This window comes from Monodon monoceros, unplaced genomic scaffold, assembly GCF_005190385.1.
Source record: "Monodon monoceros isolate NGI ecotype Baffin Bay Population unplaced genomic scaffold, NGI_Narwhal_1 Super_Scaffold_12, whole genome shotgun sequence".
NCBI classification, from domain to species: Eukaryota; Metazoa; Chordata; class Mammalia; order Artiodactyla; family Monodontidae; genus Monodon; species Monodon monoceros.
In genome coordinates this window covers 20,125,080-20,197,168 of record NW_021703768.1, presented here as the reverse complement: position 1 = coordinate 20,197,168, position 72,089 = coordinate 20,125,080, and positions in this window count along the sequence as shown.

The window sequence follows — 72,089 nt, the reverse complement described above, 5'->3', positions numbered from 1 at the left end:
AGAGAAAACACAACCAAATCAAGAGTAAGCATATAGTAGAGATCATAAAATCAATCAGAGAAATATATTTATGAGCTATCGGTATAAGTTTTTAATAATCCTATTGTAAATCTACTCATGATAATGTCTAATTTTCCCCAAACATTGTCATGAAAGCATAAAAATAATAGTAAAAATAGTTCGGCATGTTGAATATATGTCCTTTTTTATAATAGTTTTCTTGACAGTAATTTCAATCTATGTTCAACTTTCAGAGCATGTTTTGTGATATGCTGTAATTAACTTAAACTCATTTCAGGTAATTTCTTAAATTCATAATATGTTACTAGTTTTCTATAAAAATCTCTTTTGATTTTTAGAAAATACTTTCTAAAATGTACTCCACCTGCTCTTATCTACCTGGTGAGCTCTCAAACCAGAATATTAACTGGTCTAATCAACTATATTAAAACACTTTAGCTTTAAATTGAATGGAGCTTTGACACAGCTTTTGTGAATTTTAATATTTAAATGTTTGGTGTAAGTCTCTCTTCCAGTACATTTTGTCATCTAAATTCTATGAGGTAGGTATTATTATAAGGTGACAATATTGAGGTAAAGAACATAAAATTTACTCATAGCTACATTGCTAGTGAGCAAGGGACCAGTTATTCAAATCCAGAGAACAAAATGAGTGCCATGGAAAAAATTTATAAACAACAACAACAAAAAGAGTGCAACAGGATACTTTCATTGTGATGTTTCTGCACCTCCTGAAGCTTGAACTAAGCTGTGTTCCATGTAAAGCCCCTTTATTCAGGCAAGAGTCAGGCCTGGGTGACCTATAATAAAACTTCATGGGACAAGCTGTCTTTGACCCACTCCTTCAGGTGAAAATTCACAGGTCCCTCCTCTTTTTTTATTACCTTCATATTGAATCTTACATATTTAACCTTCTGATAGTGATGGCAGGAGTGTGTGGAAAGACACACACTCATACGATCAGGCAAACTAGAAAGCAAATGCACGAGTACCTTTAATTCATACTCTGTCTCTTTCAGCTCACCCCCTATGCGTATGGCCCAGTGAAAGGAAGGAGCATGGACAAAGGAAGATCAAGAAGAGTTATTGCTTTCCCCCAGTGAAAAAGTATGAAAAGAACTTTGCTGAACTTTAAATTCAACTTTAAATATCCTAATGGGAAGAGACAAGAACAGAGGAACAACTTGGTCAGGCAGGAGCGATGTTTAACGGAAAGAATACTGAGGAAGAGAGAGGAAACAGAACTGAGAAAAGAAGTAAAGACAAGAAGTGAAGAGGCACTGGTGCTGTCATGGGGGGCGGTGGGGGGACGAATGGCTGGCTAGGTGTGAACTCAGGACTTTGGAAGTTGAAAGGATGCTTTCTTATCGACTTTCCTTTAAGTAAGATCCAGCCTATCACCGCAGCAGCTTCCGGAACCGCCACACGGGGGCAGCACACAATAGTCACTGTGCAGAGGGTCTCTGGGGCCTGTCTGATTGGGTTCAAATTCTGGCTCTAAAATTTATTAGCTCTGCATCCTTCATAATTTGACTTCTTTCCTCTCTACCTCAACTTCCTTATATTAGAAATGATAACAGATAAAATTTAATCAGGAGGCTTGTGGATCTTAAATGAGGTAGAAGAGTTCCTGTCCCATAACTGCCCAATAAATTTTAGCTATTACTAATATATTGCTAATCTTGCCTGTGCTAAATTCTTCCTCTTTATAAGAGTGATCTCTCTAAATCACTCCCAACCTCTCTCTTCTGTGCTCCATCTACACTCATATGACAAGAATAAATTAAAAGCCCAGCTCCTCTGAAGTGATATATAACCTATTCTTTGGCTGCTTCTTCATTTTCCACCTGAAACTTTCTTGAACACCTGCTCCTGCATCGTAAACCTCTTCCAATCCCCTCTGAGAACCTCACCGTTTTTCATCCCCTTGCCTTGTTAACTGTACTCTGCATGGAGCTTTAGTCTTCATTGCACCTTTACTACTATCAATAAATTCCACCCTTTATTCAACATCTCGATCAATACTGGTAGTTGATGAAAATATGTATTAGTTATCTATTGATGCATTAACAAACTGCCCCGAATGTAGCAACTTAAAAATGCACACATGCATTGATTTCTCACAGTTTAGTTGAGTCCTCTGGTTCAGAGTCTCTTCCAAGACTGTTAGCAAGATGTCAGCCGGGGCTGCATTCACCTTAAGGCTCAACTAGAAAAAGATCGGTTTTCAGGTTCACACAGTTGTTGGCAGAATTGAGGTCCTTTTGGGTGTGAGACTGAGAGCCTCAGTTTCTAGCCAGCTGTTGTCCAGAGGTCACCCTTAGCTCCTTGTGACTGGACCTCCTGGCACTGCACCCTGCTCCATTAAAGCCAAGAGTGGATCTACCAGCTAGATGGAGGCTACAATATTCCTGAATCTCCTCTTTCAGGGAGACCCTCTGATTGTCCAAACCAGACAAAAGTAATTGGAATTATCACATTATTTTATAGTTATTTGATTTGCTTGTTTTACCCCGTGGCCTGCATGACACCTGAGTCTGTGTCTTCATCTTTTTAATGTCTGCAGCTCAGTGGTGACCACAGCATAATGACTAAAATATGGGTTGAGTCAATCCAGGAATGAAATCTATAGATATATAGCCACTTAGTTTTTGATGGGTGAGAAGTTTTTTCCTCTCATATAAAATAAATTCCCTTCAGCACACAGAAAAAGTAATCTTACCATTGTGCAGGTAGCAGATGTATATAGCAACAGAAACAAAATAGAACAGTCATGGCTCTAGTGACAAAGAATGGCTTTGAGGTTACAGTAGAGAAATCTTGAAGTGTAATTTCAAGGGCATCTAAATAAATGTGTTGTAGTAGAAAAGATAATATCAACATTCAGGAATTCACTACAGTTGAGTATCCACCCAGAACTTCTATACAGTTGGGCTGTTGGTATTAATGAGAACTGTCCTGGCACGCAAAACATGCTTATTAAATTCTTTTAAAAATATATTGTGAAATATTGCTGTTCAATAGGTATGGGGAACAGAGACTCAACATGGAAAAACCACATTGTGGGCATATACAAAGAAAACAAGAAAGTTACTTTTTCCCCCTCTGAACCATATTTCTGAACAAGTGTCAACCTTTATAAATTGTCTTTTAATGGAATTGTAAAAGTGAATCAATTTATATAATTTTCCATAGAATCCCTTCAGTGGAATTACCAGCTCCTATAGGAAAATAAGAGTAGCAATCACAATGTATTGGATTTAACTATCAGTATTTATAACATAAAACTTTAGAGTTCAAGCTGAATATCACAATTAGAGTTCAAAATTATTCACATCTGAATAGAGTTTTGTACTGTACAAAGAAATAAAATGATCAAGTTGGCTCAAAGACAGTTACAAATTCTTACATAATTAAATATGAAAGGCTGTATTTTCCTGAACTATCTTGACTTTTCTGTGTTCTCAGAACTTTTCCCTAGCCCCTATGTGGAAGATTCCACTTGGCCCTGAGTTAAACCTGAGTGACTGGGAAATAATATCCAGTACTTTTCCCGGGTAATATTGTAGGCGTCCTATTTTCTGACTCACACCGTGTGTGTTCCCTCTGAAAATGCACATGCGTGAAGCTTTGCTGGGGTCTCTCCCTTCTCAGATTTTCTACTATTGCTCCTCAGCGTAGCTTGAAGTCTTATACCCCTCATTGCTTATGCTCTTTGAAGCAGTTTCTACAGAAGCTGCCTTCCTGTTGCATTTCAGACAAAAAGGGAAGCATTTTATTTCTTCTGCAGCCATTTTTTATCTTAACAAATAACTGAGTTTATTTTATCTAAGATTAAAATGTAAAATTCAAGGGTTTTTTTTCTTATTCATACAAGAAAAGGGTTATGTGCCTTCTTTTTAGAGGTTAATTTTAACACACAAGTTAGTAAGAAGCAAAAAAAAAAACAGATTTTATTACTAATCTGTTTACGAATGAGTTTTTAATACCATACAATTAGAAAATGTGAATTTTTTTTCAAATGTTTTTTCAAAGTTTGAATTCTCCAGGGACATTTCCACAATAGCACATTTTCCAATGGTCTGCAGAACTGTGTTTTTATTTATTTTTGATCATGTGCTATAAAAACGAAATCAATTCTTTCTCATTTTGCACCTGGTTTTCATATAGTAAATAATACAACCGTCCTTCTAGAGTGAAATATAGTAACGCAGTTTATAGTTTCTCCAGAAATAGCATGTTAGTCAATCAAACACAAGGAATGTGAAATTCTTCACTAAATAAATAAGTTGCAACTAAGAGTTTAAATAATCTCTTAGGGATTAAATAAAATTTACAGGTATCATTAGCATTTTAAATACTATTGCTTATTGTTCAGTTGTACAATCTAGGTAGACATCAGTTTGACTAAAAATTATTTCATCTGGATTTTAGAATTTAAGAGGAATATATATATATTTTTTGCAGTATGCGGGCCTCTCACTGTTGTGGCCTCTCCCGTTGTGGAGCACAGGCCCCGGACGCGCACGCACAGGCTCAGCGGCCATGGCTCACGGGCCCAACCACTCCGCGGCACGTGGGATCTTCGTGGACCGGAGCTCGAACCCGCGTCCCCTGCATCGGCAGGCGGACTCTCAACCACTGCACCATCAGAGAAGCCCCAAGAGGAATATTTTTTAAAAGAAGGAAGAATTGTTATGTTGGTTTTTTATGGGAGGAACAAGAGAAGCAATACAATTTGCTTTTGTTAATCAGATAAACAGAAATTTAAAAATTCAAATAATATGTAAAATCTGTGCTTAACTCCATTTTGATACAGAAATGGGGCGTTCAACAGCAAAATGTGCTCAAAGTGTATTTGGGGGGATCAATTTTATACTGCATTTAAGTCTAAGAAAAATTATGGTAAATTTTCAGTAACCTAATCATTAAACGGAAATTATTACTAAATGTAGTAAGACAGCTTATGTATTTATTATATTTATGATAGTATTTACCACATTTTGATCGTTTCTAACCTCCTGGGTTGCTTCTCCCCACGACCCTCCACTTCTCTCTCTTCCTCCTCCCTATCACACACACACACACACACACACACACACACACACATGCACACACACACGCTCTATCAAAGAAGTTTTCTTTGTATAATAGGTTCTTGCAGTGTTTTCTTTAGTGACTCTTTTAGTTTAGGTGCTACTGACCTCACAGAAATTTTATAGAGTATTTATTCTAAATAGTTTGGATGTTTATGACATGATTTTATTAATTGTATGGTTTTCCCAAAATCTGCTACCTTGTATTCTAATGTATTTTCCCCTTTCTTAAAGAATTTACACTTATTAAAAAATACCGCATGTTTTTCAACTTTGTTGCTAATTTCCCAATTTTGAAAAGCATTGAAAAATAGAAAAGAGCATTCTAGAACTCAGACATGTGACTTTCTATTCTGCATGACTGTTTTTACCATCCAACTTAAATTCAAAGTTTAACAATAAAAATAAAATTCTTGGGCTTCCCTGGTGGCGCAGTGGTTGAGAGTCCGCCTGCCGATGCAGCAAACATGAGTTCGTGCCCCGGTCCCGGAAGATCCCACATGTCGCGGAGCGGCTGGGCCCGTGAGCCATGGCCGCTGAGCCTGTGCGTGCGGAGTCTGTGCTCCGCAACGGGAGAGGCCACAACAGTGAGAGGCCCGTGTACCGCAAAACAAAACAAAACAAAATTCTTAAAAAATATAAATATTTCATAGTATTTAATAATATGAAAGTATAAAAAAGGATCAGAATGTTCTAGTTGCCTTATTTCTAAATTCTAGGGTTTGGAAGATATTTTGTGATTAACGTTTTCATGATGTGTGTTGTTTTTCAGCTGCCTGGTTTCAATTTCCAACTGAAATATGATACTGCTCAACAATGTCACTTTAAAGAAGATTAAGTATCCTGGTGTGTGACAAAGCGAGCTCAATTTTTAAATTATGCACAATGAAATAACGAAAACAAAATAAAATGGAAACTATTTGTCAGGGACTTGCTACCTAGTATGTAAATCATTTATAGCACATGTCTAAATTTTCTCACGATTCATTTTTTTTATACTCACTTGAGCATTTTCCTACATTTAGCTATTTCTTAAATTCTCTGTTTAGAAGTTTAGTGAAAAGGCAGAGCACAACTAAATACCAAAGGAAATTTTAGCTACATTTTATTTATACATATTTGGTTTACTTGTCCCAGCTACAAGGGGGAAAAGAAACCAAAAAAGTCCTGAGATGTCAAGAGGCAAAATTCCCAAAATTTATTTAGGCTTTTTGGTGCTTTGTTTGAATCCATTCTGTGGCCCTTAAGTTAGATGTTGTGTCCTTGAGAATCTTCCGAAAGAAAGAATTGTTCTGTTGGTGGTGGTGGTGGTGGTAAAGAGCTATGTTTCACTGCCAACATAAAGAAAACAATACCTGAATTTATACTAATAATAAATTGTGTAGTGATGCATATTACTCTGCATGGGACATTTTCCTTTTATGCTGGGTATCCTAGGGAATATATAAAAGTAGTACCACTTCTACTCTCACAAGTGTGCTGGGCTGAGTGATCCATTTTATGCACACCTTATAGTAATACTAAGCAAAGTCTCATATTTGTATAATCATTCAATATTTACAAGTCTTTTTATTTTATCATTTTATTTTATTATCTTCTTAAGAACCTGTGATGCAGGAAGAAATATGTCTAAAGATGTTAAGGAGACTACCCCTCAATTCTCCAATAGGTTATCCTTTCCTTGCTTGCAGGACTAGATCAGGGTCCAGTCTATTTTCAGGAGAAAGATGTTAGAAATAGCCTCCAAAAGATTGTGTCCAAGATCTACATGTTTTCTAAATCACATTTGCTTCCTATGCAATTTGACTTCCTAAGTCATCCTTGGGGTCTTATTATTCTTCCTTTTCCTTCTAACTCTTCCGTTTGAGCTTCCCACTAAGAAAGAAAACAACTGAGATAGAATTGGAAATAATGATAATATATTCCAAGATGTATTCTAATTCCCTCTGTTAATTATTTTGCCTATCTTGTGTAGGCTTTGAAAAATCTTTGGTGATGGTTCGCAGCTCAGAAGGAAACCAAGTCTCAGTATCAACTTTAAACTGCTTGCCCTATTCTGAAAGGGATTTAATAAGAGACAAATTAGCTTTGTAAGTGTTTGGATAGCCATAAAAAGGGGAATTAAGCCAGGAAGAGGGTTGGGACTAAAGGAACTATTAAAGCATACAATGGTATAAGAGAAATAGAAGTGTATTGGCAATTAGATTCAAGCTGTTCTTAGAGAATCTAAGATAAAGATGGATGGTATTAAGTTTTTAACATTTTTTATTTGCCTCGGTCAAGGAAACAATATTGGAATCTGAATTTCTTTTTGAAGCTCTTTCATAATTCCACTCCCCTAATGCCGACCATTAAATATTTGGATTTCTTTTATTTCTAAGATGTCTCTCACATGAACAATTTTGTTCATAACAAAAGTGTTCAAACTGACTACTATAATTCTAAATCATACTTGGTGAAATTGTAACATTTAGATATATGTCTTCACAAATTAAATTCATAGTGTAAAACCATGCAAGCAGTAGGTGTCTGGCACAGAGTTAGATTTATACAGACACACCATTGTTAGAACTGCACCAATCAGTAACAGTGGTGCTTATCCAACGTCACGCCTTTGGAATCTAATCAATTAACGAGGCATCACCAGTCAAAATCCAACAAAACTCTTAACTCCTGAGAGGCAGAACTGAGCAAAGCAGTTCTCAGGGAGAGAAAGCCAAGACAGAAAGTGTGTTCAGGTGATGTATGATTAGACCTTCCTAACTAATTTAAAGGATAGACTTCTTGGCCCTTTGCTTCTCATCTTCACAGAGACTCTCTCTTATAAACTTAGAACATAAAGTAACAGGCAAACATGGGAATAAGACATGTTTTCACCGAAGATGAAAATCTTCAAACTTGATTAAATGGCCACAGAGTAAGTAGAAGCAGTCCTATTTCCTAGTAGACAAAATTCATTTAGCATTTGGAATCTTGATGAACATAATGCAGAATTCAGATCTCAATGTGAAACTGATTCCACCATCATTGTCAAAGAATTCCATGAATTGGAGGTCAAGGGACATCAGTTGAGCCTGCAGTTTCAAAACTGATGATTTTGAGCCATGAATACAAGTAATTTTGTATTTGAATTTTGGTCAAACCTACATATTCTAAACCTCACTAGACAATCTGCTAATGAAGCAAAACTGAATTTAGCTAAACACGTTCCATTGAATGAGAGAGAACATCGCTACAGTCTTAGTAATAGACTGTTAAGTTTTAGTATAGTCTTAGGAGTAGATATTTATAGATTTTGAGGGTACTGTGTTCAAATAGTTTGAGGAAGGTATTTCAAGTTAAAGAGCTGATTGAAATCGGGCAAGGTTCTAGGCATTGTTGTTTAGGGGGTCTGCATATAGTCAGAAGAGGTTCTTCAAGTGGAACTCAGGAAGTAAACTATTGCTGATTGTATCGGTCTGCTAGGGCTGCCATAAAAAAGTACCACAGACTGGGTGGCTTAAACAGAAATTTATTTTCTCAAGATTCTGAAAGCCAAAAGTCCAATATCAAGGTGTAGGCAAGGCTGTTTCTTCTAAGGCCTCTCTCCTTGGCTTGCAAATAAATGGACATCTTCCCACTCTGCCTTCATGTAGCCTTTCCTTTGGGTGTGTCTGTATCTCAGTCTCTTCTTATAAGGGTACTAGTCATATGAGATTAGGGCCCATCCTCATAAGCTCATTTATCCTTAATTAATTAATTAATTAATCCTTAATTGATTCCTCCCTAAGGACCTTATATTCAAATACAGTTACATTCTAACATACTGGGCATCGGGACTTCAACATATGAATTGTAGGGGATCCAATTCAGCCTATACCATTGACAAATAAGCTATTAACTCAGGTGAGCAGATTGTTTTAGATAAATTAATCTGATGAAATTTTCTGAAGCAAGTAGTTGTGCTTTAGAGTCTTACCTTTCTTGTGATATGTGTTCATATGACACAGATAGTCACCTTTCTAATCATTTATTTCATGTTTTTATGTTTGGCTTTGGTACCGCTAGTCCAGGCCTTCCACACAGTGTGAATTTGGAGAAGTCATTTAACCCTTACAAAGCTCCTCTTTGGAGATATTAGCAATATCTACTTTTGGAATTCTTGTGAGATATAAATAAGGCAATTATTATAAAGCTCCTAGCAGAGCGCCCCACATTTAATGTGAGCTAGGATACTGTTGCTGAGGTTGATGATAATAACGTTGTTACTACTGCAAGAGCTGCCCAGAAGTCTCTATTTTAGGGTCAAGTTCAAAAGAGAAAATAACATTGGGAGTCCTTAAGATTAGGGCTTCCTTATTTTGGTAAGGGTAATGGATAACAGACTGAGGGTTTCTTTCTTGTAATTTGATTTTGTGAAATCTGATATGATTTAGAAACTACTAAATAAGTACTTATTATATGGAAATTTTTATTGTTTAATTTAATTCTTGAAGAAGTACATAAAATAGATCCTTTCTAGTTTAACTATGGGAACAAGGAAGCTCAGAGATGCTATTTAATCTGCTCAAGCTCATTCAAGTAAAAGAGTAGGAATTGAACTCAGACCTATCTGATACAAAAGCCTATGTTCTTAGTAGTTCATTTAACCAGCCATCTAACAAATACTAGAAGACAAGACACAATAATAAACTATTTTTATCCCTCAAATTTATATTAGCCTTTTCATTAAAAAAAATTGAACTTATTCTAACTAGATAAGTAGCCACAAGATAATCACCCAGATAAAAGTTAGACTGCCTGATTATGCAGGCCTTCAACATGCCATAACTCCGGGAATTTGGTCACCAGTTGCAAAGATGCGATTTGACCTGGGAGAGTAGTTGAGGGACTAAAAATCCTTAGCACTATGGAATAAACTCCCATTTTTTTTAGGTGCCTGGGGGAGATGCATCTATAATTGATTACTCAAGTTCCAGCTGTTCTCAGAATTGTGTCATTGAAGTCATGAATTATTTGTTGAATCAAATATGTGGATAACAGTTAAATCAGCAGTGAGTTTATTTACCTGTTGCATAATCTCTTTCATAAACATGCTTGTCCAAACAGAAGATACATATTCATCAAAGAAATTAGTCTAAAATTATTGCAAACTATAGATAGTACAAAATAAATATTCACACACACAGAGGATAGCATTAGGGGATGGATGTTAAGCTAGCTTCACAAAATTGTCAGAGACCTTTGTTTGGAAGATACTTGTCAACGCCTCTGAAATGACTTTCCTCAATTGGTTCTTAAATTATTTCCTTAGCTGTTATTATTTTGAATCCATCCCCTTGAATTATAAATTAACTCTGAGAAAGTGAGTAAGGTTTTGTATGCTCAACTGACTGGAGCAGTTTTTATCCATTTTCCCTGATAAGAATTCTCTGAGGCCTTCCTTATATATCCTCTTTTAGAACAGCATTTCTAAACCTTAATAGGCATATGAATCACCTGAGGATCTTATTAAAATTCACTAGGTTTGAAGTCAGGGCTGAGATTCTGTAGTCCTCTGAAGCTCCCAGGTGATGTTGGTTGATACTGCTGGTCACTCTTTCAGTAGCAAGGGGGTGGAGCCACACTGTCCCATAATGTAGCCACTATTCATATATATTCTGAGCCCGTGAAATGCGGTTATTCAGAATAGAGATGTGTTGTAAGTCTAAAATAGGAGATTTTGAAAGCTTAGCATGAGAACGCGAATCTAAATTATATCAATAAAAATGTTTTTTATAATGATAACATGCTGAGTAGACAATGCTTTGGATGTATTGTGTTAAGTAAAATATATTATTAAAATTCATATCATGTTTTACTTGTTTGTGTGGCTGCTATTTTATAATGAATATTTGCCTTGCATTATGTTTCATTTGCCCATCACTGGTCTAAGTATAGGGTCAAGACCAGAATCTGATTCAATGGGGCTGAGATGAGACCTTGATATTGTCACACTTTACTACTTGTGCATATTAAAGATACTAATGTATCAATCTATCCCACAGGATTGTGAATTTCCTGTAGGCAGGGACTCTTCACTCTTTCATGGTAAGCAATTAATAGGATGACTGACAAAGAAGAGGTTGTCATGTTAGATATTTATAACACACCATTTTGAAACTACATTACATTATGTTGGTGACTACAATAAGTGATGCAGTGAAGGAAAAAAATATCATTTCTGGAACACTAGGTTTTCTAAATTTGGTATCAGATGAGCTTGAGAGAACTTTCTAAAAACTTATATTACTTCTTTTATTCTGGTGTTATTATGGAGAATGTGTGAAGTCATGTCACAACCCCGTCTCAAATATATGATTATCTTACCTGAAACCTAAGGAATGATACAATGTAGTTCATAGGAGTTTTGTACAGGGAATCTTGAGATGATAAAATATCTTGTAATTAATTCTCAGTTATGAATGACTACACTGAAATGGAAGTTTACTCTCAACAAAGCAATACACTTCAAACACACAGGAACTTTTTTGCTTCTGCAACCTATCGTAAAATATATAGTATTATCGGGATCTATGCAGCGACATACAATGGAGCATGTGTTTATGTGTGCACAGGTACATAATACGTTTTAGACTGACATGAAATAGTATGTACTGCTCCATTCTCAAAACGTAATTTACAACTGTTAGAAATATGGTACTGTAGTTTTTCCTTACGTGAGGCTATAGAATTAGTGATTAAGATCAAAGTCCCTAGAGCCAAAATGCCCTATGCAATTTATCATCATTTCTGTTTATCAGTGTTTTCATCTCTAAAATAGGGGTAATACAGGAAGTCTCCTACATAACGAACCTTCAAGTTGAGAACTTTCAAAGATGCGAATATGCGTTCGCATGTCCAATCACTTAAGTTAGTTCACAAGTCTGGCGCACACTGTCACGTGTGTGCGTCCTCTACAAGTGGTTGTGCTTTTGTGTTCTTTACTGTACAGTACAGTATCTTTATTTCAAGCCCAGGATGTTCAGAAGCAAGCGTAAAAGCAGCAGTATATAGCCAATTGTGTTAGTTGGGTACCTAGGCTAACTTTGTTGGACTTACGAATAAACTGAACTTACAAACGTGCTCTCGGAACAGAACTTGTTTGTATGTAGGGGACTTACTGTAATAGTATTTATCTCATAGGGCTGTTGTGGGGATTAAATGAGTTAAAAATTCTAGACTATGGAACAGATTGGAACCTAATTATGTTCTGAACCAGTAACTAACAGAAAAGATTTAATGGCCAAAAGCAAAATTTGCATTATAGTTTAAGTATAAGAAATGCAAATTATTTAGTTTCAGTTCTATATCCCCCACTGATGAGAAAACTTGAGGACAACTGATATATTCTATTGTCTTGAAGCAAATAGCATTATGATGTTTTCAAAGTTCACTTGCAGACACTTATTTTTTGAATGAGAAAAAATCTTAGTGTTTCTCACAATTCAAGGTAAAACATGGAATATTATTTTCTCTGGTAAAATTGAAAAAGTATTATTCTGGGTGTAAAAACCATTTTATCTAAAGTTAGAAATATATTGCTTTTGGACTTTTGAAAGCATTTTATATTCTTTTTCAATTTTAGTCTCAATATTGTTCCATACATAGCATTTCCAATGTTATCCTGAAGATATGAGTCATGTATTATTTATGTGTCCTCTTGTATTAGCACTTTAATAATCCATTTTCCACCTGTGTAGCATGGTTGTTTTGTTTCAGTATTTTAGCAGCCCCAGTGTGCAATGCATTCTGTTATTTCTAGATTTAAGAATCACAAAAATACATTTTGGAACGTGACATGATGACTAAATGTAATGTGATAGTTTGTGTGGAATTCTGGGACAGGAAAAGGAAATTAAGTAAAAACCAAGAAAATCTTAACAATGTGTGGACTTTAATTAATAATACTGAATCAAGATTGGTTCATTAACTGTGACAATTATACCATAGTAATGTAATGTGTTAATAAGAGGAAAAAACTGGGGCATGGTATACTATGTAATATTATGACAAACTTTTCTGTCAGTCTAAAAGTAATCTGAAAAAAGTTTATTAACATTCAAAAACACATTTTAAATTTCCTGAACTGTGTAGTACTAATATGCTTCTATTTTCATTCTCCTGCCCCTTACCCTCCACCCTGCCCTTTCTGTTCTTTACTCTCTCTTACTATTTCATACAGTATTTTTTCTAAGAAATTAGAATTATAGTGTTAACAGAAACCTGTATTGCACCTCTACACCTGCGAGTTAAATCTAAGAGTTTAAGATATAAGAATTATATTTATTTATAAATATACAAGCGGTCTTTTAATTAAAAATTGAATCTGCTTATTTACACCATCCTTAAATATGGATGACACTTGTAATGTTAAGAAAATAAAATTTTGTAGTCTAACTCTGTTTCATATCTACAAATATTTCTAAATCTATGTGGATGACTGATGAACAATGAAGGTCTCTCCTGGAATAGAAATGTCTAGTCACTAATGTCTAGTCACCACTCTCTTCCACTTTCCTGCCTTTCTAGGACAAACATTTATTTAAATAGAAAATTTCAGTAAAGAATTTTTATCATGAGTCTCATAAAATCTACTTCATAAAATTTAATGATTATTCTTACTTCATCCCATAAAGTTAGTTTACTGGTTTTTTTTTTCTTTTAAAAATTACTTGATTAAACCATACTAATTTCAGGTTGTATATTACTTTTTGGACTTTTGATACATGAGCAAATTTTGATTGAGTGAGGTCAAAGAAATGCATCTTTGCAAATGGTTTGTTAAGAATCCCTTTAGCTTCTGTCCCCCTACTCCAGTGCTCTCGTACTCCAACCAGCATTTCCAAAGTGACTCCAAGAGGAAGGGCAGACAGGGTGCAAAAGAGTGTGCTTTAAAGACATTTCTGCTCCAGAAGACCTCAGGCTCCTCAGAGCCTGACTTCCTCTCATGCTTATAGGGTTTCCAGAGTCAGCATTACCTACATTATAGATCCTGTGATTTTATTCTCCTTATATGTAGTTTTCATCCCTGTTGCCTGATTTCTTGGATTTTGGACTCTGTTTCCCTTCCTAGACACTATGGTAACATAATTCCATCCACTACTGGCCCTGCTCACCACCTGAGAACTTGAGACTTAAAGTTTCATTTCTCTGAATCTAAAGAAAATTAGATAATAACAACAACAAAATATAGAAATTGCAGTATGTCTGAATAACTATAATGTCTGAGTTCTATAGTGAAATTTATTCATTTACATTTGCACTTAAAAAAAAGACACAACTCATATTGAAGATTCAAGCACGTACTAACACTTAATAGCAAAATACTACTTCAGTTCAGTGTCCAAAAATAATAATAATTATATATTATACTTTATATATGATACATAAATAATATATTATATAATAATATAATACATAAAGCATATGTAATATATAAATTTATATTTATATATAAAGTATATATATAATTTAAAGTTATTGAAAGTTTTATGTCTGCTAATTTTTATGTTTCATTTTTTATTTGTATAGTTGGAAATGATAATATATTATTAAAAACTGTGATTTTTATTTTTTTGCCATCATACACCACACAATATTCCCTAATGGAATCAGAAAATGTTAGCCAAGTTTAGAACACATATAAAACAGATGGGCTGCAGACTTAAATCAAGGAAGTCAGCAGTTACTTGTAGAAGTCAATATTAGAACCTATATGGAAGGGATCAGATGATAGGCAAAAGGGTGGGCTGTTGACAGGAAGGACCAAGTAAGTCAGGACTAGAATCTATAAGAAAAAGCATGAAAGATGCAATGGAAGAGGGCCGTATTTAGAGCTGTCTCTGGCTTGACTGTTTTAGATTAATTACATGTATTAGCCTTCAAGCTCCAATTACGATGGTTCTCATGAAATCACTTTACTGAATCAGATCCTATACATAGCTCCAGTTCCTCTGCATTGATTCTGCCTCATTTTTCCATTGCTTTAGTTTTAAAGAAATCTTGCTCTTTTCCTTTCACAAATTCTGTAAGGGCGACCTCTGTAGTCACTCCCATCCTAAAAAGTCAAAAAGGTTTTCTGCCATTAGAAAATTCATCCTTATTTCAACACCAGAGGCATAGAGCACACCTCAGGCCAAAACTCTGAAATGAGACGATTAATATAAATGGCATATTTGTAAATAAGGGGGAAACAGAGCCCTCCATGTGGCCTCAGACAAGGAAGTTCCCATAAGCCTGTGCTGGATATCAATGGACTCATTTAGGACTCTTATTTTCCTGCTACGTTTGCACTTTATCCTGTGCTGTAATAAATCTTAGCAGTATTACCTTTAGCCCAAAAAATCACAACCAAAATGGAAACTGTTCAATTCTTTCTAAAATAATTGGGACCAAAAGTGAATATCTTCTTTTACTAACCTCCTTGCTACAATTTGAGGTAAATTCACTTTAAGTTAAGAAAGAGAAACAGAGAGACAGACAGACAGAATGAATTATCTCAAAAGAATTTATTGGTACTTTTTTCCCCATAAATTTAACTAGGGTTATATGCACCTGCCAATTTAAACACAATATGTATGATGCACAATTATCTTGCACTAAAGCATAAAGAAAAACAAAAGTTGTAATGCCACTCATGTACAAATCCTAAATATATCCTCATATCTTTGGTATGAGATTTTAGGTACACCCCTGGATAAAATTAATCAAATTCAAACCTGGTGTTTTTTTATGCTCTCACTCATAGAGAAAAGAACAAAACAAGACCTAACAAGAAAATTCAGGAATATAACTGTGTTCGAGAACATACCTATGGGCTGCCTCAAACCTCTCTCTAACAAATGCACAGGATTTTAACTCTTTTAAGACATATTATGAAATGTTTAAATAATTGGTGCATTATCTACTTTATGTTAGAAACATTTAGACAATTGAGGTAATCAGTTTGTTGGTGATTATTTATATATAATTGGAATATATGTATATCACTGTATATAACAAATGTATAAGTCAAAGAATGAAATACAACAAAGTGTAAAACAAGGAGCTTTCTCACAGGAATTTAAACATTTTGAAAGTGTGGTCTACTGACTCACCACAAACACTAGCAGGACAATCTGTTGATCTACTCAAAGCTGAGTTAATTATACCTATTGTCATAAGAAAGAATATAATTTTGTCATTTTCTCAAAAGAAGGAAATTAGAAAAGTGAATTATTGGATTTGGGGGTCTGGAGTGGTTTGAGGTGGATCTTTCAAAGAGGAGAAGTAGCTGGGATTGGGCAAAATTTATGATACAATAGTTTATGATCAGTATGCACAGTGAGGCCAGAGTCCTGAAACCAGACTTAGTGGGCAAGTGGTTGTCAGGTAAGCAAGCCCTTTTCCCAGAGAAGGTTAGTCTGAGAATCTCTTGAAGGAAAAAGCAATTATCAACTGGTTTATCATCTTCTCTTTCTGAACAATAATGTTTTGGAGCAAACACTTAAGTCATATTATCATAGGATATTTAAGTTCTCAGTAGAGGGATACAATTCAAATAGTAAAAATTACCTCTTCCAGTAGAAAGTACTGGGAAACTTCAACTCAAATGCAATCATCAACAGATACTGACCACCCAGTTAATGGCACATGTCCTGTTAGGTGCAGTCTCCTAGGTGTGAATGTTAGATAGTCCCTCACTTCACAGACCATATAGTCTGGTATATGATGCAGGCAAAAGGAAGGGCAATTCAGTGTGGTGTGATGAGTGTTTGATAGCATTAAGTACAGAGATACAATGGCAGCACATGGGAAGAAGACATAATCCAAATTTAGAGGGTTCTCAGAAGGCTTCTTGGGGAAAGTAATGGCTTGAATGAAATTTTGTAACAGAAGCTAAGAGACTTGATGCAAGAAATTAAAATATAAAAAGTATGAGGACAAAATTTTGGAAAAGAGCATCTTTTTAAACAAGACTTAACCATAGCTAGAACACTGATTGCTCTGAAATCTAAGAAAAGCTAAAGCTTCCTATCCAGAAAATGTACATAATGAAGTGTGTTCATGTGAAAATAAAAACAGAACCATTTCTGTTACTTTCACATGTTATTATTTATTCATTTCTACTAAGGGCCAATATATGAGCTATAGAAATAAATCTAAACAGTGCACAAAAAAGTAAATTTAATTCTGCTTAGATTTCCTTTAGAAATGAAAGCTACTGTGATTTAGCCTTAACTTGATATCAACATTTCTGAGAGGTCATTTATGTGGCTATGTGTATATTATGTTTTAAACCAATCAATTTATCATTCATATTTTGGTAACAGTAAGAATATATAACATTCAAGAGACTCCCCTGTAATCCAGTAGACCAGATTTAAATTTTAAAAAATATCAGAATTCTCTAAGACAGTTTGAATTAAATTGAAGTTTCATCTCTTTGTTTAAAATTCATTCAGACTATATTTAGGATGGGCTGACATTTTTTATGCTATTTGTGTCATCACGGAAACTATTAAGAATATGCTTACTTATGGTTAAATTTTTCTAAGAACTCTCAGAAGAGTTTCTTGAATTTTTTTCTATTGATTATGGATTTATTTTTGTGGAAAACAGACAAAGCTTTATTATTCTCAACCCAAGTTCAGGGATACTTCTTCTAGCACTGGAAAATTCATATGTTCATTCATATTTGTTCTTTACTTATAGTTTTTTAGCAAGTAGCAAACTCTTATTTTTAGACAATATTCTATATTAGTGAGTCCAGGGCCCTTAAAATAAACAAAAAATTCGCTATGTTCAAATGTCCAAAATACGTATACATCTCTCCAGTCAGCCAAGAAATAAACTTTTTGTCTAATTATACTAAATTTGAATTTTAAATTTCCCTTGCTCAAAGAAACTTAACTTAAAACATTAATCATTAATAATTTTACTCCAACTTCAATCAAACACTGAAAGATTTATTATCTCTAAAATCACATTTCTGTTGTATAGAATATGAAGCCTAATCTATTATTTAAAAAAAATTAAATGTAATTTTTCTGTTATAGATAACAATTTTCATAACAGAAGATAAGACTTCTTTGGGGATCATTGATGATTTCTTAGATGTGGGATGAATGAATTATGTTTGGAGCTTCTTTCTTCAGCAAAGAAGCAAAGCTAGCATCAAGAGTGTTCCATCTGTGCAGAGAATACCAAGATTTTCTTTTTTATTTTTAACCCAATTTTTTTTTTCCTGGCAGAGAAATGTGTCACCATATCAAGAGACATCTATGGCCTTTCAAGTGTTTAAAAGGAACTCAAACATTGAAATGTTTCTTTGATGGTGTCAGCATGCTCACAGTGGATGGCAAGCAACTCACTTCACTGAGAAATATCTAAACTTCCACCCAAACGCATGCTGACTAGAAATGGCAGAGATGATAATTACATATTTGTTCAGAATATTAGTAGAAACATTAAAGTTTCTGGAGTGGGACCTGTCATTGATGGTGGAAACGGTTCTGTTTTTTATTATATTCTCTCTTTATATTACAACAACCAAGCCATATAATTTAATCACATTCTCTCACACTGTGATTATTTATTTTGTTTTCAATAATATTGGGTAATTGTTAGTCCACTTTATGAAGAAGACTTTAACTGGAATTACGATAAAACTTTTCATAGTAAATTTATGTATTACATAATATAGAGTAAAACATAAATAGAACATGAAGTCAAAGATGCAGGGAAAATCCCTTCAGACCATGGTTTCAAAAAAAACTAAAATAAGTCTTGCCCAAAAAGTACTGGACTGCTTATGAAAAGACTCCACTAGGTCTATCTGCAGGGCAGGCATTTAAGATCTATCTTAGAATCGACTTCAACTTGGCTCATCTGAAGAGGGTAAAGTGAAAGTGCCCTGGATTGAAGAGCACGTGTAAAAAAAGAGCAGTCGGGCTTCCCTGGTGGCGCAGTGGTTGAGAGTCCCCCTGCCGATTCAGGGGACGCGGGTTCGTGCCCCGGTCGGGGAAGATCCCACATGCTGCGGAGCAGCTGGACCCGTGAGCCATAGCCGCTGAGCCTGTGCTCCGCAATGGGAGAGGCCACAACAGTGAGAGGTCCGCGTACTGCAAAAAAAAAAAAAAAAAAAAAAAAAAAAAGAGCAGTCACAGAGTAGAGAAAATAGCCAAGAAGCCTCAGGGAGATAAAAGAAGCTTCATTTGTTGGGGGAAACAGGGTGATAGAAAGTTTAACATTTTGAGGTAAGAGAGAGTTGAGCATGTTTATTACAGGGAAGAAGCCAATTAAGAGGGAGATTGCTAGAGAAATCAACTGTAAGAGATTTAAGATCTCTGATGAGGTTACATATTTGTTGAATGGAGGTGGTTTGAAATAGCTAATACATAATGAGAGAAAAACCTGACCACATAAATATACACAGATTTCCATAAAGTTTTGAGGATTCCATTGAGAGAAAAAAAAACCCTATATTTATCATGACACCAAAGTTTGAGGCCATGTGTTTCTCTAATGATTTTTCTTCAGTTGTATCCCACAGTGTGCATGTTGGTAAAGAATATATAGATATTTACCAATAGGTATATTTGGAATCTAAGAATATCCAAGGCATTGTATGGAGTAGAAAAAACAAAAAGGTTCTTGCCTTCAACAGAATTATAATTCAGTTGAGCATAATTAGCTAAAATTAGTTTTAAAAATAAGCAGTTCAAAACAACAATGAATAATTGATATCCACGCTCCATATCTGGATAAAAGTGATTCTGTGATCTAGTTTAGTTTTTGGATAACCTCCTCTCTGCCCACTGACTTCATAGATAATTGCCCATCTTCAGTAATGCATTACACAATTGTACCTTCAAGTAAGAAAGCAATCATATCTATTTAACACATTTCAGAAAAAAATGCATTCTCCATGTGTCTGCAACATTATTCACTGGAAAAACTCTTTTGCCAAGGTGTTTCTCTATCCTGCTTTAATTAATTGTTTGTCAGTGCCTCCTTTCTGGCTGAGATCTGGGTAACCAGGAAGAGTCTTGATAGCAAAGGCTCTGAAGTGTAGTTCTAGGTGACTGCCATAAAACGGTGGTGTTATTAAGTGCAGGGCATTTAACCCTTCAAACAAAATTCAACCTGACTTAACCAAGCTGATTTTTGAAAATAACTCATAAAATAATTAAGATAAGCATCTACAGGAAATTTATAACAAGTTAGCTATCACATTAAAGTACTAAAGGAGCAATTAAAATCCAGATTCTCTTACGCCTCTGCTTCTTTTCTGCTGTTCCTCTTGGTGAGAATTATGGGTTCACTTAATCTGGCACCATAAGCCTGAACTTTGTCATCACCAGTTGCTGTATTAGTGTCTGTCTATATCCCTAGCTGTTGTTGCCAATTTGAGATCTGACTAAAGCCAGTGAAGTTTCAATGTCTTTCTGCTAACCCCATGCCCTGCTTAAACTGTTTTTTTCTGAATAATGATCAGACTCTATCTCCTTGACAGGAAGAACCTGTCTTTTCTAGAGCTCCAGTTAGATAACAGACAATGGAATTGATTCAACACTGTTTGCTTTTGTGAAAGAAGTCAGATAATATTCCTGACAATTGAATTAAATGCTTTTCACAAAAGGAGCATTTTTTTAAGTCATGTACCTTGATAATTTTTATAAAAACCTGTGTAATCTTATAATGCTTTAATAAGTTAATTATTTTAATAAAATATATTTTTATTAAGTTAAATACTGATTTCTTATGCACATATGATGCATACTTATACAAGGTAAGTGAATACAAATATATTTTAAAAGTTGTCATCTTATTATGTAAAAACAATAATGAGTATTTACTATGTGTTTGACAATATGGCAAGTTTATTTAATTATTTAAATTTATTTGATCCTTTAATTTTCACAGTAAATGGATGGGGTTGGTTTTATAAGTCCCATTTTACACATGATAAAATTGATGGTGAACATGATTTTGAAGATCTTACAGCTAAGAAAGGCCTTTGCTGTATTTCAAATGGAGGTTAGTTTGTATGGGATATGTAGAATATTACGCTTCTATACATTTTGCTATGCTAAGAAAATATAGCCTTAGTGGAATGGCAAAGCTAAATATCATTTCAACCATCATTGATTCCACCGTACTGTCACACAACTGAAGATCTCCCTATTATAATTTCTCACTCCACATACACTTTGTGTTCAAAGTGAAAGAAATTGCTCACTGGACCACTCACTCCAAAATCTTCATACTTTGAAAACTAATTTTAAATATAATTTAAGTTTCTATATTTCAATAGATTGACGTAGCTGGAGAACATGGCTTGATATGTTTGAAAGTTTTCTGTTTGATTTTAGTTTGATTTTAGGTTTCAAGCCTCAAAAGGATAGACTATGATTTATAGGTATCATTTCTTATATTGAAAAATACAATAATGTTGGTGCAATAATCCCTATTAATCCTATAGATTAATGTATTTAAGGGGGTATGGTTTTATTAAAATTTGCTTTGGTTTTCACTGTTTGTATGCAGGTCTTATTTATTAGCCAAGAATATACTGCACAACCATGTTGAACAAATAATGCTATTACACATATTTTTATTGAGGTGTAACTGGCATAACATATTTTTCAGATGCATGTTTCGATATCTATATATATTATAACTTTTATACCTGAAAATATGTAACTTTTGAGGCCCTTCACACATTTCATCCATCCACCACCCACCAAAAAATATTTTATTGACTTTAATTGTAATTGGTCCTTGTAATTGTCATTAAGGATATAAATTTAGACAAATCAGTTTATATGCCTATTCAGCTTGAATTCTTGTTATCCTAAGCCAATCTCAGTTGTGGACTTAGAGTAATTTCCAAGGTTGATATGTTGATAATTAATGTAATACAATAAGTAGAAATAAGTTTATACAGAGAAAATTTATCGGTAACATTATCATGATTCTTTCAGCTGGAAATAGCACATGCTCTAATATCTAGCCAATAGATAGATAGATGATAGATACAGATAGATAGATAGATGATAGAGATATAGTTGATTGGATATAGATATCTGTTTCAGGATCCAGGTCTACCTATTAATCAGATGACCTGGTTCCCCTGCTGTTTTTCTCTTTCCTTTAAAGCAGTGTTTCCCAACCTTTTTGGCACCAGGGACTGGTTTCGTGAAAGACAATTTTTCCACTGACGGGAGGGGGGTGATGATTCAGGTAGTAATGCGAGCAATGGTTCAGGCGGTAATGTGAGTGATGCAGAGCGAAGGCAGATGAAGCTTCACGCAGTCGCCCGCCGCTCACCTCCTGCTGTGTGGCCAGTTTGTAACAGCAGTCCGCAGACCCAGGGTTGAGGAACCCTTCCTTTAAAAAGCACTACTTTTGAGACCTCAGGCATCACCTCCATGTTAATTAGAGGCCTATACCTGGATTTCACTTCTAACACAGGTGTCTGAGTTCAACACACATTTAAACTTCTTTTCTACTGGAGGTTTATATTTGTCTTTTTAATTTCGAACTGAAAGTGCTAAAAGACTTTTTACTCTCAAGATCCCGTCCCGTGTTTTCTGCTTCTTTTATTTTTCTGCCAATTACTTCAGTGAGAAAGTTATTAACTACTTCTTACTCAACCTTTTCTTTCATCGTTGTATTAGTTTCCCATTGATGGTGTAATAAATTAAATCAACTTAGAGGCTAAACACAGCACAAATTTATTTCTTACAGTTTGGAGGTCAGAAGTCCAAAATGGGTCCCAGTGGGCTAAAATTAAGGTGTGAACAGGGCTGGCTGAGTTCCGTTCCAGAGGCTCTGGAGAAGAAGCTGTTTACTTGCCTTTTCCTGATTCTGGAAACTGGGTCGAGTTCTTGTCTTGCTGGCATCTTTCTGATTCTTTCTTATGCCTCCCTCTTCTATTTTAAGGACACTTGTCATTACATTGGACCCACTCAGATAATCCAAGACAATCACCCTATTTTAAAATGAACTAATTAACAATCTTAATTCTATCTGCAATCTTAATTCTTCTTTTGCCTTGTAATATAACACATTGACAGGTTCTTCCAAGGATTAGAATGTGGACATCTTTTTTTTTTTCTTTTCTTTTCTTTTTTTGAGGTGAGGAATATGTCATTTGTCTACCACAATCCCAACCAGTAGGTTACAGAGCTTTGGAGAGTTTTATATGTTTCACATAATTTTGAGATCCATCCTCATGTATCCTACACACTACATTTTACACAGTTTATATTCAGCTTTCAAATCACCCAATTTCATTTTTGCAATTAGCAATTAAGAGGCATGTTTCCAGTAGTCTTCTACCACTAATTAGCTCTGTGTCTTATAAAAGTAACTTGTTTTATAGGTAAATCAGTGTTATTGGATTAGGTGATTTATAGGACACTTTCCATTTTTAAAAATGATAGTATTTTAAATAATAGTAAAATATAATATACTGTGATAAAAAACAATATAATTATAATTGATTTTGACTATCAATTCTTTTTTTTAATTTTTTTGCTGTGTTGGGTCTTCGTTTCTGTGCAAGGGCTTTCTCTAGTTGTGGCGAGCAGGGGCCACTCTTCATCGCGGTGCGGCAGGCCTCTCACTATCGCGGCCTCTCTTGTTGCGGAGCACAGGCTCCAGATGCACAGGCTCAGCAGTTGTGGCTCACAGGCCTAGTTGCTCCGCGGCATGTGGGATCCTCCCAGACCAGGGCTCAAACCCGTGTCCCCTGCATTAGCAGGCAGATTCTCAACCACTGCACCACCAGGGAAGCCCCTATCAATTCTTAAACAATGCCATATTAAAAATATGGTTTGAAAGCATTATGCATATAATTAAAACTTGATTTGAATAAAATGTCTTCTTTCCAGTCGTATAATAAATTGAAGTTCTTTCCATGAGTGTTTCTCTTAAGATAAAGTGATGAGGTAAAATGATGCTATTTTTACTGTGTTAAAAATAATTCTTGAATTTCTGCTCATAGGAGAGAAAGTTTATTTAGATTCACTTTCCAAACTTTCTATATGACATTCTTTATTAAACTACCACTATTATATTTGGCAATATTAGCTAATACAAGAGACTGGATTACTACATATGACATTTCTCTGTAGGTTATGTTTTAAATGATAATCTGGTTACTACAATGAATAATATTCCATTATGTCAAAATGTTATGACTGCCTGGGAAGGAATAATATGATAGAAATTTAAAACTCCATTTAGCAAATTTTTTTCAGACTTCGTTTTTTCATAACCACAAACAGGATCCCCTCTGAAACAATCTCTAAACTAGATTCTGCATTAAAACTTTTTATGGATCTATGAATATAAGAAAATGTGCACCCACAATAAATGTAATTTGTCCTCTGAATATCTTTGACATTGAGTAATTTTGATTCAAAGAAGACAATATTAGTTGTTATTTTAAAAGAAAATTGACTCCTCAATCATAATTTTTATTTAGCTGTTACTATATTTGATATTTAGGGTGTTTTCTCAAAGTAGAAGAGTTTAGGATTATCTTTATTTTCATTGTGTCTTAATATAAGCATCATAAAATTTATGGAAAGATGCCATTTTCTTGTTATCACACGTTGTAGGAAAATTGCAATTTGTGTTTGAGAGTAATCTCTCCATATTGGAAACTAAGTTTTACATTCTTTATATTTTCAGGTAATAAATGATAATTGGATGAACTTTAGTGATGAAAAGCCAAGCTTTTTTTGGTTTTTGTTTTGCTTTATTATGCAACAAGAACAATCTTGCTCAAAAAGAATAAAAACTAAATATTTTTCAAGGTAGATTAAATATACCCTTTGGTTACCAGTATTTTTTTTTTATTCCTACCAGCAGAAGTGCTGATTTTTCTCTTTTCCTCTCAACTGTTTTCTAATATTATTGATATTTCACAGATTTTTGTTAACTGCTTCTAAGTTAATAGTATGTCTGCAGCATAAATTCTGAGTCAACTAGACTTGATCAATTGAATTTTTTGAATGGAGATGCAAATTTATGCCCTTGGTATAATTAGGACTTGAGATAATTAGTTCTAGTTACTATTGTATAATTGTGATATTTGGTGAACCAAGTGGTGAAACAAACATGTAGCCTTCTGGTACACTGTGGAATTCCTCACTCTTACTTCCATACAGGATGGCCATGTTCACTGTTCATAAAGGTTCACAAGAGTTTTGGAAAAATGTATTTTCTATTCTTTATCTTCAGATTATGCCTTGTAAGGCACGATTCATTGGTTATTACTCTTTGCTAAGCAATTAAAAAAATTAATCATTTGCTGCTAATTCTCATCTATCAAGATGGAGGATATAAAACAATATCCCACAAATGAAATCCCACAATAATATCCCACAAATCTTTTAAGACAATACTTATTAATTTTCACATATTAATTTTTGTTAAATTGATTTGTGATTTTCAGTTTTATTTGCAAGATGTATAATGTTGGAACTTGTATATAGAAACAAAATAAAAATGATATACATATGTTTAAGCAGTCACAATTGTGATACTATCTACAACATTAGCATGCATATATAAAATAATTATGTTGCCATATTTAATGTTATTTTACTCATTTCTAAATAGTTATAATGCATGTTTGCCATATGTAAGTATTTTTTTAATGAAAACTTCCCAAGTTGCCACATAAATATTACATGCTGGCCAAATGTCTCAGAACAAGGGGAAAAAAAGGAATTATGGGATATGTGATTGGAATCAAAACTGTAATAATCCATTTATCTGTCATTATTAGACATCTGTATGACTCTTCCACATATTGTTGGTTATGGATTAACAAAAGCAGAATTGTGATTTTTTTAAAAACTGAAAAATAGCTGTCTTAGGACTCAGACATGGAGTGGAATGTATCTTAATGGTGTCCCCAAGACTGTTCATTCCATTGAATTAAAAATAATACACAGTTTATGAAGACTCAAACACTAAGGGATGACATTTTTTAAGTCATAAAAATGAAAGCACTGACATGGGTAGGAAATCAAGCAGTAGCAGTATATAACAAAGGACAGGGAACACACAAACAGAAAGGAAACCTAGTAAAAAGTGAACAGCAAAATTACAGTTCTCAGAAAATAGAGATGCTGCCTAAAATGCATGTGAACTGTAATTGTGATCTGACCAAAGTAGAAATATTCCCAAAATATAAAAATGAGAGACATTTATGTCACAGCTGTGACATCAAATCAGTACTCCACAAAAAGCAAAAGGATATTTAAAACGTTTTTTGCAATTTCTTGTTGATAAATATAATTTAGTACGCTTTTAAAAAGTGTTTTAAAGCCAGCAGAGCAATTACACATTGAAAAAATGAGTCACATTAAAAATGATTTGTAATGAAATAATACCACACCCACTGTGGAAGAAATGTGCCGCTATTTGAGAGGCGTCAGGCAGGAGGGTTGCTATTTTAGACTCCCCAAAAGGCAAAAGTGAGGTCACAGCACAGAAAGAATTAAAGGACAAACTGTATGATACCTGCATTTTCACAGCTATGGTAGATGGCTTGCAGCTATGGCAGTGGAACTAATCAAACATGTACATCTGATTAATTTTGATGTGTTAGAGGGCATTTGACCTCCTGAAGAGAAAAGTCATGAATTTCATAATGAGACAAAAAATGGAACAAATATACCCACAGCCCTGAGAATATTTGCTCTGAAAATGCTTTCCTTATAGAAAAGTATCGTTTCTATTACCTTTTGGTATTTGTTTAAAATCACAGATTTGATAGACTCCACTCCATAAAGAATCTCTCAAGTCAGCTAAAGAAATAGAAGGAAATTCTATCATCAAAAAGGGGGCACCGATTGAAATACTAATATATATTACTTGCATACTATAATTTATAAAAATAAGATTGTCTATGTATCATCACCTCCTTTCTATAACGACAATAGCTCTCGGTGAATTATCTCTTTAGGAATTCCTAATCAAATAGCCATTTTCTCTATCTTTTCCTTTTTCAAATTTTGGTTACTGAGAGGAAAAAAAATCAAATTAGTTATGGGAATTGTTACTCTATATAAAAACAAGCATATAATTGATAAAATCCTAGTATACTTTTCATACATAAATATATTCCTGTACTAAATACAGTACAAGAATATATTTAGTTAGTACAGAAATACATTTAGTATATATTCTGGAATAAACAGTGACCTCAGCTGAAGACGATTTTCCATTTTCCCTATCAGATAATGTTTTTGAAGTTTTGGGACATATTGATTATTTAAACCATTAGGAAAATAGATTAACAGGACAAACATCTATGACAATGATTTTTTTGGACTCAGATAGATCTATCTATATAAATCCTGTATATAAAATCATTTATGTATACATTTAGTGATATTTTTACAAATTCTCACATTCCATATAAATGTTTTACACAAACTTTACATGAATCTTTGATATTGACTTCTATTTCTAGAGCTAACTTTTACATCATGAAATTCCTTTCCAAAGAATATAATCTTACTGTCATCTTAGGTTTTTAAGAAACTCTATATGGCATCTCTGAAAATTTTATTCATATTATTTGTAGGTCATTAAGACACTATTATTTTAAAATTTTACCTTGAGGTACATATTCATGATTGCTAAAACTTAATCACTTGCAATTGTGAGGTCTTACCCTCAGATATAAAGTTAACTTTGACTAAATGTCTTTACTTTTTTTTTTTTTTGGTCTGTTTTTTAATGATTCTGCTGGGTTGTATCCAAAGTCATCCAAAACTTTATAAAATATTCAGACAATTCAACTTGTTGTAAATAAGATACTGAGAGAGCCTCATGTAAAATGAGAGACAATAAAATTAGAGTATACGACCTCCTTGGTTCAGTGAGAAGAGCTGTAGGGGAGGAGCAACCCATCTCTGCTAAGGATATATGGCTCAGGGAAGAGAGTATAATCTCTGAGATGTGAGAAAGACTTTTAGTTGTTCAGATTCATTTCCAGCAGACAAAAATAAAATACATTATACTTTATATTTTACATTTTTTAAAATTTTCAAACTTTTACAATAAAAATTTTATTTAACATATCCATGTAGTAGAATCAGTAGAATGCTTTTTCTAAAAATCTATAATTAGAATATGGATCCTCTGGGGGGAAGAAACAAAAATCAGCTGACAAAAGTTTTTCCATGATGAGTGTCTGAATTAGTACTGTAGGGTGAAAACTATAAAACATTGCAGAGACAAACTTTAAAAGGCTCAGTGGGGGCTTCCCTGGTGGCGCAGTGGTTGGGAGTCCGCCTGCCGATGCAGGGGACGCGGGTTCGTGCGCCGGTCCAGGAGGACCCCACATGCTGTGGAGTGGTTGGGCCCATGAGCCATGGCCGCTGAGCCTGCGCGTCCGGAGCCTGTGCTCCGCAAGGGAAGGGGCCACAAGGGTGAGCGGCCCGCGTAACACACACACACACACACACACAGACACACACACACACACACACAAAGGCTCAATGGATGGAGAGACATCCCGTACTCACAGATCAGAAGACTCAATAATATGACGACTTCCAAGTCTTCTCGTTTTAAACTATAGATTCAACACAACTCCATTTATAGTCTTAGCTGGTTGATTTACAGACATTAACAAGATAGGTTGAAAGTCTATATGGAGATGCAAAATAACTAGAATAGCCAAAACAAAACTGAAAACGAACAATGTTAGAGGATTCACCGGATTTCGCACTTACTCTAGTGCTACAGTAATCAAGACAGTGTGGTATTGGCAACAAATGAATAAGTAGATAAGTGAAACAGAATTAAAAACTCCAGAAATGAACTCATGCATACATGTTCAATTTATTTTCAACTAATGTGCCAAGGTATTTTAATAGAGAAATAAAAGTGATTTCAAAGATGGTACTGCAACAATTGGATATCTATATATAAAGAAACAAACTTTAACCACTTCTATATATCATTTATAAATATTATTTGAAAATAGTAATGTCTTTTGGAAAACTTGAAAATTACTTTTAGCTGCACACTTGCTGGGGTACTTCAATATGAAAGAAAATGACTTCAGATCATCTATTTATAATTTTTTTTAAAAAATCAGAGGGATGTGTAGAATCTAAGGCATTCACTAAAAGGCTACTTTTGGAAAGTATAAATTATCAAGCTAACAGAACCACAAAATAATGAAATGTAACGTAAAACAAGGCAAAAAGTGAGAATATAAAAACATCTCAGAAAAGAAAATAATTAGAAAACACGATAAGTTACTTTCAAAGAAAATTGTAAAATTAATTTCCTTAAATAGAATAGGCTAACTGTTCCAAACAAAAGGATAAAAAGTTTGTCAGATTGGATTTAAGGCATGAACCTATTAATATGTTCATTATAGGTGAAATTTATAAAATATTAGAGTACAGTAAGTTTGAAAGTAAAGTATGGAAAGAGATATACCAGGCTAACATTAATTAAACGCAACTGGTGTAGCCAGCTGAAAAGATATTGACGGTTCTGTTAGATCATGTCATATTATAATAACAAACAACTCTAAACCTCAATAGTTTGCTAAAAGTGTATTCCTTTATTTCTACGTGAACCTCAAAGATCCAAGGCAAAAGAGAGTGCTGGCGTGTCTTAAGTTTCAATTTAAAGGCTCAACTCAGATTGCAACTCACTAGCTAGAATTATCCCAACCATGTGGTAACTGGGAAGTGGGGTGTCCCAAAGAGCTGAGTCACTAATAACTAATACATGGACACAAAGAACCCATGCTGTATCATTCCCTTTTTAAAAAGTTCAAAAACAGACAAAATATATAGTTAGAAAATCAGTATGGTGGGTACTTTGGTGTAAAAGAAATGGTGACATGGGAGCCCACATTGTGGTGTTTGAGTTGTACTTTAATGTTTTGTTCCTTTTATGTGTGTTATATTTCAATAGAACTATTACAAAAGTAAAATAAAGGGAGATAAAGAAAAACACCAATGGATCCGACTCACTGGGAAGATAGAATGAAAAAGGAGTTTTAGCAAAAATAAAGATTTGGTTCTAAAGAGGACATATTTTTATTCTCTGCCGTTTAATACAATTTTCTTTGGAAAGTAAATATCTATTTTTAGTAGTAATCTTTTTAGTTCCATATAACAGAAATGCAACTGCAGCTAGCTGAATCACACTGTGAATTTTTTGGCTTACTGACTGAAATCTAGAGATTGTTCTGCATTTAGGTTCTGCTAGGTATCATGTACTCCAACTCTGCTGTTAGCAATTTGTTGTTCATTTCTATCTCTCAGCCTTCATTGTACCTGTGTTTCCTTTATATCCATTGTCTCTCCCCATATGGTAGGAAAGATGAATTTTGGAAGATTCATGATTTTTATAGTACCTAGGTTCAAAGGAGAAAGTTAATCTACCCCAGAGCCTACAAGTATCTACAAGTATTCCCTAAAAAAATACCCATGTGACCAATATACCTGAACCACATGTCTTAGAGAAAAATGTGCTCCCTAATTGAAACGAGAGCGGTAGATAGATATATCCCATTACAATTCCCATATAGCTACCATTTTAATCTGATTCTTATTTGATAAACCAAGCTTCTTGAAAGATTTCATGTTTGCTGCTATAAATATGCCTTTAGCTCCCATTCTCTCCTCACTCCAGGTAATCTGACTTGTGGCCTCATCATGCCCTCATAGGCACCTCATTGCCAAAGCAATCAATGGCTCCTGGAATATGAATTCAGAGGCATTTTATTATTTATTATATGTGACTCTTTTACCTTTCCTAAAGAAAAAAATTATCTTTTGAGTTCCTTAATGATATTTGTTCCTATTTATCCTCATGATTTGTAGCCCCCTCCCAGCTCTACAGCTCTTGCCTTTGGTTAAAAGCAAATGTTAACAATCCTCAGGATTCTGTCCCACTTGCTGTCTCTGAAACCTAATCAAGCTGACCCTTCTGTCTGCAATTACTTATCACTTGGTCTTAATAAGTATAATTCCAATTTGTTCTTAAAATCCAGGTCAGGTGTGTTCTTTGCAGTCAAGGTTAGAAAAGAGTCTCTGGAGCATTTTGGCATGACCCTAACATAACATGCATATCACCTTAATCACTTTTCTGTCTCTCTCCTAGTTGCACAAAAATTATGTTAGCCTAGGGTCTTCAAGTGTCTGTGCCAAGACCCTGGGGAAGAGTAGGTACTCAGTAGCTGTAGCAAGATGGGATGGTGGGAAATTAAGAGTGTGCTTCTGCTTGACAGATCCAGTTTCATCTGTGAAATAGGAAGATCAGTGATCTGTTGATAGAAAAGTCTACAGTGCTGGGATAGAGTGTTTGACAAGAGTTAAGACTTCTGAAGTGTCGGTAAGGAAAAAACTCTGTTCCTAAGAGATGCAGTTGACTTCTTTAGAGCTTCTAATTCCTGGGTCCTAATAAATCTCACACTGTTATGGCCTCCTCCACTGATGCTCACTACTCCAAATGGAGAGGACAAGGTAGAGAGCTGGACTGATCAGTGATGAAGTGCTGAGTAGACGGTGGGATAAGATAAAGAACAATGTGGTGAGGATGTTCCCAAGAGAGTCATTCTGACATTGCACAATTTAGAGTTGGCTTTGCTTAGAGAGAAAAACTGAAGCTGTGAAAGACTGAAGGGAAAGGAGAGCAAAGACTGGAGATGGTAATGAAGTCAAAGATCTTGTGCGATAGTGTAAGGAAACAAAGAGATTGGGTTTTTCCCTTTCATTGACCATTACATTTTTTGAAAAAAAAAAAAAAAAAACTTGCTTCACCATTTACCATTTCCAACCTTTATTTATAAACTGAATTTTCCACATGCCACTATACTGAGGGTGTTTGCTAAAGGTCACCTATAACTGCAAGTTGACAAATCCAAATGTCTTTCAAAACTCCATCACTCTTGCTACAGCAAATGTCAGTATTACTTATTCCTTTGAAAAATGTCTCTATCTATTCTTCATGCTTCGTTTCCCTACCAGAATTGTTCCACTCCAGTTTCAAAGAAGCATCACATGTCCACTACCAGCCAATCAGCATAATTCTATCTTCTAAGTTATAGAAGTTACTCCAGGGAAGAGAATTTATATCAAGGTCATGGAAGCATATGAATCCTAGGCATTGCTCAGGAGTTATTTAAAAGAACTCTTCTCTTAAATGTGTCTGGGATAGAGCTACTGGTAGAGGGTTATAAATTATAACCTGGAAACAAGCCAAGCTTATTAAAAATACAGCAGAAAGTTGTGTTAGAAGCATCATAATGATGTTCTCTGAACGCTAGTACCAAAGGCTACTTCATGGACCATATAGTTATGTGAACCAACAAATCTCATTTGTCATTTAAGTAAGTTTATGTGGGTGTTTTTGTTAATTTTATCAGAGAGTAGCAAAGATATATCCAATCTTAAACAATTTTACATTCCACCTTTCTCAAGTTTTCTCTTTTACACTTTTCCTATATAACTACCAAGAAAACTTTACATTGTTATATATTTTCCTAACACTGCTCACCCCAATTCATCCACAATTTTAATTGTAACATGAATTTGCACAAATCTTCCAGTTTTGTACAGAAGGAATAATGCATTTTAGTTCAGAAATCGAGTTCATATATCTTACTTTTAATTAATTAACTAATTAATTAATCCATCCAAAATTTTCATCTTACACTTTACAACAACGCTGCAGGATTGCAAAATAGAATATGCTTCCTTCTATCCTATTATAGTACGCTCTCTGTCTTTGTGTTAGTGGTATTTCCTAGAACCTAAATGTTGTTTCTAGTTCATGCCATCCCCTCATTCATTTATTCAGTAAACATTTAATTCCACCATATTTTCCTCCCATCAAAATTTTACTCAATCCTTAAATCATCTTCAAATATTATTTTCTTCATAGTAATTTTTCTAAGAAGTTAAAATATGAGTAATTTTGATGTTAATTGAAAACTCATTGGACTTTTTCTGAAAATTTTCTCATAATGTTGGCAATTTTTCTCTCTTATCTTCCTGGAATATCAATACTTCTTGAGTACACTGTTGTTTCTTCTTATTCTCTTATTTGTTTTCTTTATAATTTATAAAACATCGCATTGCACATTAAGCACATTTATTAAACACACATTGCAAGAAAAGAAAAAGTGTTCGAATAAAACAATCTTAATTAAAACCATCGAGTAAATTCATCCAAATACATTTAAAGAAATTCACTTTAACTATTAAGGACTTTTCTTGCAAATGTATTATGTTGTAGTAAATTGATATCAACTATTGGCCCATAGGCATATTTACATTTTTAAAGAGCTTTATGGAAGGTTATTTATATCATCAACTCTATAGGTAAAACAGACATCCCTTTATGAAATGAGGAAAAAATTATTAGAAAAAAGATGCAATTTAAATTGCAGAATTAAGATCATTTATGTTTTTATTAGTATATTTACAAAATTACTTTGATTTTCATAAATTTGGAGAGTATACATAAATGTTTACTTGTTAAATTGCCAACTCCATATCAGCTTTATATTAGCATTTTTAAAATTCTAACTTTGTATTTTATTATAAGGCTTTTAACAAGGGTGGTCTGATAAAAGTTCATGCTAATTCAAGCAGAAGTTTCATTTGTTCTTGATGATGATAATTAAATTTTTTGAGGAACAGAGAAACCATGTTTTACTATTGCTTAAGTCTCTATAAAGCTATTAAAACTGTAAAATTTTGTTTAAATCATGTTAGAACATATTGATTTTTTTCAAAATGTCCTGTGCTATTTGTGCCTCATTATATTTATCTATTTATTAAGTATTTAAAAATGAATAAGAAAAAAAGCATCATTGAATGAAAGAAATCATAGTCTAAGTGCCTGAGACAGCCAAGCACATAGGTAACTCCTAAATATAGTATTTTTTTGCCTTGGAAATTCTGGAAGTTTTGTTTGGGCCCTCAAATATATAATTAGCATAGGACTTGTTTGCTAAGATAAAAATACATTATAATTTAGATGATTATTATATAGTATTTTCAGGAGAATTCAAAAATTACCTGGACCTACTATTTATTTTATTTTTCTGAACATAGTTAAATTTTTTGAAGCTAGGCTACTTTCTTCATTCTTTTTTTTTTTTTTTTTTTTATGCGGTACGCAGGCCTCTCGCTGTTGTGGCCTCTTCCGTTGCGGAGCTCAGACTCCAGACGCGCACAGCCGCTCCGCAGCATGTGGGATCTTCCCGGACCGGGGCACAAACCCATGTCCCCTACATGGGCAGGCGGACTCTCAACCACTGCGCCACCAGGGGAGCCCTTTCCTCATTCTTATATCTGATGATTATGACATTCAATTTCTCCTTTTAGGAAGTCTTATAATTCATTCCCCGAAGTAATATCAGCCGAGTTTTAAATGTTTTCATCTCAAATCACTTGTCTTAACTAGCTTGATACAACTGAAATAAAACTACTTGTCCTCAGTCTTATCTTAACCCAAACCCAAAATCAAACAAACAAGTAAAATCAGTGAAATTGCACGCTAGCAACATCTTCTTATATTTAATCAGATGTTCAAGGGTATGCTATTACTATTTTTCATATTATCAAAGAAATGAATGCGTGATTTTCTATAAAATTCTTATGGAGTACATTCAGAACTTTAAAATGTTTTTCTATGGAGTTTCTAACCTTGGTTTGAAAAAAGTCATAACATCATCCCATAGTAATTTCTCAAATAAGTTATTATTTTAACTCTAAGATGTTATGAACCAATTTAAAGAGAGGAATGTTTTTTTTTTTATGTAATAAGACTCCTTTGTCCTTTTAAAATATTTAAGTGAATTTTTGGAAAGTTTTTGATTTCAAACTCTTTTTAGAAAGAAAGTTTGTGTTTCATACACTTACATAGTTGTTGGTTGGAAATAGTAAAACAATGTATCGGTTAGGTTGTCTTAGATTCCTACTAACAGAAAACTATCAAGCAAATGATTTAGTTAGAAAAATATTATTATCTCACTTAAGAAAAATTCTGTTTCTTATCATCTTTCTGCTCTTTTATACCATGTGTTGACTTATTCTTAGGACTGTTCACCTCAAAATTTAAAGATGGCTTCTTTCTAACCAGCACAAGTAAACAAAGTAGCATTCAGAAAAAGAAACTGCCCTTTCTGGAATATCTCTTTAAAATTTAAATGTATCAGTAGTATTCTAGAATTCAGAAAACTCAGTATTTAACAAAACATACAAACTAACTAGGTAAACTTCTGAACATACACTGTACATGTTTTCAATGTAATGCTTTTTTACAGAGCATGTATTTAAGTACTCTCCTCACATTTAGGAAAAAATAATTAAACAGAAGTTTAAGTAACTTAAGAGATATCAGATAGTGAACAAAGAGGGGAAAAGTAATCATCCTTGAGTATGGGAGTTCTGAGAATTCATGGTGAATCAGCCCTTATGGGTCTAGGGTCATTGACTATAAGGGAATAAGTGTGGGAATCAGACCATTAAGTCTATTTCTCTATCAGTAGAGAAAAACTATTTCTAATAGGCCCTTTAGTGTAATGTCTACTCTGCCATTATTTGCCCCGTGGGAAGAAGTTTCTTTTCTTTCTATGAGGAATCCAGACTCTCATCCAGTATAGTTCACACCAAGGAAATGTTGGCCTTAATTGCACTGTCCTAAATTTCTTCCCATTATTCCTAATTGCACTTCCTTGATGAACACTGAGAAACAGTTTGCTGTCTTCAGAGTTTTTCTTGTATAGTTTTTCTCCCTTTTATTTGAGCAAGAAATAAATTACATAATAATTTACATTTATTCTGTTTAAACTAATAATATTATATTTGAATTCATTTTATTTAGATTTCAACTTTCAAACATAAATATTCTAATTTTATCAGATACATATAAAAACAAGCTCCTTTGTAAATGTAAGTGAAATGCTTCTTTCACTTACATTTAAACATTACTTCTATTTTATAATTAATCCTATTTCTCTTCCAATTTCAGTTCCATCAACCTAAAAAAAAATAAATGTATGCAATTTAGGTCAAGAAATGCAAAATGAGGGCTTCCCTGGTGGCACAGTGGTTGAGAGTCCGCCTGCCGATGCAGGGGACACGGGTTTGTGCCCCGGTCCGGGAAGATCCCACATGCCGCTGGGCCCGTGAGCCATGGCCACTGAGCCTGCACGTCTGGAGCCTGTGCTCCGCAATGGAAGAGGTCACAGCAGTGAGAGGCCCACATACCGTAAAAATAAAAATAAAAAAAATAATAAATATAAAAAGAAATGCAAAATGAATGATCTATCAGCTTAAGAAATGAATGTAGTTGTTATTTTCGCATTTCTTATACATTAGGATTTTTTCTTTCCATCATTTGTCAATATAATAGCTTCTAGTCTAATATAATTTAGAAATTGCATTATAAATCTAAATTTTTTTTACTTGCAGATTATTACAAAATGTGAAAAAAATCTAGAATATTATTCTGATCCTGCCACTCAAGCTATAAAAGTCATGTTATTCCTCATATGTATACATACTAATATAACCATATCCAAGTTAAGTTTGAGAATTTATTCTCAGTTTTACTTGGATTAATACTAGGGTCCAATTAATAAGTTAGTTTTGTCAAAGTGCACACATATATTTTTATTGGATTATTTTCATGGATACATTTTAATTCTGCATTTTAAATGTGTGGTATTGGGGGCAGGGTGTGCATAATGTAGTCCAGCAATTCTATGAATTTCTGGATGCAGTTCCTTGAAATTGAATCCCAGCTACTCTTCCATTTATTTCTGTCTCATATATATGGAAATTCCCCCACCCTCCATGCTTGCAACTGTCTATATGTACTGAGTTTTAGAATTTTATGAAAAAATTCAACTATTGGGCTTCCCTGGTGGCGCAGTGGTTGAGAGTCCGCCTGCCGATGCAGGGGACACGGGTTCGTGCCCCGGTCCAGGAGGATCCCGCATGCCTCAGAGCGGCTGGGCCCGTGAGCCATGGCCGCTGAGCCTGCATGTCCGGAGACTGTGCTCCACAACGGGAGAGGCCACAACAGTGAGAGGCCCGTGTACCGCAAAAAAAAAAAAAAAAAAAAAAAAATTCAACTATTGTTTGTGTTTGAATAGGTTATGTTATTTACAAATTTCATCTGAAGACAGTAAAATTGTCATTAGACTTTTTTTTTTTTACGCCAAGAAAGAACATGGGATGTATAGTGTTGGTGAGTGTACTAATAACCATGAGAACTGATTGCCAAATATAGCATTCCAAATTTGAACAGAGTTCTGAGCTTTATATGCATAACCATCTACTACTATCAATCAGAACAGTGCCTATACTTCTTTAGTACATCTACCCTAATGTTATTACCTTGGAGTTTGGATAAACATAAGCCCAAGTATTTTATTTTATCTCTGCTTCAAATACACCTTTCCAGGACAATAGTCCTGACCAGAACTCTCACAACTTAAAGTTTTAATTCACTCAGATTTTAGCTATAGAATAAATGTCATAGTGTGCCAAAAATTTCACATTACAATCTGCTCTCAATTTCTCTTTCCAGATGTCTGACTTACTTCCTACATCCACCCCGTATTCTGATGATACTGGATTAGTTGACAGTCTTCAGATAGTAAGCAGTTTCAAACTCCACAATTCTGCCCTGTTTCTTTCCCTTGAAATGTCTTTTGCCAGTTTCTTCAACTGGAGAAAAACAGATTTTGAGACAGTTTTAAATGTGGCGGGATTACATATGAAAATGCAAGTTCCTCTGTGATTTGGAATACATAAACACATGGAAAATATCCCCAAAGTGTGGATATTTGGAATTGCTCACAAAAAATATGTACATTAGACGACCCTAAAAACTGCTCTCTTATCCAAGCTTTCCAAACTCTCAGGGGTTATTATTTACTAAAAATAATTTTTAAAGTGAGGAATTTATTTAATGAGATGAAAATTACTTTTGGATCTATTGTAGATACAAAGTAATAAATTGCTGAAAACTTTGGGAAGTCAAAGTGTGTGTGGCACTATTTTAAGGAGATAACAAAAGAGTTACTTGGAGTAGCAGCTGCACACTTCATTCCCATCTCCTATAACAATCTCTGTGGCTTTATATGGGCCATTTTGTCCCATGACAATATGCCTTTCCTTACATGCCTAATTTCTCTCTTCAACTCTCATTCCAGAAATAAAACTATAGTTCATCTTAATGTCACCTATTCTGGGGGAACTTTCCTGGGTCATTTTCCTTAGTTGACTTAAACGTTGTTCTTTTCTGCACCTTGCTGCTCTACTTCTGTACCTGCTTTTATAGCTCTTATCTGGTTTTGTGGTTAAAAAAGAATTTATTGTCTTTTCCATCTTACATTTTGAGCTTCATAAGGGGAGTCCTTTTAATTCACTTGCACATTAATAACTTAATGTTTAGTGGTGGCTGAATGAGAACATCAAGTTCTCTGAGAGCTTGAATTCTGCTACACTGTGAAATTCACGAGGGCAGGCTTTGCATGTGTTTTGACAGCTCTATTTTCCAGACACAAAACACAGTGCCCAGCACTTATTAATTCCCGTGGTCAGATGATACTTTGAAGGATTGATCAATGTGATTTTGTTCACAAAGTGTCTTATTACTATATATCCATTCTCCCATTCAGTCAGGGAGGCATCATTCATGTAGGATATCCTCAAGTAGGATATGGCACAGAAAAGCAATTTCAGAAAAAATATATGAATTATTCCTAATTTTTGTGTTTCAAGAGCATCAACCTCAGGAGATGCCAAACATATCATATATGAAGAAAATGGCTGTGGAAACACATGTGAAACTTAAGAAAGTAACATACCTTTAAACCACATTACTGAGACAAGAAATGATTCCTAAGGTCAGAGGAGAGAAATAATACAGGCGATAGAAGAGTCATTTAACTTGGTAGATCTTGGGAAGAAGTTATAGGCCTTGGAGGAAGCACATGGTGAATCTCTGCTTCACTTCAGCGTTGTAGAGCAGACAGTGTAGCCAAGATCTGGGAGCCATCGAGTCACCAGCGTGGCAGCCATAGATTTTCCATTTGAATATTTGAGTGAGCCTGCATTTAGGAGTTTTCCCCAACAGCGTATTACATAACTGACACCCACTTGTTCCCTGAAACATTGCTATGTTCTCATTCTGCTAATTGCACATGAATAAATTCCCTCTCAACAATGAAGGATGAATATCCTCCACATTAGTGCTACAGAATTGATTTTTTAGAAGAATGGTTATGGTATGGAAAGGAGATTCTCATCAAAAATTTACTGGGGAGAGAATAAATGGAACCAGCTCTATCTCTCCTCCAGAACTAGACTAGAGCAAGAGTAAAACACAGGCAAGCACATAGTCTACTGTGGAAAAGACAAGTCAGTAAACGATTGCTTATGTTCAGTGCTATGAAAGAGGTAAAAACAAAAGTATGGAATGAGGTGATTATAAGGGCAAAGAAAACAGAAAGAAAAAAAAAGGAAGGGTCAATCAGTCAGACTTAATCTTAAATTAGAATGTACATTAATTTAGAACATAATATAAAATGAACAGAACTGTAGGCAGTAAGTTAGCCACACACTTGAAAAAAAATGTGTCATAGGTGGAGGTAGTCATGTGACATATCAAGTATCCCAAAAGTAATACATGCAAAAATACATGCTTAGCTGTGCTTAGCTGCACAGAGAAGATGACTACAGCCCAAAATGTCCTCCTGAAATCTTAATAGAATAATTTTTAAAAAAGATTAGCTTAATGAAGGTAAATAAAACTATAAAAGTACACCTAAAGTTCACTTTTGTGTGAAACACACAAGATAATAAGCAGATATCAATTAGGTTAAATATTTAAGGGTTAAAGAAAACATGTATATAATAGAGAATTATGTGATATTTAAATATTTGGCAATAAAGGTTTCTTAGAATTCTAAAAGCCAAAATATTGACTTGACTTCCTAAAAAACTGCAATGTTTGTAACTTAAATTCACCATAAAATTTTAATTTTACCACAGTTAGAAATTATTTGCCACATATATATAAAGGGTATACATTATTAGTGCATAAAAATTTTTATAAATCAAAGAGAAAATAACTATCCTAATGGAGAAAAGCCAAAAAGACCATGAAAACTCAGTTCACTAAAGAAGAGTTTGAGAGTGGCAATATACAAACAAAACAAAACAAAGAAAACCTCACATTTATTCTACTAGTAGCCAAATAATTAAAATTAATAGCATGGTGACATTTTTTACTTTCTAAACTGTCAAGAAATTAAAAGGTAACACTCAAGTTATTGAGGCTTCTAAGAAACCCATATTAAAAATCATAAAATCATGTTGTTGAACCAGCAATGATCAATTTTAAAATCTATTTAGAATATTTAATCATGGATATAAAGCAAAAAAAAATCTTGAGAGGATCCTCAAAGTGTTTTAATAATGATAAAAATGTAGAAACGTAGGTGCAATATTAGGGTAGTAGTTAAATATTTTAAAGTATAATATTTATATAATGAATTATGTCACTTAGTCATTCATCATCAATTTATTTGCTCAGAAATTACCTATTGGTGTGTACTATAAGTCAAACCCAGTAATAGGCGTTGGAGATACATCATTAACCAAGAGAGTCTCTGCTCACAGCCAACTGAGGGAGTATTAGTAAACAAATAAAAATGAATAAAATAATCAGATGTTGACTAGTTATACGAATTAAAGCACTTAAGCACTGTGCTGAAGGATTAGGAAGGATATAAATAAATATTTTCTACAAGAACGAGGGGAAGATGGCCTCTTAAACCTGAGACTATCAAAGGGAAATAATCTCGGGAGCTTTTAAACCTGCTGGACTCTTTCTGTGACCTTGTTCATATTTGAAATGAGGAATCCACAAGAGATCTGGCATATATCCAGCGGGTGATCTATCACTCTCTACATAGTCATTAAAATGATGATAAAGAAAGTTCGCGAAAGATTAACGTATTTAAATTTTAATTCAAACCATAACGTAAGGTATGGTTCTGTTCTAGAATAGAAGCTCCTATTTAGCTTGGGTGACATTTTCTAAAGTGAGGTAGATAACCTCCACGCTGCCTTGCAAAATATGTGATCAAAACGGATGTTTTTATCTTTACCCAACAATCCAACTTCAGTTTATTATTGAGTTTGGAGAGACCAACAAAAGATTAGGAAATTATAGGATTCTGTGAGTGGGAATATTAAGGAAAAAGATCTACAATTAGATAAAATATATTTCTCCCAAGATTGAGGGGCACAGTGGACAGTGTCTGATTCACATGGAAGGAATCTAAAGGTGTTGCTGGTAGCGCTGATGTCACACCATCGGAGAAGTGGTGGGACTGAGGGTAACCAGGACTCATGGGAATTTTTGCATGAGAAATTGGGTTAGAGGTTCCCATAATCAAGTGTGGACCGTAATCAGGAGAGAAATCTGACTTTGGGTTGTTTCAGCTGCTATTCAAGAAACGCATCTGGATGAACAAAAAGATGCCAATAGAAATAACCTGGAAGTACATCAGCTGGCTAAAGTCGGAAAAAGAAGACGTATGTACATCTAAGAAGAAATCACCAATCTCCCAATTCATCCCCCTCTTGACACTATGTATAAGATAGATAACTAATGAGAACGTACTGTATAGCTTAGGTAACTCTACTCAGTGCTCTGTGGTGACCTAAATGGGAAGGAAATCCAAAAAAGAGGGGATATATGTATACATGTTTCACATGATTCACTTTGCTGTACAGTAGAAACTAACACAGCATTGTACAGCAACTACACTCCAATAAAAATTAATTATATAAAAAAAGAAGAAATCACCCACCTCAAAAGAATTTCACTGAGAGATCTACAACAATGGGGGCAGATTCCTGAAAACAAAAAGAAAATGCCAGTATGCCAGCCTCCTCCATCCCAATGGTGCTCCAAACTTCTGTGGGTACCTGTTGAGGAATACCTACAGCTTTTATCACCATTATTACTAATATTGTTTTGAAATGACCACAAATGTAATTCAACAAGAGAAAGGCAGAATACATCTCTATTTCTAGCTTTCTATTTTCATTTTTTAAGACAAGGAGGAAACAAATATTAAATTTTGCCAATGATATGCTTATATACTTAGAAAATTCAAGGAAATAAACTAAAAGGTAATGAGAATCAATAAGAAAATGTATCAAGGCAATGGGTAAAAAATTATGAATAACATTTAAAAAATTATGTTAGAAACTGTATTGACAGAATAAAATAAACTAAATAGTTAGCCTATCTACTAATGAACAGTACCAGTATGAAAGAACTATAGAAATAACACTGATATGCCCAGGATCCTCCCGTTCTCTTCCACTCCACCTCATGCCAATCTCGTAATTTTCCTCAGGCTTCTATAATTAGTGAATTAATCCCCAGGATCTTTGCAGCTGTATTTCCTCCTGCTACAAATGTGTTTTATTTTTCTTTGGCCCATTCTTCCATGCTTCATCTGATTTGTGCATGCTCAGCTTTCACAATTCAAGAAGGTCTTTCCTGATTCTCTCAGGATAAATCAGGTCAAACTGTTGGATGGTTTCTTCTCAAAACAGGAGTTCCTTTCATAGTAGGTGGGTCTTTATATTCACTGTAAAGTAGAAATTTGCATTTGTGTGATTATTTGACTAATGTTTATCTCCACTGCTGGAGCTAAACCACAAGGAGGGAAGCTATCTATAAGTAAACAAATGAGACTCCATGGCTTAGCAGAGCGCCTGCTGCACAGTGGAGCTTTAATAAATACTTAGAGAATGAATGAACAAATGAATCCATATAAATAAACGAGTGAATGAATGAATGAATGACAAATTGTAGTAGGTAGGAGACCAGGACTGCAAGTCCATCCAGACCATCAGGAATATTGACTGATGCAGACAGGGTATGTTAGCGTTCACACTGTAGGATCATAAGTTTCATAAATTGCTCAAGAACATACATGATTTGGTCTCCAAGGGTCTGCGACCTATGAAATGTTAAACATTTAAGTCAGTTTTCATGTGAAATCTTTGCATTAATACAAAATGAAAATTATACAAAAGACTTACAGTGAAAAGCAAAACAACAGGAAAACAGGTATAATACTTGGATATTTTTATTTCTGTACTGCAAAAGAACAGAATATCTTTGGCTTCCCTAATAAGTTTATAGTTCAATTATTCCATTTCATGTTATTCGTGGTTGGACTATTTGGGATAAAATTAAAAGGTTCATGCTGTATGTCTGAATTACATATAATTTGGATGATGCAAAAGAATGTCATTTAATGACAACATTAAATGCAACTTTCATGAGGTTTATAAGAATGATATAATTTAGCAATTGCTAAAAGAAATAAGATTTCTTAAAGTGATTTTTTATAAGATCAATTTTTAAAAACTTTCACAATATTTTTCTAAGCAATTTCAACGTTGTTGTATTTACAGGAAGCCTGCATTTGTCAGAGTGAAAGTTGACCAGTATTAATCACTAGGGATCATTCAATCACTTTATAATTCTCATTGTGCCTTACTAGAAATTTCTCAACTTAAAAATTATTTTTCAGACAGTTCCTGGGGAGCTGACATTTTCTGCATTTTAATTAATTAGAATACTTAATAATACAATAACTTGTATTGATTTTTCATATGGATTACAGGTGAAACATAAAATGGAATTATATTTTACTTAATTTTGAATGAGGAAAAAGCATTGCTTTGTGATTAGAAAATCACCACTATTTTGTTAGAATTAACAGGAAAAAATCAGCCTGTCCTTTTTCATCTCCTTACAGAAAGCAGACTCAGATAAATTGACTCAAAGTACAAAAAAATGAATAATGGGCAGCTGGAATAATCCTATGTAAGATGAATGAAAGCTGACAACTTCAATTACAATTTGAACTGTCTCTTTGTGTATGAATGTGATCTAATGGAAATCTGATATTCAATAAACCTGACTTTCTTTATGATTTATAATAGCTAGCCTCAGGTTACCAGATGTATTTTATAGTGTAAAATGACACAATGCCCTCTTCCAGAGATATGCAAAATTTTCCATCAACCAAGAATCGAAGGATACTTTTTCTGATCAAAAAGAAGCATATGTGCGACCCTAGTGAACAGGAATTTTACTACACACCCTGACCCCCACTCCAAAACCCTCTCTTTCATTACTTGAAGCAACACAAAGAATCTGCTGACCTTAACATCTAAGTACAATTACATATTCCATTTAATTTCTTCCACCTCATTGTGTATAAGGCAGAGTGAAGAGAAAGTTACCCCTGGAGACATTTTCCTGAGGCCTGATATCTGTATATATTGCCCAACTTGAAGTCATAAGTTTTTTTTAATCTTACTTTAGGAAGCTTATTACAGATCAAGTCTTCTTCAAGAGCATAATTAAACTGTAATCCAAGTTAATGATTTATTTGAACTATAGCTCTAAATGTATTCATATGCATATTTTCCTCTGAAAAAAAAGCCTATTAGGGAATATCGCAACATGTTATGACTTTATCTAGCTCCACAATTACTACCATATTGATTTTATATCAAAAATGTATCCTCAATTTATTTTAGATAATAAAATAGCAGATAAGAGATGAGTGTTCCAGGAAGGATATTTAGTAATTAACATGACTTGTCTCATTGACTTTTAACAGCAATGACGTTAGGATTTATTATCACCATTTTAAAAATAAGGATTTGAGGGCTCCCCTGGTGGTGCAGTGGTTAAGAATCCACCTGCCAATGCAGGGGACACGGGTTTGATCCCTGGTCCGGGAAGATTCCACATGCCACGGAGCAACAAAGCCCATGCGCCACAACTACTGAAGCCTGCATGCCTAGAGCCTGTGCTCTGCATTAAGAGAAGCCCCCACAATGAGAAGCCCGCGCACCGCAATGAAGAGTAGCCCCAGTTTGGTGCAACTAGAGAAAGCCCGCGTGCAGCAACGAAGACCCAACGCAGCCAAAGATAGATAAATAAATAAATAACTTTATAAAAAGAATAATAATAAGGATTTGAGATTTACAGAGGGCAAGTAGCTTCCCCAGTTCACACAACTGATAAGTGATAGAACCAGGATGCAAACTAACATTTCCGTAATATAAGATGGTTATATATACATTATGATTTGTGAAAATTTAAAAGTTTGTTAAGATCCTGATTAATTCAACCTGATTACTGTGTATTTGCTACTTGAGTATTCAGATGTCTATCTACATATCTGTCTATCTATCTATGATTACTGGAGGCTAGGTTCCCTGGAGGCTGTCTCTGAGACTTAGATTAGCATGCAGAATGTTTATTAGGCTGGGCTTTTAAGATCAAAACACACGGAAAGGTAAGGAGGGAAGGAAGACTGGTCAGAGGGAGTTTAGAGAAGAGTCAGTCTCAGTGGAGACCTAGCTGGGCCTACAGGGAGCACTAAGGCTTCAACGGCCTTTCTAACATGTCCCAAGTGAGGCCAAGATAATTGGACATTTATGTCCTTTATAACTGGTCACCAGATGCAGGCTTCCCAGAGAGCATATGTAACCTTTCTTTAACCAAGGTAATACAGGATACTGTGACAGCTGAGGGCTCTCCCATCAGCCACTGAAATAGACCTTCAGCCTAAAGAAGGATCTGAGTTGTGCATTATAACATCCATACTCATATGCACAGAGATAACTCTACACATTTATGTACATATAGAGCAATACATACAAAACAAAATTTAAATTTGAGATGTGTGTACATCAACTAGCTTGGACCACATATTATTATTAAGCAAATAATCCCAAAGCTTTGCATTTTATTCAGATCTTCCAATATGGACAATGCCCTTTGTTAAGAAAATAATAGTACAGGAAAATAAAACACAAATGCATCTCCTATCTTAAAAGTCAAAGAAGTGTGACTTTATTAATACCTTTAAAGCAGTGGTGAGGAATTCAGACCCGTCACTAAATCTGTCCACTAAGGCCTAAACATTTCTATGGAACAGACCAAAACAGGGGATTCAGCCTTGGTGGCTAAGTGGAGAAGTCCTTGTGAGTTGGTAAAATGATGCATTCAAACTTCGCAAGCAGTTGTAGATACGATTTTCTTATATATTTTGCTCAAGTGAGGGAGGCTTAGAAATAGGAGACACAAAGGGGTCATTCTCAAATTCCCAGAAAGAGGTGGTTAGAATGTTAAGAGTTTATTTCAAAGATCAGAAAACTTATCCTGACAAAATAACCTAAGAAATTTGCCTGAGAGGTGTAAGACGGTACCCTGATGTCTACAGAGTTGGAGGGTTGTGTCTGAGGTGTGAATAAAGAGAAAAGAACTCAACAGTTATGGCTGAGATAGAGGAACCAGGGCTCCTTTGCCACTGCCTGTGTCTAGTCACCATTAGTCTGAAGCTTGTGGTGATGACAAGCCTACTTGCACATCACTGGTCATGACTGAGCACACCTTACGGAAGGGCTAAAAGTCAGAGATAGCAGAGAAATGGCTCTGATACTATAGAAGGAAGAAAAAAATTACACAAACAACTTACACAATAACTGCACTGAATAGGCAAGAATACTCAGAAAATAAAATGGCTTATAAATACATACAAGTAGTCTAAGATGTACTTCTAGGTGGATAATGGCGCCCCCATGCCTCCTCTCCCCCGTCCAAAAAAAAAAAAAAAAGGCCATATAAAAAGAAATCCTGGGTAAGTCTAACCCTTCTTGTCCGTTATCCCATTTGCCTCTATTCGAGTCATCAATCACTTCTAGTTCAGTGGTGTAATTTTTCTTCCATTAACTCTAATAGGCTTTATACCAAGGTTAAGCAATGGGATCATTTTACACTGACTGGGTTAATGAGAAATACCTCCACTCAATTACTTTCTCAATACTGGAATATTTTGAAATGAAGAAAAAATAGGCAATCTGAAAACCTTAAGCTGAAAATGAGGTAAAAGTTTCTTTAGTTTTATACTTCAAGACATATGAAAAACCTGATAGGATTTCTGCGCTAACAATAAGAAAAATGTATTCAGCAAACTCCCGGAGGATAGTAGGTCATGTACGATCCTTCACAAATGGAATATTTGTAAAAATATACAAGCGATTTTTAAAATGTTTCACTTTGCCTGGGATAAAGTTTCATATACTGGGGATTTTTGTATCTTGTCATAATGGTTTCCCTTATAATTTCAGGAAAAGTATTTTATCTAATATAAAATTAAGATCAGAATATTATTTCGATGGATTGGTTTATAGGAATTGTGCTCATCCTTGCTAAAGTTTTCTGAACCTGAAGTATTTCTTACCTGTAATATGTTAAAATATTGTTTGTTTGAACATCAGGTTGTACTTTAATGTTTCTGAGGAACTGATTACATGGGAAAGAGTTGAATGAAAAAAAACGTTTTTCTAGCCATATTGAAAGCTATATACTAAGACACAACTTCTCAAGTAGGTAGAAGATTGTAAACTTGCAAGAAATAAAAAAATACAATAAATTTTATTGAAGAGACAAAAGTACTCATTTTATATAAAGTATGTTAATTTCCACCTCATCAATTAAAAACATAAATTTGTGTTATCCTTATCTATTTATGTACACTGCAAATGAATATGCATCATGTCCACAAATACACATATACTCACAAAGCTAACTACAATTTTGGACTATCCAATACAGTTGCCCAGGTTTGAGTGAATAACTCTGACTGAATATCTGTGTGCTCCTCTGATAGAGCATTGAGTTACTTATTCAAGAAAATCAAAATGCCAAAAGTTCTCCTTGACTGCCTGGGGATAGGAAAGATTATTCCCTTTTATGTTCACTGCACTATGAAGAGGGTTAAAGTGTAATCACCTACCCAGATTTTCTGTAGGTTATAAAAGAGTTTTTTTTTTAAATTTCTGTTTTCCATCTCTCCTGTGTATAATAGGTAAATGGTAGTGAAACAGACTAGAAAATATTAATCTTTTATCTTGGTTGTTCAGAAATTGTGGAACATATATTTTTTATTCTTGTACAGTAGTTCACACGGTTTAAGGGAAATGATACCAAATGTACAGGGTAATGAATATAACAGTTAAGGAAGATTTCATATCAACTAATGAAAAACAAAAGAAGAAATCCTGAAAAGAGGGAAAAACAACAACAAAAATGTAAGGAAAGTCATTTCAAAAATGAGTGATGAGTTTCCAAAGAAGGAAACAGTTAGATGCCATTGTCTTGAACTACAGACAGGTCATATAAGCTCACAGCCCCTCGCTTTTTCATTCACCACAAAAAGGTCTTCATAGTCATTTCAGTATCTGGGACCCTAAAGTGTTAAATCGTTTGAATGTTTCTGCATTTTTTTCTGTATTTTTCTGCATTAGGTAAAAGGCACTTGTTGAAGAAAATTACACCTCTTCTCTACCATATGGTTAAGGAAAATGTCAGAAGAGACTTGACATATTTAATTTCCCATAGATGTTCCAACACTTCTCTGCACCCTATAGAAAGCCAGGGACAGGCTGGTCTTTGATGATCATTTGTCATCACAAGATAATACCAAGCGGGAACTGATCCCTAAGTCCACAATGTCAGCAGGTGCTTTTAAATTTTAAAGATTACAGCTTACTTCTGAAGATACTTTCCCAGGGCTGTAACACATATACATATTTTTCACATAATAGATTTACATACACTGAGAGGAAATAAAGTACGAAGCAGTAATAGATTGGAGAGAGTATAGGACTCTATTTACTATATCTGCTTTGAAGACCATAGTAGCAATTTCTCCCCAAGTATACTGAGGTCTCTTATCCTAGAAGGATTTAAAATGGAATTAGGAATTTCTCTGAAATGGAAGAATCTCTTCAGTAAATCAGTCCACACTGCGAAGAAGGAAACTTCTGATGGGAAGACCTGATATCCACTTTGCAGCAAAGTGATGGCCAAAGTACAAATTCTTCACAGTGAATCAGCCCAGAGTCATTGTCTAGATTTGAACAACAATCTTTACTGGAAAGCTAAGCTGAATATATTTTAATGTATACTACGATTATCAAATTTATGACTCACATTTCATAGCCTGTTAGGAATGGAATCTAGCTGTTAGAATTAGGTATGCTATTAAAAACAAATAAAACAGAAGAGGAAAAACTAGAGAAGGCACTGTTCAAACAGTACAACATCAATAAGAAAAAATGTAGGAAAAAAGCTTCTAAACTTAAAGTAAATATATCCCAACAGATATAAAAATATACTATTTTGAGTTTTTCAATTATATATTTAGTAACATCAGTGTTACTAAATAATGACCACTTTATAATGACTGCTTTATAATGACCACTAAATCACAAACAATGAAAATGTAGTTTCAGGATTATGTGTTTTCACCTAGTATCACCTTTTGTTTGGTGGAGAGGGAAGCGGTTCCAGATTAAAATAATACAAAATATGTTTTATTGACCAGGCTGCAGAGAAACGAGAACTCTAATTCACTGCTAAGGTGAATGTAATTTAGTATAAACTTTCTGTAAAGCGATGTGGAAAATATAAAGCAGAAGTGTAGAAAAAAGTGTAAATTTAATGATTTCAATTCTAAGCTTTACTCTAAGGAAAATAAGTGACTCAGTAACATTTTATAAGCACTCTTTAACTTACTATTTTTAGAAAAGTTTAATGGCTAAAACTGGAAAACATATTTATAATAGTTAAGTTGCAAAAGCCTCAAATATCCTGCAAGATATAACCAAATCATTGCACCCACTAAAATCCAAATATTTGGATAATATTTAATGTATGGAAGAGTATTAGCGCAATATTAAGCTAAATGAAAATTAATAGAAAAATATGCAAAGTTAAAATTATATTCACACACATAAGCACTTATGTATATATTCATATGTACATGTATGTCTGTAAATTCATTTATAGCATAAATATAATTGAAAGTGAATTAATATTAAACATACAGATTAAAATTAAGCTACATATCATATGATCTCCAGCTCCTTTTCCTTTACTTAGCTGCCACAAGAATCCTTTGGTACTTGCAGTCAATGTGCTTGTGACTGTTTCTAGAGAAAAGAACATGCAAATGTGTGGGATGCCCCATTGCTACGGTCCCCAGGAGCTACCTGCTCTCAAACAAACTCACATTCAGCCTCCAACAGTTCATCATGCTTTCTGCTTTAATCTTCCCACAGACTTTTATGGTGCATGCAGCTTCTGCTTAAGGTAAGCAAATATTTGTTTGCCCTTTGACCTATGTTCTTTTATAGGTTCTTGAAATGTCATTAATTTTCTGCCTGAACAATATTTTTCTTGTTTGGATTGTAGCTTTTTTTTTTTTTCCAGTTCTTTAGATGTCCAAGATGAATCCACAAGTGGTTAGTATACTATGGAGTAAGCAAACAATACAATTGTAAGTGGCTTGATCTTATTCTAGAGAAAGACATCTTTCATGTAATCAGATTAATTTGAGAAAATTGAAAGTACTAATTTCTAGAGCTAAAAATGATAATGAACTGTTCTTAAATAGTAATTACTTACATCATTTAAATACATGTATACACAGCTTCTAGATAACTGACTTTATTTATCTCTCTTATCCCTTTGAACCCATGGAATAATTAAAATAAGAAAATTAAGCAGAGGCAAAGGAAAATATAATCTAAGCCTTAAATATATTGTTCCAAACATGAGTGCTCTTTTTGAAATAATAATTAATAACAGCATTCACTGGAAATGAAGGTTATTTATTTTTCTCAGAAAAAGTGATTGATTTGCATGTTTTAGAAAATTCCTTGCATAAGCTTATTGGTTAAATCTGGCTAAAAGTATAAAATTGTAAGTGAAGATGACAATGTAGACAATGTTGAAGATGATGGTAATGATAATAATGGTGACTATAGTGATGCTGATGACTTAGGTTCCAGTTCTTTGAGAAGAAAAAATTCCATTGAGATTTACTATCTATAAGTTATTTCACTTCACAAATTTCTCAAATAAAAATTATCATCATCATCTTAGAGACTTCTTATACCATTTTAATAGAGAATTTACATGCATTCACTTATACAATATTCTCCAAACTGCAAAATCTCCATAATTACTCTCAATTTGGAGATACTGAACAAGAATTCATAGATATTAGCTTGTCTCCTTCAAGTTACAAATCTAAGAAGCAGGTTAAACTTTGGCCAAAACTCCAAAGTTTTATTATTTCACCCTGTTTTTCTCTTGAAAAAGTTGCCACAATAGAAAAAAATTCTATCCTTAATATACACCAGGCACTGCCTGAAGCCTTTAAAACATGTAGTGCACATAGAATAAATTTGTATTAGGTATTACCATTATCACCTCCATTTTATAAATGAGAAAACAAAAGAACAGAATAATTAAGGAACTGATCAAAGATAGTATGGCTGGTATGGGAGAATTTCAACACGTGGTATCTGGCTTCAGAGGATATGCTGCCTTAGGAGCCAATATCTGGCGATGGGTATATCTAGATCTAGATCTGGAGCTATACCTAGATTTCTATTGTCATCTATCTATCTATCTATCTAATCATCTATCTATCTATCATCCATTGAGAAGCTGCAAATTTTCATGAAGGATGGGATAAAGTAAAATACCTATTTCAATATTCCAAAACCCCACCTTTTACCTTTTAAAAGCAAACACAGTTAATATTTTTATGGCATTTTCTTCTTAGCATATATCATACACCTTATATTACTAGCATTATACTCTGAGTTGTCTTATATTTTATGTTTATTATCTTTTAACTCATAAATGGTATAGACCATGCTATCCAATTTTACTGCTTATAGGTTTGTTTTTTTTTCCTAAAAAAAGAAGCACATGAACAATTTAAAAAACTGTTCTAACGAAGTCTAGTGTAAGTAAGTCCATGCAACCTATAAGGTGTGGCTCCAACTACATTGACATGGAGAGATTCCTTCAAGAAAGGACTTGCAAGGAAGGGGTTAGCTGGAAGCTTTGAGCTGTTAACTCCTTCTGGTCTGCCTCATCTTTTAAGCCAAGGTCATGCTCTTTGTTGGATGGTCTCACACAATGACCAAGAGTCCAAGGGCTTAGCCACTTTTCCCCACATGGGACTCCTGTTATGAGCAATTTTTGCTTTTTAACTCCCTGTTGGCTGATAGAATCTTTGTCACCTCTTCCTCATGTTTTGACTGCTTCTGTATTTAATCCAGCTTTCTCCATTTTCATTTTCCAGGTTTTAATCCTCACAATATTTTTTACTTCTAACTTTATCTCAGAGACTATTTCACAAAGGAGCAGAGTGACATAATGGTAATGGTAGTGATGCCTGAATGAGCAGGTGGTAAGAAGAGGTTTTGGAACCCCTTTACTCACTGGCTAGCAGACACTGAAAACCCCATCTCAGAGCACAGATACTTCTCTGACACAAGACAGGTACCCAACTGCCAATGTTTTCACTGATGCTGACCTGGGAAAATGTTCTGGTAGGGGGAACACAGTAGCTAATGTCATAATTCAGACATCTGAAAAGTGCAGGAAACAAAGCAGGCAGGGAAATGGTATTGGTGGGTTTTTGTAAAGCTGCATTGCCACCATTTTGAGGAATAATGAAAACCTAAGGGTCTAGGAAACTAAGTGTGAAAGCCAAAGGAGCTTCTTGGTAGCTTACCTCCTAGAGAAGGAGGGGACATATTATCTGAGGCCACAAGATCCACCAGATAATTTTGTTTCATGGGAAGGCTCAGAAGACACACCATTTACCAAGGCCACCAGGGATGAACTGGTATGGCCCCCAGCATCATTAATAAGTTCAATGGTGACTTTTGGAAGGCTAAAGCTGAGGGTAGGAAAGGCCACAGAACTTGGTTAATTAATAGCAAAGGGGAGAATGGTTTATTTAAGGACTAGCAGATGCCTCAAGGAGATGCACTTTTTATAATGACTGGCAAGATCAGAGTGACAGCCAATAGGAGTTTAAGCTGTAAGGCGTAATGGAAACTGGATAATGAAACACGGCATCTCCAGGAACAAAAAAGATGGGTAGCCAACAAGGGTACTTTGTAATGCCACCATAATGTAATATATGATTAAATAAAGCAATAGTGAAAGAACAGGAGGCTAATTGAAGTAACCCAGTAATAGTGATAATGTAGTTCCTGTAGTTTTTATCCCTGGAATATATGACTGAAGAGATTTCCATGTCCATAGGAAGAAGGACCTGGCAACATCATGGCAAGATATGCTTTAATAATTGTACCAGTTCTTTTCCAAGTAACTTATAGCTATTTGCTTGGATGACAGTACCATGCTCATAGAAAACCACATGCCATTTCAATAGTTATTGAACACATGGTCTGAGTTGACATTGATTCTCAGATATGTTAAGTATTTTGCCCCTCTCTCCCCATAATTCTGGTCCTGGTAAAAAATGGAAACATTGTCAAAGTCCAGCATATAATAGGTCCACTGGATTACAGAATCTACCTGATGGCCATTTCATTAGTCTCTGAATCTCTAACTCAGATTAGTACACTGTGTAGCTAGAGTTGTCTCCTCACTGGGACTTTGGTCTGTGGCCTAAGAATTATCATAGTAGGGAAGGACAAGGGGAAGTTTCCGAAAAGTCCCCCAGCCAAGATAGTAAATGAAAAATAATATTGCATGGGGTAGCAGGATGGTAGAGATTAGCACAACACTAAAGATCTAAAGAATATAGAAAAGAGAGTTCCGGGATTTCCCTGGTGGTCCAATGGTAAAGAATCCACCTTCCAATGCAGGGAACGCAGGTTCGATCCCTGGTTGGGGAACTAAGATCCCACATGCCACGGGGCAACTAAGCCTATGCGCCACAACTACTGAGGCTGCGTGCCTCAACTGGAGAGACCACACGCCGCAAACTACAGAGCCCATGCATTCTGGAGCTCACACGCTGCAACTACAGAGTCCATGAATTCTGGAGCCTGAACGCTACAACTAGAGAGACAAAACCCGCATGGCACAACTAGAGAGAAGACCGTGTGCTGCAATGAAGGATCCCACATGCTGCAACAAAGATCGCACATGCCACAACGAAGATCCCACGTGCCGCAACTAAGACCTGACACAGCCAAAAATAAATAAATATATATTTTTTTAAAGAAAAGAGAGTCCCTAAAATATCTCCATGTGATTCACCAGTCTGTCCCCTGCAGAAACCAGATGGATTTTGTAGACCACCCCAAGGTCACAGGTAGTGGCTCCAATAGCATATGCTGTGTCAGACATGGATTCATGCTTGTGTGGAATATCACATTGATCCTATATGTTGAACTTATCATGATGAATGTACAGGAAGATCAAAAGGTGGCTAGAGGGCTTCCCTGGTGGCGCAGTGGTTGGGAGTCCGCCTGCCGATGCAGGGGACACAGGTTCGTGCCCCGGTCCGGGAAGATCCCACATGCCGCAGAGCGGTTGGGTCCGTGAGCCATGGCCACTGAGCCTGCGCATCCGGAGCCTGTGCTCCGCAACGGGAGAGGCCACAACAGTGAGAGGCCCGCGTACCGCAAAAAAAAAAAAAAAAAGGTGACTAGCATCACGGAGATCTTTACAAATATATATGAATTCCTGAGTGTGGGAAATAAATCCTGTAGATGTCAAGAATCTGCCATTTCAGTAAAATCTTCAGGGGTCCAGGATATCCCCTCCAAAACAAAAGATAAATTGTCGCATCTTGTGTTCCCTACTTCAAGGAAGCATGCATAACACCTAGCAGACATCTCGAGGTTCTGAAGGAAACACATTCCACCCTTAAGAATACTTCCCAGGACTATAGACCAGGTGGTATGGAAGGCTACTTGCTTTGAGTGAGGCCTAGAGCAAGGAAGGGCTCTTCAGCAGGTGCAGGCAGCAGTAAACACGCACTTCCAGCAGTAGCTCAGGTGTTGGAAGCATCAGTAGTAGCAAAGATGCACAGTTGAGTTTATGGCAAGTCTATTATAGAATCACAGCTTAAGCTCATGGGATGATAGACAAAGGCCGTGCCCCTTGAAACAGTTACATGCCTTTTAAAAAACAGCCATTGGCATGCATTTGTTTCTTGATAGATCAGAATGCTTTACAGTGAGGCACCAGTGAACTTGTGTCTGGGACGACACATCAGCAGATGAGTCCTGACAGATCTTCCAGTTCAGGAAGGTTCGATAGCAAATTTATTAAGAGATAAAATAATAAACATAAGACTGAGCGCAAGCAGGACTAAAGTACCTAAACAAATAGGAGGACATGAGCAATTCACCCGGACTCCCGTGTCACAGAGAACAATTGCACCCACACTCCTTCCTCATATCACACTGATGACCGCGTGGGAAGTCCCTTAAGACAACCTAAAGGTGGATCAGAAAGCACAAGCTTGGTTTATTTGTGGGCTAGCTAAACATTATGGATCAGGTAGAAACAGGAGGATGGCCACAGACTCATTCATAGGCAGCCTTGAAAGACAGAGGAAAGAAAACTTTCCCATGGGCGAAGCTTTGGGTCGTGAGCCTGGTTATCCACATCGTTTGAAGGAAAACTGGCTGAGGTTAAGAGGAGTGTGGTTAATACTGGAAAGCTGTTCAGAAGACCAGAGGAAAGAGATTGGAAAATCAGGGACAAGGAGGTTTGGGGTAGAAGCATATTGATGGATTGAGGGGAATCTGGACAAAGTATGAAGATCTTTGTAAAATAAATTATTGTGCAGTTGAAACTGTCTACCACAAAAGAAACACTACACAACTAAATAGATGTGATTAATAACTCAGCCGGTTGATATTAAACAGATTTTATCAGCAGCCACTCAGTGTTAGCAAAACGAGCATGCAAATTACGTGTGTCTTGCAGCAGACATGAAGGAAATGCATGTACTCCTTTTTATCAAGGTTAATCTAGCTATTGCCACCTCTAAATGTACAGCAGAGAGCTGTACAATGCAGAGTGCTTGGTATGACACCATGCCTCAAGGATCTAAATTGGCTCTTAACGTCTAAGAATGGCTACTGATTTGTTCTCACAGGAATATCTATTTATTGCAGGTGTGGATTTGCTTTGCCTACTTGCTGAGCCTCAGCCAATATTGCCACTCAGGAACTTACGGAGTATATGTGCCCACAGGCATGAAATTCCATACAAACGAATATCAGACTAGGAGACATCATTCGTGATGAAGGAGATGCAGCAGTGGACCCGTACTGCATACTGCACTATTCAGAAACAGCTGCACTGATAGATTTGGAATGGTCTGCTAATGGTGTATCTGGCATGGCAGTTTGGAGGCTATACTCCAAGGATAGGGGGTCCATCCTCACTGAATCAGAGATGTCTACATGACACTGCAACCCCAACAGTAAAATCATATGGATTCAGGAACCATAGGGTAGAGGCATTACTCTCAATGCTCCATTTGGTTAATTTATTTTTCTCATTGCCAGAACTCTGGGCTCTGCTGGGTTGAAGGTCATTGTCTCTGTATCAAAAGAAGTCACTGTACTTGCAGAGGGAACTGATTCTGATTAGCAGGAAGAGAGAGGACTGCTGTCATAGCATCAGAGAAGTGAGGAATACATGCAATGCAAGATGCAGGTGATGCACCTGGCTGTCAGTTAGTTCTCCCTATGCCACCTGTGACTGTGAGTGGACAAGGGTAGCAACACCTGCTTGAGAAGAATATGATTATTAAGGGATCTAACCCCTAAAATGAAAATTTGCGGTACAGCTCTAGGTCAGTCAAAAGATCAGCAGAGGTGATAGCTGAGGGAAGTGGAATTTGGAATGTACAGGAGAGGAGGGATACAATGAGTGTGGTCCCAAACCCAACTGCAGGAATGGGAGCTGTCTCACTAACCTCCCTCTTTTAAATTCTTATGTAGGAAGGGGCAACCACTGGAAGGCTGGCAGAGCTGCAGCTCGAACATGAGTGGAGAAGTGGAACTACGTGGGGCAAATGGTGGACGGTGCAGAACCAGATCCTCCTTCAAGAAAAAACATGCTGCAAGTGTGGTAGGCTGACAGCCCCTGGCTTTCACTCCTCAGCATTTGAGCTGAGGCCATATTTCTTAAGATGGTTCCAGCCAATACCTAAGTGAAATAGCACTAAAAAGGGTCTTGCCATTTCCATGTAACATGGGACTCCTCTAGTGGGCAGTCTTGCTCTAGAAGTCTTGGGTTTAGTTGGCAGAGACTTTTGACAGATCTGCATTATGGTCTGTGGACTCCCCCTGCACATTTCAACTACCTCCTTCTTCCTTTCACAGGCGCCGCTCTCCAGTAAAATATGTACTCTTAACTGAGTCTCGGCATCTGTTTTCTGGAAGACCCAACTGATGCGTAAGTATTACAGGTTCTCTATGATGGTAAGTCAAACGGGGCATACTGTAAATGACTAAGTGTTTCTTTCATGGGATCAAAGGTTTTTCAACTCAAACAAAGTAAACTATCAAAGTAAGGAGTGCAGTTATCAGACAGTCTCCAATTGCCACGATTTTGGAATCCGCCAGTGTTCATATTGAAGCCATAGCCCCACTTAGGGCTGCACGTAACCATTGCCTACGCAAGGCAGCTGTCCTAGAGCCTGTTCTTCCCAAATACCACTTCTAATGGCTCTTCTCATAGACTTCTCTGGGGCTCTCCCTTAGCACGGATAGGATTTTTTACAACCTACACTGCAATGGGAGGCTTTTCCTACTCAATTCTCTTTCCTTTCCCCTCTCTTTCCATACAAGTCAGGCCTGTATCATGGTTTGATGGCTCTTCTTACCTATGCCTAATTTTTCACTCCCCATGATCTTTCATAGGCAGTTTTCACATTAAATCTCTTACATTCTAATTACAACTTTGTGTCTGCTTTCTAAAAGCCCAAATTAACACAGATCCCATTCCATTATTACATTGAATATTTAAAATTTTCTGTATTTATGTGGAAACTCTACCCATATTTTCTATTTATGCCCCTGTTTTTTCTCCGGAATTGTGTAATATATATCTAATATTTGTCATTCTAGAGAAGGACATTTTAAATACTTATAAAAGCTTCCCTTTCTTTCTTTCTTATAGTAAAGCATTATCGTGAACTGTTCATTTTCTTTTGAATTAATTCTTTTCTAAATATTTCTTTCAACATCGGGCATGCAAATTTTTTAATCCTAAATGCATTTTTAGTGTGAGGTTACAGTGGGACCATCAAATTCCCTACTTTCTATTCTGTATTTATGTTAATCTAAGACCAAATTTGCATTTTTCACACCATGAAGTAGAATCATATAAAAGCTGCAGTCACCTAGAACTCATATATCTTTTTCAAATATGCTGGTGCAAAGACTTATTTTCTTTATTCCATGTTCCTGTAATTGTTTCTTTGGAACTAAGCATACTTTACATTTATTCTCATTATATTTCATTTAATCTGCTTTGGTCCATCTAACACATCAATACTTCTTCACTTCCTGATTCTGTCATCTAATATACTTACTAATATATCCCAAGTTAGTTTCACCTTCAGATCCACTCATTGTGACATTTCTCTTCCAGGAACTGATACAAGTGGAGAACAGGATAGGCTCTGTTAGTGTGTGTTTAAACCTCTTCCTGCAGATTGATTTCAATTTACCAGCAATTTGGGATTCCATCATTCAACCAAGTATAGATCCACATAAATGTACATTTGTTATTATTAAATCCATACTTATTCCGTTTTCTAAAAGATTTTCATTAGATATTCTACCAAATATAACTACTTCTACTATATTAAATATGTGTTTGGTCAAGATGCATCATAACTATTTCTTTATCTGATAGCTGCTGGGAAAAGGAATAAATTTTAAGGTAGGAAATGTTGTAAAATGATGCTAACTGTATTTGAATTTTGTTGTTAACTACTTTCTTATCACCTCAAAAGTCCCTGAGAGAAATATAGGCACAATGAATAATAGAATATAAACTAATAGTGGCTTAAGTTCAGGTAAAATTGGGGCTTTTGCACAAAACTTAATACATCAGTCAACTAGATCAAGAAATCCCTTTACCTAGACTAGAAGTAAGCCTACAGGTAGAACAAAAGCAGGATAATTTTTTTTTTTTTTTTTTTTTGGCGGTACGCGGGCCTCTCACTGTTGTGGCCTCTCCTGTTGCAGAGCACAGGCTCCGGACGCGCAGGCTCAGTGACCATGGCTCACGGGCCCAGCCACTCTGTGGCATGTGGGATCTTCCCGGACCAGGGCACGAACCTGTGTCCCCTGCATCGGCAGGCAGACTCTCAACCACTGTGCCACCAGGGAAGCCCAAAAGCAGTATAATTTAATTCATCTGTCCCCTTTCTTGCTCACTTTCATATCCAATCCCCAACTTTCCACAATATTTTCTATTTAGGAAAAACATGTTCTTAATAAGTGAATCCAAGAATCTTCTCCCAATGGCTAGCCCTGTTTTAATTCCTAACTCCAGGCCTCCCTGGAATGAAAAAATAAGAAACTTGGCATTTCTTACTTCTGTAACCTCATAGCAAGACATGCAATCCAAGAGCCTGACACAGAATTTATTTCTCTTCACATAGGTTTTCCTACCTTCATACTTTACTTGGTCTGTATTACATATTATCCTTTGCATTGATTCTGATGCATCAAAAGAACAGGTAAGGAGAAAAAATGGTAAAAGGGAGAGAAATAAAATGAGGCATTCATTCCCCTCACAGGCCCACGTTGCTCTTCCTTTAATAAGCATTGACATTATGCTTTAACTCATACAGTCACTAAGATACTTTTCTCAGGCTTCCCTGGTGGCGCAGTGGTTGAGAGTCAGCCTGCCGATGCAGGGGACATGGGTTCGTGCCCCGGTCCGGGAAGATCCCACATGCCGAGGAGTGGCTGGGCCCGTGAGCCATGGCCGCTGAGCCTGCGCGTCCAGAGCCTGTGCAAAAAAAAAGATACTTTTCTCTTTTGCGTCTTCTATGTATAGTTGATTATGATTTTGTCACAGTTTTAAGATCCAATATTTGGTCTAGTAATTAGAGTCCTTTTTGGATATAAATAATAGAATACCCAACTCACCATTTCTTAAAAAAAATGACAGTACAATGCACTCAGTTTTTCATTCTTTTCCTTGAGAAAAACATGAATTCTCGTTTTAATTAATTCAGGCAACTGCCATTTATCTAAACGTATGATTATATTTGAGATCAGTGATTATTGATCAACATTTATCTTAAAATTTCTGCTCACATAGTTTTGCATAACAATGTCAGTTAAAATAGCAATGTAGGCTATGTGGACACTTTTACAGGATTAATGGGCAGGATATTTCTGTAATTTATTTTTTCCCTGAAGGTCCTCAAATTAAAACATGGAAATTAACCAGAGTCTGTTTAAAGAGTTTATATGAACAGAATATAGTCCTAGATATTTATCAAAAATTAGCTATATCTAGGAAAAAATGTACACTTTCTAGAATTGACTAAGTGCTTTAAAATTTTCTGCTTCATAAAAATAAGTGGGAGTATGTTTGTTACTTATATATTTCTCTGTTATAAAGACAGAAAAATCTTACTAATATCTGTTAAGAAAGAGTTCATCACAATAATGTCTAAGAGGAACTTACTGATACAGTGTCAGATGAAGTATGGATGCATTAATGTGATTTGTAAATATGACTTTTGTTCTAAGGGAAAGAACAAAGAAGGAATCAGTTCAGGAGAAAAAAACTGATTAGAAATATAAAGAATTAGTCAAATTGAAATATAACATCCTGGAGCTTAAAAGGAAAGCAATTTTCACAACTCAGCGGCAATTTTCCTTGTTACTTTCAAACTAAGCCAATATGTTTATTTTCATGTGTTTTACAACCTTACCAACATTCTAACTTATTTATGAGCCCTAGGTAGTACTCAACGAACTTCTGCATGTTCCATTATGCCTACTACCCTAATGGGATGATTTATTCTTTTGTTTTTAATTTTAGTACTTAGTTTACTTGACTGTGCATAGTCTGAATGTAGCATTTATCACACAAACTGAGCATTAATAATACATTTCAATATGACTTCAAGAATAGAAATAATAATAGAATAGAAATAATACACTAGAAAATAAAACTTGACTTTTAAAATGATAGGAATAAAAAATAAAATGAAAATTAAATGAGGCAATACAATATTTATTCCAGTGCATTTTTTAATTAATGAGAAATGTGTGCTTCACAAAATAATGACATACACTTTCAAATATCTTGTATATTACCCTTAAGTCAAATTGGGATTTGGTACAGAAATGATGTTTCTTCATATTATCAGAATGAACTCAGAACACTGTGAAAGCAATAGGTTTAAGAGACAAAAAAGCAAACCAAAAGAAAACTTCATAAACTATCTTATCAATAGCAGGACTATTATTAAGGTTCATTTACTAAGTCTAATAAGTTGGCATTTTCAATTAAACTTTCATTATTTTAATGATACGAGAATATCTGAAACAGATGCTCTCAGCTTCAGCACTGTTGCTGTTTTGGACTGAAGTATTCTTGGTTGAGGGGGAGTGCCCTGTGCTTTATAGGATGCTTGTAACATCCCTGGCATCTACCTGCTAGATTCTAGCGGTACTCAGTCATGGCAATTTAAAACGTCTCCAGATGTTACTAGATGTCTTTTGGCATGTGTATGTGTACACACGTGTGTGTGGGTAGTTGCCCTGAGTTGAGAGCCACTTATTTAAAATTATTAAATCTACCCAGCACTTGGTTTTATGGTTGTCATAGATCCTATTTTCAAATATTCAGCAAATTTTTACACTACATACTCAATGTTTGTAAGGAAATCTACTTTTGTAATTGAATCGATTTTGCTATATTTTATGAGGGGAATAGTAGCTTGTAGCGAGTGTAATGTGTACTAAGGATCTAGTTTTAGAACAGGGAAGTAGCAGGAACAATTAAAATTTGGGTAGGAGAAAATGGCAAGATTCACTCAAACACAGTAGAAAGAAAAAGCAATAGTGGATGGCATCTATAAAGCTATTTTTTCATAGATGCCTTCCATAATGTATTAGTTGGAGAGCTGACAAAGATCAAAGCAAACACAAATAGAAAGGCTATTGTTTTTATATCAGCATGATTACAGGAGATAGGTTATATAAGTTACAAACAGTAGATATCAGTACCAAAACACCATTTTCCAATGCAGATGTATATTTTCTTCTAAAGAGGTAAAAGGTCACATAAAAGTGAAGAAATGACAACTATCCCTTTTAACATGGGTAAGCAGCTACAATTATACTTCATCACTTCAAATTAAAAATTCAAAATTTTCTTGCAGTTTGTTTCCCTGTTCTGTCAGCAACCTGGATGAGAAAGACATATGGCAGAATCTTTTTAAAAAAGGTCAGCAGGGCTTCCCTGGTGGCGCAGTGGTTGGGGGTCCGCCTGCCGATGCAGGGGACGCGGGTTCGTGCCCCGGTCCGGGAGGATCCCGCGTGTCGCGGGGCGGCTGGGCCCATGGGCCGTGGCTGCTGGGCCTGCGCGTCCGGAGCCTGTGCTCCGTAGCGGGAGAGGCCGCGGCAGTGAGAGGCCCGCGTACCGCAAAAGAAAAAAAAAAAAAAAGGTCAGCAGAGTGGATGGAGAACAGAGTTTTCCATAACAACAGAGATGTATAATTCCTGATACCACCTGGTACATGCTGAAATTTTCATTTTTAAAATTATATTTCTCTACAAAAAAGAAAAAAATTAGGTAGGATAGCTCTTATCAGTATAATTTGTATATACATTACTCATTGTCAGTTCTTCATTTTTGATCTGCCTCTCTTACTGCCTGCACATAGGAAAGTGTCAGTAATCATTCGTTAATCCACATCCTCTCCCTTCTCTTCTACCCAACAAATAGTTACTAACACCTCTATAATTTGTTTATTTGTATCTCCATTTAATGCTTTAGGATTCTAAATAGAAGCATGCATTTATTTGATATTTACTTGTGAGTTAATTAATCATTTCTACTCCTTCTAGATTCTGTGCCTATATTTCTGAATAGTTCCCACATTGATACCAGGACTCTGGCCCCATGTGTCAATAACTTTGATGGCTATAGTATATACTCGTAGGGCTCTGTACTGATGACCTCTTCCAGGTTGGCTCATCCATCACTCAAGTTCTTGGAAGAGCTGTTGCTAATGGCTCACAGTTGCAGTCTTCACAGATAATTGCCTTTATCCAAAGTAAGGTCACCCTCCTTCTCCCAGAGGGTGACCCACATCCATTGACGTGTTCATGTGAAAATTCAGAAGTCCATCCCTTTGACTCAGTTTGGGCAATCTCTGAAGGACTACCCCAGCTCTAGGGCTCTTTGTATTGACTGAAGCCTCAGCTGCCACTACCTTGCAGATGAGCCTCTTCCTCTGCCTGATCCCACCTTTCAGGTCCATCACTCAAGAAAACTCCCTCATAAATATCTTATATACATCTCCCTATTGGGTAGATGGGGGAGAAAAATACTTTATGACTTAATCATAAGGGAAACAAAGATTCAAAAAAGAAAAAAACTCTTAGCCCAGTAGAATTCCTACGTCAGTCTCAGAGCTCTGTTAAGACAGGAGTGAGGTCCTGAAATGTGAGAAGAAAATATGTGGGTAGATGCAGGCAATAAATTGAGCTCATTATTCTCTAAACCAAGGCTACTTAACCTTGGCACTCTTGGCATTTTGGACCAAATAGTACTTAGTTGTGGGGGTGGGGGGTTGTCCTGTGCACTGTAGGGTATTTAGCAACATCCCTGGCCTCTACCCACTGGATGCCAGCAACACCTCCTCTCCGAGTTGTGATAACCAAAAATATCTCCAGACACAAAACCCTGGGGGTTGGCAAATTGCCTCTGGTTGAGAACCACCGTTTTCATACCCTCTGGCTCTAAATGTGACCCACTTGCCCTTATTAAATGATACTGCCCATTTTCTGGAAGACCCTGCAGAAATCTGAAGAGAGGCAACTGCTTTACAAAACATTGCTTGTCCTCAGGACCTATACCATTTTCCTCTCTGCCAGCCAGACCAACACACCTTGACAGGGGAGATGCTGAGTCCCTAGAAAGAAGATGAAGGGCTTTGCAACAAGTTCCAGCAGGAGCCAACAGAGGTTTTATGGGATGATTTATTGAGGGTAATGTATAAGGGGGAAAATATAAAGTCAGATATGTGGGAGACAAATGTTCAGGGACCTGCACATCAGTGAAGTTTTTCAGGGTCAAGTGGATTGAGATATAAATGAGCATTTCCTCCCATAAGTAAGAATGAAATACAACACTTGGTAGAACTTTTCAGGTTCAGGGAACAACATATTTCACATTGAGATTATGGGATGACACAGAAGGCTACATTTTTGCATGTATACGAAGAAGGAAAGGGCTCTACACATTGCCTAAGCTCCATTGCTCTGCACCTTGGGAAACCTGGTCTAGCAGACACTGTAGTACAAAAAACATCTTTGGATTTAATGTGGAGTTAACACCAAATCCCAATAAGAGAATGCAATTAATACCTTGGGATATGAGAGCAAAGTCATGCAAACTGATGAAAAAACTATACACTTTGAAAACTTAGCAGACTGAAAATTAGTTCATGGCATGCTACTGAGATGGAGCTTCTAATCATGGAAACCAAGTGACCATGCAGCTAGAGTTGGGTTATGTCTGATCCATCAAATTATAATATGGACCAATCCAATAGCAATCCATGGTAAGATAAAAGTTGTATATCCAGGATCAAACACTAGGAGAGTCAAACTATACAATGAGCCCAAAGTAGACTGGTGTCAGACTATAGTTCCCCTCAGAGGAAGCCTTCAGGAGACCAGAAAGAGCCTCAACTGATACACCTGGACATCCACCTTGTGCAGAAAGAAATGTGACCTAAGGAAAGAATATATCTGGGCTCATGGGCAGTGGCAGATGGCCTATCATATTGAACACAGACATGGAAGAAAAAATACTGGAAGATCATTGACATAATTTCTAAGGAGGAGGCATACATAAGGATCAATTTGATTGGACATGAAATGTAAAGGTCTTTGCATAATGCTTGACACTACCAGGGAGTACCCACCACTAACCAGCTGAGTAGATAGAATGACTCAGCCCATTGGTTTCAGTCACTGTGATGGCTAGCCCAGTGCTGAAACAATGGGTACATAAATGGAGAAGCTATGGCAGCAGAGATGGATGCTATGCATATTCATGGGTTGTGTATGGGTTGCTACTAATCTAGTTTTTCCAACCTGTCAGAAACAGAGACCAATATTGAGCCTCCATTATAAAACCATCCTTCAAAGAAAACATATAGTCATTTGGTGGCAAGTTTACTGTATTTAAATTCTTCTACTCTGGAAGGAGCAGCAATTCACATTGACTAGGATTGACATGCATTCCCAGAATAGGTTTTTCTTTCTTGACTGTGGGGTCATGGCCAGAATAATCATAAGAATACTTAGTCTTCAATCCACTGGCACAAGACCCCATATAACACTGTCTAGGAACAAGAGACCCACGTTACAGTAAAGCAGCAACAGCAACTGGTCTTGAACATGGGATCTACTAGTTTCACCACATTGGTCCACCCAGAAATTGCCGGCCTGATGGAATAGAGGAACTGCTTCTTAAAGATGAAGTTGGGGGCTTCCTTGGTGGCGCAGTGGTTGAGAGCCCGCCTGCCGATGCAGGGGACACGGGTTCGTGCCCCGGTCCGGGAAGATCCCACATGCCACGGAGCGGCTGGGCCCGTGAGCCATGGCCGCTGAGCCTGCGTGTCCGGAGCCTGTGCTCCACAACGGGAGAGGCCACAACAGTGAGAGGCCTGCGTACCGCAAAAAAACCCCAAAAACAACAAAAGAAATGTAAAATGGAGATAGCTAGCACCTCAGTAGAGTATTTAAAGTAAATAAGAAAGTGAATTTGTTCTGACTTAGGAGTCACAATGGAAGAGAAGTAGAGGGAGGACTTGGCAGACTAGGTAATACAAACACACACACACATTACTGTTTTGCTCTATATACTGACCTTGACGTCAAGTGAATTAAATGGATATTCATGGCAATGTTTTTGGCACTCTGGAGCATCATACCTGCTGTATAAATGCTGGTTGATCCTGGTTCCAAATGACTGTCTCTACTTTATGCAGAGCACTAATAACTATGTGTAAACAAGGAAGACTTAATCTGTTTTACTAGTTAGGGTCAGTGAAAATATTTGAGATCTTAAGCTTTCTGATAAAAATCAAAGTAATCGTCAGAAAGAGAAAAACAAATACCGTATGCTAACACATATATATGGAATCCAAAAAAAAAAAAAAAAGGTTCTGAAGAACTTAGGGGCAGGACAGGAATAAAGATGGAGATGTAGAGAATGGACTTGAGGACACGGGGAGGGGGAAGGGTAAGCTGGGATGAAGTGAGAGAGTGGCATGGACATATATACACTACAAAATGTAAAATAGATAGCTAGTGGGAAGCAGCCACATAGCACAGGAGATCAGCTTGGTGCTTTGTGACCACCTAGAGGGGTGGGATAGGGAGGGTGGGAGGGAGATGCAAGAGGGATGAGATATGGGGATATATGTATACATATAGCTGATTCACTGTTATACAGCAGAAACTAACACACCATTGTAAAGCAATTATACTCCAATAAAGATGTTAAAGGAAAGATTTCCTCATTTTCTAATCCTGAAAAGTATCCATTATTGAATGCAAATTGAGCCTGTGCCTATGCTTGTCAATCCTGCAGGTACAAATCAGAAAGTTCATTATCGAGCAGAAAATAATGAAACTAAGTTTTACTTGGCAACATCAGCCTCATTATCTGAACACTATTTGAAATCTTACTCATTTGGTGGTAATTACGTATGACTACTTGCTTGCTCTCTCTCTACCCACATTCACCTTGTCAGTCATAAGGCTGTTTTGTAACATTTGTTTTACTTCTCCATCTCTACCACCTATCTGCAGCCTCTGAAGTCATTGTATCCCTAATGTTTGTGATACGTTCTGCCAATTACCAAAGGTTTTCCTCTGAACTCATGAAATACTCTTTACAATAGCCAGGACATGGAAACAACCTATATGTCCAACAATAGATGAATGGATAAAGAAGATGTGGTACATCTATACAATGGAATATTACTCAGCTGTAAAAAAGGAACGAAATTGGGTCATTTGTAGAGATGTGGATGGACCTAGAGTCTGTCATACAGAGTGAAGTAAGCCAGAAAGAGAAAAACAAATATCGTATATTAATGCATATATGTGGAATCTAGAAAAATGGTACAGATGAACCTATTTCCAGGGCAGGAATAGAGATATACATGTAGAGAAGAGAGATGTGGACATCGGGGGGAAGTGGAGGGGGAAACAAATTGGGAGATTTGGTTTGACATAAATACACGACCATGTGTAAAATATATAGCTAGAGGGAAACTGCTGTATAGCACAGGAAGCTCATTTCAGTGCTCTGTGAAGACATAGATGGGTGGGATGGGGGTGATGGGAGGGAGGTCCAAGAAGGAGGGGATATAGGTATACATATAGCTGATTCACTTCATTGTACAGCAGAAACTAACACAACAGTGTAAAGCAATTTTACTTCAATAATAATAATAAACCTAATTACATTGGAAATAGATTTGACTTACCAGAATTGTTAGACAGTTTCTCAAATGTCAATTAAATAAGCAATTCAAATAAGCCTGCGAAAAATCTAAGGCTGTATTTTGTTGCTTTGGAAGGCTTAGGAAGGAGGTTTTTTATATCTTAACTTCTATAAACATAGAAGTTTCTTCTCATAGAAGGGTGCTAAATGGCCTTTATCAACTCTGTGTTTTTCTGCATTCATTCCCATATCTTAGTGGAGAAGCCTGGACCTAACTTTCTCAGAGTGCCTAACTTACACAGTGCCAGTTTGGATTCTCCTATTGAGAGATATTCATGCAAGATTTGGAAGTTGGAAGGTAATATTAAGCAATTATTCACCAGTGGAAGCTGTGAACAGGCCCATGGATGTCGTCAGTGGCCAGCTTTGGGCTTTACCAAAAATTCTCTACTGTCCTCAGCAAAATCACCCTTTTCAATTGGTCAAGCAGCTGAAATCTTCAAGGACAGTTTGCCTGAACCTCTTGTACTTCTGTACTTCCTCAGAGCCTCCTTGACATTTACTACTTCGGGTCTTCCAATGGTCGTATAAGCCACTAATTACCTGCATTCAATCCCTTACTGCCTGAAATATCTGGAGTGGTTTATGTTTCTCTGACTATATCTGACTGACACAGGAGATAATGGGAGAAGGTGTGCACATTAAAGATGAGAGGCTTTGTATTTTGGAGAGTTACTTTTAAATCTCAACTTAAAAAAATGCAATGTTTTACTAAGCCTTAACTCAGTATTTGAGACAAGATGAGGAGAAATTTGTAAAGTAAAGGAGAAAAGCATTCTGGGAAAATGGTTTTTAATACTCTGAATTATTGTCAATTGGTCAGAGGCCATGACATCTCTCTTTCCTCAGTTTTTCTAGATAGCATTCTTACTTTGCATCTTAAAAAATCTATGATTTGTGTAAGATTACTGAAAAATGAGAAAGGAGCTACTCATGATTATCGTTTATGAAAACAATATCTTGTTATGTAGAAATACATCTACTTTTAGAGAAATAAAATATATTAAAGTTTCTAAAGTGAAATTCAAATATATGTGTTGTATTTTACAGGTTGAAAATACAAAAGTTATACTGTAGAAGAAAGTCAAACAAGACGGATCAAAATCATTTATTTTTAAAACCTGGAATTTTAGATCAGACATAAAAAGTTATCAAGCTATCATATACTGAACACATATTACATATGTATAGTAATTTAGTCTATAAAACTGGCAATTCATAATTCTTATTTCATCAATAACAACCAAAGATTCAGAAACTTTGAAGTGACATATACTGATTTTTATTTTAAAATGTTATATGTGTCTTGGCAGTAATTCACTTTGAAGTAGAAACCATCTGCAGAAAGAATGAGTCATTTTGTACATTTTGTTTGAAATTTTTGAATTGCTTTTTTCTATAATTAATATTTATGTATGAAACTTAAATTGTAAGGTGTTGTGTTATTTCTGATTATATCTGTATAATCACTACTTTGACAGTGGTGAAATAATCTTTCCATAAAAAGACATATCTCTTTTCAGCTATTTTATCATTATAATGGTAGAACTAGCTATGGTTGCTTGTTAAATCTATTAAAGCTTAAACTGTGAATGGCTACTATTAAAAATTTTAAATATTTCCCTCTTCTCCCTACATCACAAAAAGGTCAAGAAGGTCAATAAAATTTTATATTTATTCATATTTCAAAATATCTAGTCAAGTTTTAGAAATGGATGGCGGTGATGGTTGCACAACAATGTGAATGTACATACTACCACAGAAACATATACTTAAAATGGTAACTTTTATGTTATGTATATATTTCCTCACAATAAAAATACTGGAAAATTATTCTGTCATTTACGGTTAATCAGGATTCATCTTCATCCTTTTTTTCCCCCTTCAGCAGTGATCAAATTATAATTGATTTCAGGTAGGCAGGGTTGAGATACAACAATAAATATTTTGTTTTAGTAGGTAAAACTTTAAAAACTGTAGGGAGAAATTACTAAAATATTTTATGTAGAATAGAAGTCAACTGATTCATGATAGGCCACTTTATATTTAAATTTATATAATATAATTTATATTTAATGAATGAGCTGAATTCAGACATAATCCATAAGAAAAATGGATTGACTTAGACTAACCATTTAAATAGAGAGAAAGGGAATTATAAGAATTTATATCTAATTAAGATGGGATCAGTCTTGTCAAGAAGATTGGAAAAGAAAAACAGAACAGCAGCTCAACTCAGTAGTGACAATCCTATGTTGTTCCAGTGCCAGAGAAAACCTTTTCTTTGTTTAATAGTTGTGGGATATCCAAACCTGATTTGCCTCTTGCCTTCCCATATTCTCTAAGGGAACTCATTCTTATACACTCACCCCTCAGCTTTCACAGAGATTACAGTCAGTCTCCCAGCAGAGATAAGAGAAGCCATGTGAAGCAATCCCACGTGTACAGACAAACCCTATGGCCGCTACCCATAATCCACCCAGCCCTTACTGAAATCAGTAAGCATTTGAAGAGGACCAAGAACACACAATGAAAGAATAGGTTAACTTCTTTAAAAGGAAGTTTGGTGGAAAAGAAAGAGGATGTTTTTCTTCCTGTCTCAGTTTGGAAACATTTAAATAACACTAGAAATATTTATATCTTGAAGGTTTGATAGAACCACTTGTGAAAAATCAGTCTTGTTTTATTTTGGAAAGGAGCTGTTTGACAGCTTTCTCAAATCCTACCATGATAATTGGTTTGTTTACATTTTATGTTCTCCTGGTAATTTATATTTTCTGAGAATTTGAAGTCAATTTTCAAATTTATTTGAATAGAGTTGAGTAAAATATTGTCCTATAATTAGTTTCCTCAATATGGTTATGTGATTATTCCCTTGTTTGATTAGATTAGCTTGTGGTTTATCTATCTAATTAGTTTCTTTCAAAATATGAACTATCGAATTTATTTATTAATGCTAGTATTTGCTGAATATTATTCCATTGTATTTTTATCCATTCACTTGTTTATGCATACTAGGGTGGTTTCCAACTTGGGCTTTTACAAATAAGGCTACCATGACTTACTTGCACATGTCATTTTATGAATATATACTTTTATCTGTCTTAGATGAATACTGAGAAGTGAAAAGGCTGGGTATTATGGTAACTATGTTAAACTTTTTAAGGAACTGCCAATTGCTTTTCACAGTGGTTGTATCTTTTTAATTTCCCACCAGCAGTTTGTGGTGACATCCAGTTTAGCGAGACATTCTTAACAAATTTGGTACTCTAAGTTCGTAAATTTATCTATTTTTATAGATATGTAGTGCTATCTCATTTATGGTTTTAACTTATATTTCCCTAATAACTACCTGAAATATTTTTCCATGTGGTTATTTGCCATCTGTATACCTTTTATGGTAAAGTATCTTTTCAGATTTGTGTACTATTTTTTTTAATGTGGGTTAACCTTTATCTTGTTGAGCTATGAGAGTTCTTTATACATTCTAAAACAAAAGTCCTTTGTCAAATATACACATTGTAATTATTTCTCCATTTTTTGTATCATATTTTCATTTAATTCATAGCCTCCCTTGAAGAACAAACGTTTTAATTTTGATAAACTTTAGTTTACCTTTTTTTATAATCCATGGTTTTTGCATCCTATCTATGAAATGTTCACTTACATCAATACCCAAATATTCTCTCATATATTTTCTAGTAGAAATTTTATAATTTTTGTATTTATATTTAGGTCTATGATCCAATTTGAGTTAATTTTGTGTATGAAGTGAGGTGATGGACATTTTTTTCCATGCAGATATTCAGTTGATTCAGTTGATCCTGCACCATTTCTTCAAAAAACTTTTCTTCCTCACTGAATTGCCTTGGCATTTTTGTTGTAAATCAACTTACCATAAATATGAGTTTAATTTTGTACTCTCAGTTCTATTCCATTAATCTCTGTGTCTTTCCTTGTCATAGTTTTACCCTTATTCTTACTTTCATTCATCTAAGTATATCTTCATTTGTTCTTTATGCTAGAATGATATTTTTGCTCTATATAGAATTCTGAGTTGATTAATTTTTTTCTTTCAGCTATTAAAATTTTTGATTTCTTGTCTTCTTTCCTTTCTAAATTCTGATGAGAAATCTAGTCATTCAAATTGTTGTTCATCTCTATATTTTTCCTAGCTGATCTCAATAATTTCTCATCTTT